The 72089-nt window shown below is 37.1% G+C and overlaps 2 protein-coding genes across 2 annotated transcripts; both read left to right on the forward strand.

The window, feature by feature from the left end:
* The first annotated feature begins 33633 nt into the window (after window positions 1-33633).
* Window positions 33634-35166, forward strand: LOC124174052 (putative nuclease HARBI1). The gene is made up of 2 exons (XM_046553187.1): window positions 33634-34134; window positions 34251-35166. The coding sequence occupies exons 1-2, from the start codon at window positions 33688-33690 to the stop codon at window positions 35052-35054; spliced, it is 1251 nt and encodes a 416-aa protein (XP_046409143.1). The 5' UTR covers window positions 33634-33687; the 3' UTR covers window positions 35055-35166.
* A 14266-nt stretch (window positions 35167-49432) lies between these two features.
* Window positions 49433-57327, forward strand: LOC124174220. Its single transcript, XM_046553314.1, has 6 exons — window positions 49433-49447; window positions 52817-52993; window positions 54709-54842; window positions 56315-56418; window positions 56879-56992; window positions 57084-57327. The coding sequence occupies exons 1-6, from the start codon at window positions 49433-49435 to the stop codon at window positions 57215-57217; spliced, it is 678 nt and encodes a 225-aa protein (XP_046409270.1). The 3' UTR covers window positions 57218-57327.
* The last annotated feature ends 14762 nt before the right edge of the window (window positions 57328-72089 follow it).

Raw genomic sequence — 72089 nt, forward strand, 5'->3', positions numbered from 1 at the left:
GAAAATTCCATGATGTTTAAAATCAAGGGAGGAAATATGAAAATATAGAGCAACGTTGATCCTCATGCATTCGAGTGCCCTAGCCAAGAAGACAGCGTTTTCTTCTACTGTCGGCGTCAAAATGATGTGCCGCTGTACTTTGCAAATTTATATCCTGGCTTCACTACATGCTAAATAATGAACTATACGTCATTTTAAAGGAAATTTTATCCTAAATTCTGATTTATTTTATTACAAAAAAATTGAGAAATGTAGACACGGTCAGTGCAATAAATGACTCCGCGCACCGAAAAATTAGCCGTTTCGTCAACTTCATGAACTTTGCAACTCAACCTAAGGAAAACTACTACGTCTACAGCATTCATCTTCCACATTAATTTACACTCATCAGTGCGGATTAATAAAATGGCTTTTGGGTATTTTTAGAACTTATATTTTGCTATAAATTAATGAAAATATTTAAACATTATCTTGTCCCATAGTTTACCCCGAAAGATAAAGGAAGTTGTAGATGGAAAAAGAATGGAATCCAGAGGTGGCCACAAAAAAATGAATCGCAGCATTCTTTGATTTTATTCTGCGCCGTTGCTTGCTTTTCAAAAAAAAGTTGAGTCACAAGAGGAATGTTCCGCGGCCTTTGATTTGGAAATTATGGAGATAAGAATGGACATGAGTGGATCAGCAATTTCCATTTAGTTGGTTGTCAGGATAAACCAAGGATCCATTTAAAGGTTGTCAGGCCATCGTATAAAGATAGGACTGATGTGCACCACAGGGGAAATGGTGTGTTTGAGGGAAAGTCAAACCCGAAGTTGCCCAAAGAATGTGCAGTTCTATGTTGCTCTTTCCCCAGTTAAAATCAAATATAAATTGGATTGGGATGATATTTTCACCACGGGTTCCAGTGATAGTGAGAGTGCAGGTGATCACGGTCATCGTCGAAAGTCATCCCTCTAGGATTTCCGATACGGAATTTTTAAGTGACAACCGATCGCAATGACGATGAGCTCGCCTTTAGAGAAGGTTTCAGATATATCGTGAGAAAAGCTCCCAAAATGTATTAAAGACTCTGTTTGGAAAACATGCACATTTTAATGCTAATTTAGGAAGTATTTCATTTCAAAAGTAACTTATTAACACCTGAAGACGTTGTGTTTATTATATTGATCGAAGTGCGATTGACCGATTCTTTCTGCAGAATAGGAAGTGGCTTCGGGGTTTTTAGTCACAAGATGGTAGATTGTGTTGGAAGTTCGTCTATATTATCGCTACTAAATTGAAACATTAATAGTCTGGCTTCCTCAGAGCTTCCTGTCGCCCTCCAGGCAAGGTATTTTTAAGTTGAAAGTATCATCGACAGCTTCGAGGTGGAAATAAGTTCACCATAAGACTCTACCGGACTGCCAAAAGAATACACATTTCACATGAGTATACGCTTTCGCCAATATTATACGCAAGTCTCACTTTGTTATGAACTATAAAACATTACAGATGCACATCAGCTACCTTTCCATTTCTCGGCATCGACTTTCCGAGCCGACGAAGTCTACAGTTTCACTAAAATACCCTGTTATCATGATGGACTCAGTAACAGGAAGCTTGCTAGGATCAGCCTAAGAATAACTATATGCCTTCATCTTTACGCAATCTATCGCTTTCAATGGAGGAGAAATAGATCAAATAATAGCCCTGAAGTCACAATGAACAACTCCGATAAGTCTGCACTTCAATAAATGAATCATAACCACGCCGCACAGTGGTCCCAAATCGAAAAAAGCTGGCCAAAAGTCGTTTTTTCGAAAATTTTCAAGGAATTTTTGAACCTTATTTTCGGATTCTACAGGATATAATCTACAAAATACACTACTAAGTTAGTATTTTTGTTCATCAGAGCGGCTGCAGTGATCCGCCAAACATATAGCATTCACCGTAAAAATCACAGTTGCGTGAAATCGGTCGATTTTGAGGAAGTTCAGCGTCATGCAGGACAACCTTTACGCGATATATTTGGCCAAAAACATTTTTAACTACAAATATAAACATTATTACATAGTGGGACATAAATTTTATTCGGATTTTACTATGTTTACTATTTTATATATATTTTGTAACTTTTAGTGTTTTTTACCCGAATTTTCAAATAAAATGAAAAATATCGTTTAGAAAGGCACGTGAATGCACGGTGTATTTTGCACCAATACAAAGGGAAAAGTATATGCAACGCAGTAGTGAAGAAAATTTTTGCTACTAGTTGCTACTCCGACCTCAGCATTGATTTAACTATACTGATGCAATGCGCTGACGCGGGCGGCGGCCTGGCTGGCGCGTGGTAGGGCTCGAGGAAATCCAGTATTTATGGGTGTTATTCAACATTGTTGGATATTTTATTTCTACAAAAAATATTTACCCTATGAATAAACATCTCTTGTCATACGTAGAACGTTTTATCATTAATAGTTTCCATTTGACCTTACCTTTTATTTACGCGTGCCCATGCTCTCATAAAAATTGCTTAAGGACTCGAGCGGAAGGATATATTTATGGAACGAAAGTTCGCAGCTGTGCTTATAGTAATCCTCAAAAACATGAATGCATTCAAAACAAAAAAGAATCCCTCAAATGCTACTCCACCCTTTCCTTCCGTTAGACGGGTTAGTTTTCGCCCTCACGCGGCACATTGTCCCTCTGTCGCCTCCTTAGCGGCCTCCTCAACCACATGCAGGGCAAACGACGGCCGAAAAGGCCTAGGCTATTGATTGCGCCCATCGGGAAAACGACACCACCGCTCTCTGTACACTTGTTATGAATTGCACTTTGGCCACCGGGGATGAACGGAGTAAGCCTTTTCACCTTTCAAATGTGATATTTACTAGAAAATGGAGATAATAGCATCGCGAACCTCACACTGTGGAACCCCCAAATTACTTCTAGACATCGCTTGCCCGACATTTTCTCGCCAAAACTCAGTTTTACTCAGATTTTGCCAAACGAAAGACGTGAAAGTTAGTTTCCTCAAGCGTGAAGATCGAGTCTTGAAAAAGTCGAGTATCCTCGAACTTTTTAAAGAAGACTTGTGGGGTTAAAGAAGAGTGCCCATAGTGTTTTAGTTCGATAACTCTGAAAATTTTTACGCGTCTTGAGATGCATGAAAAATTTCTTGAAAGTGGAAAAGGGTCCGTATCGTTTAAAAACCAATACTTATTGGATTGCTGGAGCAACAAGATAGAGTTAGATGAGGACGTTAATTCAAAAGTTATCCTAAAAAAATTGCGGAGAAGTGTTTTTTCTCTCAAATTATCTTCGCCGGTGGAAGGAAAGAAAAAGAAATGACAGGTTTTTTAGAAGAAAGTTCGCTGACTGCCTAAATGAGAAGTTGAAATTTCCTCCGCCTTTATTTAAACAATTTGAGAAGTCCAGTGAAAGGTCCTAGAGATGGAAAACGGAGGATCTTAGAGCTAGCACATCGTCAGTAGAGCATCCATGAGTTATCGAAGCAAAGGTGATGAGTTCGTGGCGAAAATAATAAATGAGGTGACAACAACCACTCTCTCAAGAGCGTAGCGAGTGTTATCAAAATGGAGAGCCAAGGATGTGAGGCAAAGTAAAATCTCCCACGAAGAAGCCCTTTCCATGATCGTTTCTGGTAATTTCACGAAACATCAGTACTTGCTCCTCCGACGGACATCTAAAGAAGCTGCCCTTCCTATTGTCCACTTGTCCGAGGAGGCAATGGAGGCGAGGAATAAGGACATAAGAAGATTCAGGGAGCACCATGCAAGGAAATTTTCCTGGATAGCAACGAATGAAGACCTGTTTAAAAGATTACTCCTAACTTCAGATGCAATGATATCAAGTATTTCTAAGGCTCAAAGAAGGAAATTACTTCAATTACCAGTCGAGGTAAAGAGTTTATTAATCCTGGAAGAATTGAGTGGATGACGACTGTGATGAGGATTTGTCGGATAGTGATCATGAATGTATTTAAATTTTTTTCGTAACAATGACTGAGAAAGATAAGGAGAAATGTTAACTTATTTTTTTTATAATTAAAAAAGCCCAAATCAATGGAAAATCTCATTTAATTTTTCGTACCAAATCATGTGCTCGTTAAATTGATACCTCACTTCGTAAAGAGCTTATTGCAAGCGTATCAATAAATTTGGCGTTTAACTTGAGTTATAGGAGTTATGAAATATTTTTTATAACATTTTAATGATTGTAATAATGCCTCCGTTGAAACTTGTGAAATACGGAACCCCGTTTAAAATTGCTTCCAAATCCATTGGCACGTTACAAGGAACTATAAAATTGTCTACTTAATTAGAATTAGATATTATAATTTTTAAACAACTAATGCAGTACAATAATACTAATAATATACTTATAATATAAATTTCCAATTAATATTAACTTATTTTTCGTATCAAATACGATCAAACAAATGAGAAAGTAGAAAATGTTCTTTCTTGGTTCATTCAAAATAAGTTGTTCAAAATTTGTCCAAAAATAAACAATGCAGTCATTTTATATGCATTTATGTATATGTTTTAAATAACTAATTCAGTTTTATGATATGTATAATTTTAATTTACTATCACCAGTATAATCTCAAATTCCAATGTTAAAAAAATTAATTGTTTAAACAAAATGTGAAATAGCAATAAAATTGTTGCAAATACATAAAAAATAGTTATAAATTCAGAATAAGCGGGTCAAAAACAATAAGAATAGACCTTTAGGTCAAATATATACATAATAACAACGGCGTAATTAATTTTGGCCAGCTTTTTTCGATTTGGGACCACTGTGCGCCGTCGCATGTATTCAAGTATGCAACCTATACTATGGCCGTGCCGCCGTGCCTCGTACTGAACTATGACGTCACTTTTCTACCAGCCAATCATCGGGCGTTTTCGCTTCTCACTTGCATTTGAAAATTCTCGTGAACTTTGATGCATTAAATATCGCAAACCACGTCATAAAATAATAAAAAAACTTTCACCGAGGTATGCAAACATATATTTTTATATAATTTTGGGGCTATTGATTATATCTGAAATATATGCAAGTTCCCTATTCTGCAACACCTGCATTTATTTTATGATAAATTCCTTTTCATGAATAAATTTGGCATTTGAATAGTTAGTTTATGCTTTAATATGGATCAATTTCTACTCTGTATTTAAATGATTGCTAAGATGGTATCATTGCTATAACATCAAGAGTATTGATAACATGCTAATTATTTTTTTGGAATACTTCTAATGGGCTTATTAAAGTAACTAGCCCATATAATCGTTGAATAGTAACACATATTTACCTTACGGATCATTCAAACATTGAATGACCCTATACCACACAAGAATACATGTAACAAGAAAAATAAAATAGACATTTGAAATTTTTTTTGAAATAATATACATAGCGATATTGTACAACACTGGAAACATTAGAGATGGCATAAATGTAAGATGTCAAAAGAAAGTGTTAGGAATCATCTCCTTAAATTACTAGGCAATTAGCTGGATAATTGAAGTATAGTGAATTAGCTGAAAATCCATTCCGTGCCAAAGCCTGTAACCCACTTATGATACTGGCATCTGATGCCATATCTTGCACGAGGAGGATTGCACTCTCTGCAAGAAAAAATTACAAAATATAATGACACAGCTCACAGTAATTAGTAATTGAGATCACATCACGGTGAATGCGAAGCAGAGTAACAAACCAAATAAAAAAAAAACCTTTATACCTCAAATACGTCCCAAAATTCAAACTTAAACGCACATATTTCAAAATTTTCTTCAACCCTTCGCTGCATTTTGTATCATATATGATACACTACACTAACTGCCGGTTATTTCTGAAGGTCACAATTCTTCCTGTCTAATGCATATTGTTTCATTTATCACACTCCCGGTCTTTATACTATGTGGTTCTCTAAGCAGTCGGTAAGTCCCATAGGTGATCAGCATCAAATTCTATAGAAAGACCCCTATGAAAAAATTGTATAAAACCTGTATAAAATTGTATAAAATTTTTGTATACATTCTGTATAGAATTATATACAAGTTGTATACAGTCTCTATACAGATTGTATAAAATCTCTATACAGATTTTATACAGTCTGTATACGTTATATACAAAAATGAGTGTATATAATTTGTATAAAAATATACATTTTTATACAAATTATATACACTCATTTTTGCATGTATATATACATATATACATTTTTATACAAATTATATACAGGCTGTATAAGAATTGTATATGGGCTGTATACAATTGTATACGGGCTGAATAAGAATTGCATACGGATTGTATGAAAGAAGACCTACCCTATGAAAAAATTGTATAAAACCTGTATAAAATTGTATAAAATTTTTGTATACATTCTGTATAGAATGTTATACAAGTTGTATACAGTCTCAATACAGATTATATAAAATCTCTATACAGATGTTATACAGTCTGTATACAAGTTATATACAAAAATGAGTGTACATATACAATTTGTATAAAAATATGCATTTTTACACAAATTACATACACGCTGTATTAGAATTGTACATGGGCTGTATAAGAATTAAACATGGGCAGCATAAGAATTGTACATGGGCTGTATACGGGCTGAATAAGAATTGTATACAAACTGTATGAAAGAAGACCTAGGAATACCTCATCCAAAATAGGTGGAGTAATACTACCCATTTTCTTCCTCATTTCATCTCAGGTCATAAAGAAACACTCATAAAAATTATTCCAACAGACCATTTCCCTTACCACACTTCCTCTAGGAACCCACATGCATACAAAGGCATAAATAAAAATGGAGTGAATGCTATCCAAAATATAACATTATAATCCTTTAAACATTGTTAAACTGAAAACTAACCGACCATTCAATACCAGATTTTTAAATGATAAATAGGGGATTCTCAAGTTAAACAGTGGAAATTAAGAATAGCATGTAATTAATTCAAAGTAAAACATCACTTACTCATAAAAAAATAAACGTCTACAAGGTACTTCCCACACAGCACACGGGCACCTTTAAGACACGTTTAGGTTAGGACTGAATTTCGTTCGATACTAGTATCTAAATAATAGGTCCAGACAAGAATTTAAATAAATTAGGCTTCAATTCCAAACACAATATTTATTGGGCTTCTTTGGTGAAATAATACAACACAAGAAACTACATAAGTATTATGTACTTAATTTTCTTCTCCCCCTGCAACCGTGTTGTTGCTGTCACTTGGCGTGCCTTAGTGAGTTTCTAATAGCCACCTCCACATCTTTTTCAGGGACTGACATGCTCTCCTGCACTGCTACTGTAGTAATGAAGTATATAAAAATTTCACTGTAGCAAGAAATTGTCTCTTGTAGGTAACAAGCAGATTACATAAGACAGGAAACTACAGTCTTATTAGTCTCGTGTTTAACATTCTTAAGGTTTCAAAATTAGGAAACCTGTCCATTTTAGGCCGTAAACATTTTAGAAACTTTTCTTTGGATTTTTCTTCTTCTTAAAAAAGAAAAGATTTTAAGTGAAAATATTAATACATTATATATTTATAAATGAAAGTTATAAAATATACTAGTAATACATATATTATAATTAAGAACATTTTTCATAGAGCAATTGTTGCACGACAGATCCGAACGACAGAATACAACGAACACAACTAAAATGCAAGAATTTCCAAATGAATTGCTGCTACAATATTTTAAAACACCACTTTGTCCTGTACATCAACATCATGAAGCCACTTTTAACTAGAAATTACGTCCAAAGAATTTCAGGGAGAAAGGGTACATACCTTAATGTTTTCCGTAGGGGTGAAATTGTCTCTTCTTATCGCCAAAATACACTTCTTCTTCAATCCATGAAGATCTATAGGAAAGGTAAAAACTTGAACTTTGGGTCTAGTCCTGGGGTTTCCTTCGCATACCGGCACCACACACGAGAAAGGCATATTTAACAAAAATGCCTCACAAACAAGTTTCTGAAGCCCACCGAATGAAATTAAAGAATAACGGAAACTTCACTATTCACAAAAACTCTAATTTTCACCAACTTAACCACAAAAATCTAAGGAGTATGGTGAAACAACGTAAACCACGTTATCTCCAACGGCGATCCTTCCGCGGGCTTTCTTTCTCGGTGGCTATGGCCCCATCCGCAAAAGAAAATAGTCCCACACCGGATATGAATGTTTTTATCCAGAGTATCCAGAAACGAAATGACTACTGAGTCATATATTAAATCACGAGTTTTTAGGAAATTTGGGCGTATGTGATACAATTTTATCGCTGCATATGAATTTGTCAGTGTACTGTTTAAAACCTTCGTACCGCTTCATACAAACGGGACACGGGGACACTATGGAGTTATGGACGCCCGCTGGTGACATTGAATCTTCCAAGTGGCATTGAATGACTAGCGTTGATGGATCTCCAAGACTCTTGTTTAAAACGCGATTCATGATCTTTAGAAGCAATTGAACTCTTGAATGTGGAACATTATTTTTGTCCCCTACTAAGTTCATTTTTGGACTTAAATTTTTGACGCCTCGGTTGAAAATTTTCCAAGTGGCATTGAATGACTAGCGTTGATGGATCTCCGAGAATCTTGTTTAAAACGCGATTCATGATCTTTAGAAGCAATTGAACTCTCGAATGTGGAACATTATTTTTGTCCCCTACTAAGTTCATTTTTGGACTTAAATTTTTGACGCCTCGGTTGAAAATTTTCCAAGTGGCATTGAATGGCTAACATTGATGCATCTCCAAGACTCTTGTTTAAAACGCGATTCATGATCTTTAGAAGCAATTGAACTCTCGAAGGTGGAACATTATTTTGGTCCCCTACTAAGTTGATTTTTGGACTTCAGTTTTTGAGGCCTACTTTGAATTGCTGTTATACAAATTGTATACATTGTGTACAAATTGTATACATTGTATACAAATTGTATACATTGTAAACAAATTGTATATGCTGTATACAGCATGTGAATTAATACAGTTTATACAATTTGTGTACAGTTTGTATACAATGGATACAAATTGTATACAACCTGTATAAACTGTATAGAAATTTTATACGGTTTTATACAATTTTTTCATAGGGGGAAGTGAACTCTCTGCTCGAGAAATGAGTAAGAGGATTTACCTTAGTGATATCTTTGTATGTTATTAGTAAAGGCAGGGGCACCAATGAAATTTTTTCAATGAGTTTGTGAAATATGTGGTGTATTTGTAATTTGACAGTATTTTGTATATTGAGTGATGCAACATCCCCTGATAGGAGTGATGGGGAAGCGTATGTGTGGCTACATGGGCCAGATGTATGATTTCGTGTGTTGTATAATAAATATAGCTAAATCCCGAGACATCTGCATGTTTATTGAAACGTACTTACCCCGGGTGAAAACAACAAAATGAAAACCCTTTGAGGAAAATTTTAAAATCTGTGATACATATCCATTTAATATAAAATTTGCGTATAACTGTAATGTATAATTGTATGAAACATATTTAAATGTTTTATTAGAAATGAAAAAAATGCAGAAAAAGTTATTAAAGTGTAGTAATCGAAGCTTTTTCTGGATATAATATATGAAGAATTTTTTTTGGCATGTATTTAGAAATTCATGCAGTTATGTGTTAGTATTTCCTCCAGAGAACTAGAATATTAATTTTTTCTACCATTACCATTGATTTAAAACCAGCTATATAGCTTCATTTACTTCTCCAACGTGCATTTAGCCCTTTTAAAATGAATTTCTCCTCGCTATTTCCTCGAAGACTTGCTGATGCTGATCTATGATGGCAATGGTGTGTTTAAATGAGACCCTTGATACACACTGAACCACACGTTTTGCTCTATTTGCAGCTTTTTGAGATCCCACGCCTAAATCTTTGTGTCACTCCCAAACATCCAACAAATTTAAGGCAGAGACTAGTCAGAGAGAGATCTTGGTGTCATGCACATTCTTGGATACGAAAACCTGAAGCAAAAAAATACGTAGCCGACTGCATGAAGAAGCACTAGGTGAGCCATATCAACAATAAGTGAAGCTCAAACCATTGTATTCATTCATGAATTTGTTTCTGTTGCACCACATTTGGCCCTATCATCAAGCAAAATTTGTTCGCCGAAGAAAAAAGTTATTTCTACAAAAAAAAATAAATTTTTAGTGTGTTGTACATCACAGAGCCAAAAAAAAACATAATGCTGATAGGTCCTGTTGAAGGTCATCAGAAAATTTTTTCGCCAATCAAAGGTATGTTACTCTACTTCAACATCACCAACGTTACCCAACACTCCAGCAATTCACTTACCAAGTCTTCCAATTCCCAGGTCTGAACAGGCATACAAGGCCAAAACCAAAGGGGGATTGGCATCGGCAAAAATTATGTAGTAATTCAAAGATTTGGTGGTAGCTGTAAAATGAGCGAAAAATTAATTAGTCTTTTTCAAGAAATATATCAGAAAAAAATCGAGTCACTAATTAAATTACTGCATCATTATTAGGAACAAATATGCATTTTTTAAGCACTGCAATGATTCAATTTCATATTTTTCAGGCCAATTGTATCAAATTAATTTTTTAAAAATAATTAAACAAAACACTAGCATTAATTAAAACCAAAATCAATTTTTCCAAGCAAAACATTAATTAATATGCAAAAGTGATAGAGGATGATGAAAAAAAAAAAAAAAAACTGGTACATATTAAGTATAATTACTATTATTAAGTATAATTACTATTAAGATATGAAGTACTTACTCCCATCAGTTAACGTAAATGTCAAGAAAGTTGTGGCAGCAGTACTTGGCGTGGTTGATCCACCCACTTCAATAGTTCCAGCAACTCTTAGGGTAGCACCAGTTCTGAAAAATACATTGCATTATTACCTGAGGGTTAACTTTCCGCATCACAAATTCAAAATAAAGTTTAAAAAATAACTATAGAACTACTACTAACATAAAGGTTATAGCAAACTGCCAAACATATATACACCACCATATAAAAATTTACGAATTACATTATAAATGATAAAAAAATCACAATGTATTCTCGATTAATTAATTATTAAAATATATAGAAAATAATTAATTAATCAAGATTATAATGCAATACACTATTTATTCATAATTTTCATGGAACTGAGGATAATGTACTCTTTTTACTTATGGAGATTAAGGCAGTATTCACGTTGAAAACTCTTTGAAAGATAATTGTTAGATGAGCATAATTAACATGCATGCAAATCTATTTCTTTTCATACACATTACTTAACTATCTTAAAAATATCTAGTAACCAATCAATAATTAAATACTAAACACATTTTGAGATAAAAGGCAACATTTACATATGAAATAGTAGGAGAAAGTCTAAATATAAATGCAAGCAAAAGTTATGCAAGTAAGGAAAAATGCCATTTCTCTCCCTGACATTGTGCCAAAAAGGTCTTAGACATCTTAAATGAATAAAATTGTCTAAGCCATCTCTTTCTTGGCCAGCTTGACTTAAAATTAGGGCCTTTTAGACGAATATATAAAGCATAATTGCTGGAAGATTGAACGCTGAAATGGCAAACTGCATGATGTAAGGCATTTGCTTGAAATTAGTATATGTCATGAATTTGAGTTTTGACCAGACGAACTCAATTCCCGGGTTATTTTTCTCATATCATTGAATGCAATGCTAATTTTGCAGGATTCGATTGCCGGTAAAGGTTGGCGACATATTGTTTTACAACAATGAGCTATTTTCTGTAATGAAATCCGAAGACTGACTATCTGTTGCTGTTGGATATGGTATGTATTCAAATTAGGATGCTTGGAAAATACCAGGGATTTGACCAAAATTAACTTTAGTCATTAGGCATTGGTCTTGTGCAACCAGGCCCATATTTTTGCAGTGAGAACTTACATTTTCTTTCGGCCTCCAACACTCACAGCATACCTCGAATTGGAAGTAATTTGGGTGATAGTGTACGTCGAACACCTCCAGGTGTGCTGCTGTGGAGCCTTGCTGCGTGCATATTCCTTCCACACACCTGCTAACTGCAGGAAGAATATATAAAGTTGTTAAGGATGAAATAAAAATGTAAAAAATCCGAGGTTCTAAAAAAATCATAATCTTGTCATAACTAGCCGTATTGAGAAAAAAGGCAAAGATTGATTGATGGGCGATATTCATAGATTAAAATTTTTTTTTACTTTGTTTTTCCACAAATACTTTATTAAGACGCGACCATGGTTTCGATGCACTGCGTCATCATCTGGCGATGAGTAAAATGAAGATTCTCCTTATATATAAACCAGGGTAGTGGGGGGAGGGGGTATCAAGAGGTAGGGGGAGGTTGGGAGGGAGGCGGGTTAGGTTTACCTAGGTTTAGGTTTACCTAACCCGCCTCCCTCCCAACCTCCCCCTACCTCTTGATTACCTCTTATTAGAAGTCGGAGTCCGCCGCCATCAGGAAACTCCAAAAAAACCCTAACATAGTGATTACCTCGGCCGACAAAGGTTCCACGGTCGTTGTACTTGACACCAGCGACTACATATCAGTGTGCAACAGACTATTAGGAGACCCTTCCTCCTACTCCCCTCTCTCATCAGATCCTACCTCTGATTTTCACACAGAATTGAATGCCCTACTAAAAACAAAAGCTCCCTCCGAGGGCCTAAGCCAGTCAGACATTTCCCTTCTCTTACCAGCTCACCCCACTTCGCCATCTTTCTACATCCTTCCAAAAATTCATAAAGCTAATAACCCAGGCCGCCCCATAGTTTCCTCTCGAAACTCTCCTACGGCATCTCGGCCTTCGTTGATTTCTATCTCCAACCCTTTGTTCAGTCCCTTCCATCATACATCAAAGATTCTCATGACTTCCTTTCTAAACTCAATTCCATTTCCCTCCCCCCCAATCAGCCCATTATCATGGCCACTATTGATGTAACCTCACTTTACACTTCAATCCCTCATTCTGAGGGACTCGCTGCTCTCCACCACTATCTTTCATTACAACCCACTCCTCAAAACCCTAGCACTGACTTTCTTCTTGATCTTTCCCATTTCATTCTCACCCACAATGCCTTCTCTTTTAACAATAACTACTATCTGCAAATATCCGGCTGCGCCATGGGAAGTAGGTTTAGCCCTTCTTATGCAAATATTTTCCTTGGCCTGTTTGAAGAAAATTTCCTCACCAATTACCCTCTAAAACCTCTTCTTTGGCTCAGATACATTGATGACATTTTCATTCTCTGGCCTCATGACATCGACTCTCTCAATACCTTTGTTTCTTCACTTAACGCTTCTGCCTCAGTCTCTTTCACCTCTTCCATCTCCAAAACCAATATCAACTTCTTAGATGTGGACATACACCTTTTAGATAATAACAAATTCAAAACATCGGTTCACATCAAAGCTACTAACAAACAACAATACCTTCACTACAGCAGTTGCCATCCACCACACACCAAACGTTCCATCCCTTATTACCTCTCTGCCCGGGGACACAGAATCTGTAATAACCCCGAAGACCTTCAAAAATTCCTCTCCAAACTCCACACCTCTCTTCTTCACCGCGGCTACCCCGAAAAACTCTTGATGAACAAAATAAGAAAAAAACCGGCTATTCACAATAAACCCCTCGGAGACAAACATTGCTCTCCTTCTCTGCTCACAACCTACTTTCCTGGTGCTCATTTGCTACAAAACATATTGAAGGACTTGTACCCCATCCTTTCCAAACACAAGTCCACCTCTCAGATTTTCACTTCCACTCCTCGGATAACATTTAAGAGACCACCGAATTTAAACACCATATTTAAAACCACCCGCCCTCTCCAAAAGTCGCAGTCAGACACTATCTCCACACCCTCACCTTGCAATCGTCCCAGGTGTAAAACCTGCAAGATATTCTCTCCACCCCCTGCCTCTTTTCTCCCCAAGCTTAAATGCCTACCGGTTTTCCCCTCCACTACTTGTACTTCCACCAACATCATTTACCTTCTTCATTGTAATTTCTGCCCTGCTTTCTATATTGGCCAATGCACTACCCCTCTCAATCTCAGAATTAACAATCATCGCGCCTCCTGTTGTTCATCGTCCCCCCACTCCTCTCTACCAGTTCCTACACATTGTCTTTCACATGATTCCATTTTCAATCAATGCTACAAAGTATCCATTATTGCCTCCCTCCCTCCCACCGACTCCGCCCTCAACCTCCACACCCTCGAATTGGCTTGCATTTGGCACTTTCAAGCCAATAGCTTTCCGGGTCTGAACGTCGCATCCTAACTTCTATTCCTAACTCCCCTTCCCATACACCTCTCCCCTTACCCCTCTTTTCCCTTTTCCAACCCTCTCCTTTCCTCACCATTCATACTTCAGCTGAGGAAGAAGCCTGAAGTGCTTCGATAGCTTCGAGTTTATTTATTCAATGTGAGTGTTTCTTTTGTGTGTCTCTGTGTTTATCGATATCGACTTGAACTATTTATACTACGTGCCACGTGAATTTCATATTTTCCAAGTAGGCTAAGGGGGGTTGTAACACGTTAAACCAACCCCGGGTGGCTACGACTCTGACCCACCCTCATGATGACCGATGAGTCGGCCGTAGAAATGTTGGTTACATGTTAAAAATTAAACCCATAGATGATCTAAGAGGACTTTAATGACATATTAATGCTTAGAAATAACTTTTATGGCGCTTACGCTATTCACAGGGAAAAGTGGAGCAGCGACAGATCGCAGAGTAGTCGGGCATCTTCCCAGGTTAAATTTCTGCCCTGAAGTCGCTATGACCATGGCAGTGAGGAAAATAGCAATGATGCCACATCTTCTGATATTCATGGTGAAAGTTCTCTCGATTATATCTTCTAGCTTATTTTTCCTCTTCTGGAAAATTTTTCTGCAATAAAAGAATTTGAATGTTAGACTATTTGGTCGGGTGAAATTCAGAGAAATTCAACATATTTTTCAGCGGTGCTTATGTGTGAAAAAGGATATGTCCTTCTTTATCTTGGGCTTATAAAACTGACTTTTAAGTGTAGTTTCGACAGCATTAATCACTTTTAATTACTCACTGAATTTTGTAACAATAAGAACTTTAGTTCCGTAATTTTGGCCAACACATAGGTGTGCAACCCTGCATCATCTTGTTGGAGGTGGAATTTTTTCAAATGAAGATGTATTTCTTGATTTCTACCAACAACCGGTCCAATAACAATGCATAATTCTTTTATGATATCGCTTTTCTCTTTTATAAACGATCAATGCATGTTATCCAGCATCCACTCCAAAGTCTTGTTGCCACCCGCCACCTCACCGGCCCATTTCAACATTTTTGTCTGCTTTTTAACCTGTTAACCTTCCATTGTTTCGGCTGTTTATTCTCCCTTGAATGTGTAGTTATGAATCCAAATTTCATAAAAAAATTGTGTTTTGATGAGGAAAATCCTCAGGATTGCGGCGGAAAACGGCAAAACAGCCTCGGAGTTGACCACACGATTCTGCTTGTTCTCCACGGGGAGCAAACGCGGCAGCTATATTGCCGAGATATTTTTCACACCCAATTTTTCGTGAAAACATGAAGCGATTCGTCATTGTGATATGCCTGTGGCCTCAACTATTGCGTGCACTTTAATTTTTGTATAAATTAGAACCGTATCGTGGATTTTGTCAATCATTTCTGGGGTATACACTTCCGAAAGAGGTCCGGAACCAAGTTCATTGTTTTGGATGTACGGCCCCCTGTTAATTCACTTACACATTTTTATACAGTTGAAAACACAAGAGCAGATACGTTATGAACTTCATACAGTTCAGATTTTATTTCTTTCGTCGTTAACCCTTTTAAAAACAAGTATTTGATCTCTCTCTGTGGTGAGATGGTGGAGGTGGAATTTTTTCAAATGAAGATGTATTTCTTGATTTCTACCAACAACCGGTCCAATAACAATGCATAATTCTTTTATGACATCGCTTTTCTCTTTTATAAACGATCAATGCATGTTATCCAGAGTGGTGAGAATTAATTTTTGCCATTAAGTGTTCATTCTCTCGGAAATTCTAAGGACTCACTGAACAACCCTTGTATATAAAAGAGAATCTATTAGTACGTAGGTGAATCTTTGATAAACTCAGTTTTATCCATTTTTATGAACAAGTGAAAGTTGTTCTCTACAATTGGCAGCAACAATGAAACTATGGCATGAATAGAGCTGAAACTCTAATAGCTGACTACTCAAGAGTGCTGATTACTGGGAAAAATTAATTTTTGCCATTAAGTGTTCATTCTCTCGGAAATTCTAAGGACTCACTGAACAACCCTTGTATATAAAAGAGAATCTATTAGTACGTAGGTGAATCTCACACTCTCAAACCCCCGAGTGCTACTTTCGGTTGTGTCCGTCGCATCCTTAGCGTCGTTTCCTTGTTACCACGTTCATTATTAGTAATTATTTTTTGATGCGTAGTTTTCCGCGGCGTTGTGTAGATGATGTCTCCATGTTTCTGGGATTCACCACGTGGATTTTTCTTTATGACGACAGTTTCTCCGGTATTTCAACTGGCGCGGCGTCTTCAGGTCGGCCTGAAGACGCCGCGCCGGTTGGAATACCGGAGAAACTGTCGTCATAAAGAAAAATCCACGCGGTGAAGCCCAGAAACATGGGGACATAATTATTTGTTATTTGTTACGTCACCTTATACAACTTCTGCGATTGGACACCCTGCCTGGTAAGCTAACGTCTTGACACACTACAAGAGAAAACATAACTCGTAGGATTCTACACTTAACGACTAATACGATCGCTGCAAACCCTTTTGCTGGGGAACGCGTTCAAACGACGTTTTTTCTCTGCGCACTTCCGGAACCACATAATGATCAACGTTATGGAGCGAGGTAGAGCTGATCCCGTGCGCGGTACACGGGAATCGTGCATAAATGTTGCCTTATAAAGTAAATGCCTATCTTGTATTTTTAACCATCTTATTTTTTCAAAATATAGTGTCACATGTCCATAATATTTGATGTCAAAAATGTACCTTACACAGGTATTCTGAATCCTCTTCAGTTTCAGATTTAGTTCATTTGTAAGGTCAGAATATACCACACAGCAATAATCTATATGAGGGAAAAGGAGAGTGTCAACTAATTTTTGGCGATGAGGGACCGGGATAAGGTGTCTAAATTGTTTTAACTGATATAGCCTTAAAGACCCTATGCGAAATGGATTTATGCGTTCATTCCATGATAATGTTTTATTTAGTGTACCTCTTAAGTTAGTTACACTCTCAGAAAAATGAATTTGGACACCTTTTGCAATTATCTTTGGCAGGGCATCAAGTATAATTCTATTATAGTGATAATTAACATAAATATTACTACCAATGATGATACTTTTGGTCTGACTGGGATTTTGTTGCAGGCAGTTTTATATTTCGAATATCATCATTCTCCTTATTAAAGGCTTCAGTCACATCAGAAGGGTAACGGTCAATGTATATCTGAAGATCATCGGCGTACATATGGTATTTGTATCTTAAGATGTCTTTAGAAAGATCAATGATATAAACAGAAAACAAAAGGGGTCCAAGGATTGACCCCTATGGCACTCCTTTGTTTACAGGACAATAGTTTGATAGCTCGCCTTTCCAGCCTCCTACGGCTTGCTTCGTGTTAGAGAGGTATGACTTGAAATACAGCATGGCTGAATTTGGAAGTCCAACATCATTCAAACGATTTTTTAGAATTTTTTGATTCACCAAATCGAAAGCTTTAGTAAAGTTTAATAGAACCAGCAAGGTTATCTTTTTTGCTCAATCGAGAGTCTAATATCGCCTGTAACTTTTAACACTTTGCGTACCGGGGTATTTAAATTCCTTTTAACCCTCTGTTCCGGCGGTTTTTTAAACATCACTCACTGAGCAAACTATCCATCCGAAAAAATGCCATCAGTTATTTAAATATTAAAATTTTTTCATGCAATTTTGAATGTAATACTCACAAATAATTTCAGAGTCCCTTTCTGGTCTGATACTCCATGAAACATTTTTCCTTGTGGAGTGGAACGCCGCAAGTTGAGCACACATACCTTGTTTCTTTTCTAATTTTTCTCGTAGCGCACACTTTGCATTTTCTAGTGTGATATTTTTTCGTCCCCTTTCTCACAATAGGAACGAGATGGTGTTTGCTAACATCTCTCGATAAGTGCTGTGGGTGACCACTTGAAGGGGCCCACCCTATTGGCTTATCATCGCAGTCAACGTCCGAGGATGATTCGCTCGACTCCTGCCTACTTGCGGCCCACTCTTTGGCGGCCTGGAGCAAAAAGCCTTTGAATCGAATGCCATTATTTTTGTTTAGAGTTTAAGAAACTCTGAAAGCATTAAAAACAGCGCAATATATTAGCCAAAGCACGACTTTCTTCGACCATTTCATTGTTTTTCTCATGATGGAGTAATAGAAGTACATATCCACCCTGTCAACACCTTTCATGCACTCATTGTATTTTAGAATACAAGTGGGTTTTTTGATTGCCTGTCCTTTAACCCAATCTTTTACCTTTGAGTTACCCATGCTGGCGTTATGAACTATGCTAATCATTCTTACTTCCCTCTTGTCTTTTCAAACCACTAGTAACACCTCACCTTTACGAGAGAATGTGCTCTATCACTTTTTCAAAGTTTTTGCCTTTCTCTTCAACGTGGGAGGGAGTCCCCGATTTGGTCTTATGGTTCCACACACTCTTCCTTTGTTATTTTAGAGCAGTTCTGCAATTTTCACACTATTATAATAGTTGTCTTGATAGACATGACGCCAAAGATTGAGATGTGGCTTAAAAAGAGACAAGATGGTTTTTTCTAATTTTTTCCCCTCGGCTGAATAAATTTCTAAACTACTAATGTAGCCAGAATCACTTTTGCAAACCATTCGAACTAGTAACCTATATTTTGCAATTTTTGCTGGATTATCGGTCTTGATTTTCAATCTTCCTTTCCATGGAATCATGGCTTCATCAAGTGACAATTCCTGCATTGGTTCATACACATTTTGAAAATTTTCAACTAAGTATTCCACGGTGGGTATTATTTTATATAGTCTATCCGAAGTATCTAAGAATGCTTCGTTATCACTAAAATGCCATGCTTTCCATATCTGCTCAAATCTGTTTCGCGTCAGTAGCTCTCTAAATATTTTTGTTTCGATGAAAGGATCTGTACTCCAATACTTCTTCAGTGTATCTTTCCTCACTTGACCCATCAGAGTCAAAATAGAAAAGATTTTTTTTTTCATTTCAGCCATGGTTATGTTTGACCACTTCCCTGTTTTTGGCGATTCTTTGTATTTATGCTTATTTTGAGAGTTATATAAATTGGATTGATGGCACATCATTTAAAAAAAATCATTACCAAGAAATAGTGAGACTACGTCAAGGATATTAGTGGAATTTTCTGGTAATTGCATCACTCCAGGTTGGCCCAGAAATTGCTCTAAATGTCTCTCAAAATCTATTTTTTCCCATGAAGTATAACTTCCTGCCAAAGTATTGTCTTCATTTTCACTCGCATCGGAGTCACTTTCACTGATAACTAAAAGGAATAGGTTTTCTAGTTTTCATATTCAACACAACATCAGAATCGCTTTCACTTTCGTCGCTATCTTCGTCATACCCTAATGGTACATCTGAAAAATCATCAGCTCACAAGTCTAACAAAATGTCTTCTTCATCCAAAGTGTTGTCCTTCCGACGTGATGCCATAATATGGAATATTCTTATGAGTGGTTTTAAGAGCACAAATGCGAGCAAACCTTCAAGCGAGAAAAACTTGAAATGCACTATTCACTGGGACTCGGGGAAACACCAACTGCTCTAGACACATTGGGAGAGGAAACTAACCCAGAGGCAAGAAACAAGTAAGAGAGCATCATCTTCCTCCATGGCATGGACGAAAAGAAGTGGGGGCCTCATTGTGAGTCCCCCAGTTCCTTTTGTCGAGAATGTTTATGTTTACGGAGCAGAGCAGTCCACTTGCTGAGAGTACATCTCGAAGAAGCAGCTATGCAGATAAGGGTCAAACTCGCTAGAAAAAACAAGGCCATGTGGATAAACTCTTTGGCAATAATGAGCCAAGTGTGTGGGGTAACTCAAGGAAAAAGATAAATAAGATGCCAACGCTGGTAAGAAGAGGAACGCCGATTCTGGGTGGAGGTGTTGAGAATGGAAATATGTGTCCATTCGGGCGTAATGCCTTTTGGTTTAAACATGGTTAAAAAGCTAATGTTTAGAATAAAACATTACCCAATCAAACGTTATGATGCATCAATTCATTATGAATAACGAACAACAACTGAAAACGTACTAACGAATACGTATTGTACGCTTTAAAATTGTTTTGGTTGACGCGCCTAAATGACGAGAATCCTCGTCATCCGTCCGCAACGTTCGGGAAAAAAATGACAAGAATTCTCACCATCCGTACGCAACGTGAATGGCAGACTGACTACTAAGTCCTTTGTGAGTAGTATGTCCTTTTCTGAATCCTGACTGATACTGATCTAAGAGGCCGATTCTAGTGAGGTGTTCCAAGGTATCATCACGTACAAATCGCTCAAGTGGTTTGGCAGTGTACTTAGAAGCGCGATTGGTCGAAAATATGACATTACTTTCGGTTGAGAAATTTTAGGAATCGGCTGAATTTGTGCAGACTTCCAGAGTCGGGAAAGTCGAGTAATTTAACTAGCAGTTGAATATATTAAGTACCTATCACGGGCATAGCGACAGGTATTAGAACTTTTGAATTTAATTATTGATCCCTTCAAAACCATTTGCATAAGTTTTAATAATTTTTAAATTCCGAAGTAACACTACCGGCGTATAATGTGGTAGGAACAGTCTATTAAATCCATTTCCTGATGTCTATTCTAGTTTATCATGCAAAATTGCCACCGTATGAATCCTTGTGTTTACAAAATGCTAGTCTTCGTCGATAGGTGTACTTAGTAAAAACGCATTGAGCTCATCAAGATTGAAATTTAAATCGCAATAGTTTTTCCGACTTTTCCTTTACTTAGCCACGTTCATTTTTGCCAGGTTGACTGAACATCCCATTTATCCTGAAAAAAATTGTGATAATATTTTTTTTGCTCTCCGGAGCGTCTGTTTCACACGATTTCTGAGCAATTTGTATTGTTAGTGAAGAACGGAGGACGAGTTCTTTGGAAATGTCTTTTTATGCGATCCCTTTGCGTCATCATAAATCTTATATTTTCAGTTATCCAGGGGGCGGGGGATCGTCTATAATTCCGTATTGGGACGTGAACATCAAGTATCTTTGTCACATTTTCGTTGAAAACCTCAACCAGTGGCGGTTTGCCCATAAGGACTCTCGGACGCCGCCCCTCCCAAATATTTGAAAAAAGTAAAAAAAATAAATATCCATTAATTTATAATTATACATCTGATTAATCAAAGCGTTTTTTCAGTCCCATACATCGAAAGTGTTGGAAAAACACGAAAAGAAATAGCGCGAGAAGTTCGTATTTGTAGCCGTGGGGCGCTGGCCAGAACGTCCCAATCCATCCCCATGCATTTATATGGAGAGTGGTAGTGGTGGGGGACGCTGGTGCTATGACGCGTCTAACGTTGTGTCTTATGGAAGTCTTGGGACGTCGTCCGAAAATGCGCAGAGCGACGAGTGAGTTGACATCGCTGCGCAGGCCGGCGGGCGTATAATCTGGCGTCTACTTGGTGCTGCCACAGAAGAGGGACCTACGGAATCAGAATGGTCACTGTACTGGGTGTAGTTATACGATTTTAATTTTTAATTACTGGTAGGTATTGCTACAGTAAATAAATCATCCCATTATGCCTGCGTTTTTTGGTGTTTGAATTCCGGAACACATAAAATCCAACCAGTTAAAGGCTGTATTGACGAAGGAAAACTATTCTCGAGTATTTGGCACAGTTCTGTTATGATTACCTAAGAATTTCAAGAACCTTGGGGAAACTAATATTATAATGTTTAGGCCTGAACAATGTATTCATATCTTCCCGATGATTAGAAATGCGGTACCTATTTTTCAGATAAATTTATCAAAATACCTGCAGTATTAGGAAAAATCAGTTAACATTCCCCACTGATTTATAATTTAAGAAATAGTTGCGTGCGTGATAGGGTGAAGGATTAAGTATGATTTAAATCGTTAAGCGTGACTTTAAATAGAGTCATTCAATTAATGTCATGAAGTTCCGCGTACAATGCACCTTTTGTGTGTAGGTTCATCATTTTTCTAGCCGTCCTTGTTGTATTAGTTCATGTTCACCTAATTCCTCAGCGGCAGAGCGGTAGCTGTCTGACGGAAAATACCCGCTTGGGTCTGATTTAAGTGGCCTCGAAGAGTTCATATCAGTGCGGAAATCCTTACAGCTCCCTTCTGTGGCTCAGTCGAGTCGTCATCTTTTACGATCTAGAATTTATTTTCTATTATATCATGGCAATGATTTCGAAGACACGGTTATTCCAAATGCGACCCGTTGGCGTCTCGTGTGTTTACCACATATGAATCTTAGACTCAAGGAGATGGTCCGTGACGTCCTTTGTTTGCTTGAATGGCTTTGCTGACCTTAAATTCGTCCCTCAGCTGAATCAGCATTAGTGGACCACGACTTCTATCTCCCTTGAGTCGTCCTTATAGTAACGGCAAGACTCTCGGAAAGAACGGAGTGAAATGAGTTCAGACATCATTTTCGAGGAGTTAATTGTGCGTAATTGCCGATTAAGAAGTTTCTTAGTGCTGTGTGTACATTCAAGAAGACAATTTCGAATTAATCAACAGTGCTCGTTTTTTTTAAGGGAAATATAGGGAAAAATTATCCCAATTCTGTGTCCAGGCACCTTGTTCTTTTTGGTCGTATTTTTCGTCGTCCTATTTTGTGTCGTCCCTTGTTTATTTATAGACTAGTGCCCTTGCCATGTGTTCAATCAGAAATAAATTGTTGTCCAGCGCTGATTTCAACGAACGTGTAATTGATCACCTTGCTGGACAAAATGAAAAAGGATGGACTTTTGCAATATAACTAAAGGCCTGTGAGTATTTCATATTTTGTTAAAAATGTGTGAGAAATGTTTAATTGTTGATTTTAAATCATACTGTATTCAAGAAGCAACGCGAACACCGCCATCAAAGTTTACATCTGCAATAGCAAAGCGCGCGCATTCTAGTAGTGTTTGTTGCCGAGTGGAAGTCAGTGACACTCTCCTCCCTCCTCAGGTGTTAAAAGTGTCATTGCTACCTAAATCATTGCAAATGTTGTATAGATTTGACAAATAACGCATTATGATTGCAAAACGAACAACAGAAGTGTATTTCGGGCATATCCGCATGAAGAATGTAGACGCTAAAACCTAAAGTTACGTATTTTCGTTTACATTTGCAAAATATCGCAGCAAATATATTTTTATTCTTCAATATCATTGATCAGTATAATCGAGAGTCCGGACTAAGCCGATCCGTATGACCGAGAGTCTACTGCATTTAGTATTTATCAAGCTTTATTAGGAAAACTAGGTATTTTTGTAGAAAAAAAACGGAACGTATGGCATCACAGAATTTAATTCCTAGATTGCCGTAAAAACTTAATAAAATACACGAAATATTAAAAAATTATGACCCCCCGGTGGAGTGCGCCCCCCCTAGCATTTGACTCACGAGCCGCCACTGACCTCAACTTTGTAATGAACACAATGAGAGTGAAAAAGGTCAGTCCAATTCATCATTACGAAATCTTCTTGGAGCTTACTCTGATCAATATGACAGATATCACGTGAATTCAACTCTATTGGCATGTAAAGATTCAACTAAAATTGATACTTTATGAATATCAAATCGTGTTCTGAAAGAAATGATACAGGATGATGGCCATATTTTACAACTTTATCAATATCATCCAAAATAAACAGATTGATAAAAGTACTGCTGTTTTCTAAATTATGTGTAGGTTTATATTGTACCAGCGAAAGGCTACAAGAAATTTTTTTTATCATTATCATCAAAAAATTATATTCATGTAAGCACTATCGTATGATTTTTTTAGCATATCACAGTGGAAGTCACCATACACAATATAACATTTGTGTATATAGGCAAAAAGGTCAGCAAAGAGGTTTCGAACCCCTCACTCAGGTAACCAGATTTCGGTGGGCTATAAACCACCCCAAGTAGCACTTTTCCATACTCGCTCACTAGTTCAGCAAATATGTATTCAGGTTTGAACGGAACACTTTCGGGGGCACTTAATATTCGATACGGGAGGGAGTTCAGGACATACACACATACACCACCACCCACTCTTCCAACAAGGTCATTGCGAATCAATGCATACCTATCCAACTCAACTGCAATTGAAGGTATTTTAGTATTATTTATTTAGTATGTCTCCGAGACGGCAATTAAGTGATATTGCTTGCTTGAGAAATGCTCTCTAAATTCATGAATATGACAGAACAGTGACTGAGCATTCACGTGGCACACCTTCAACAATTCACTTTGGTCACCGCTCATTTTGAGAATATCGCGAGATCCTCAAGGCAAGTAATTGTTAGGCGTTCCTCCCCCTCGCTTTTGCGACATATATTCTGCCATTTCTTATCCATAGGAATTTAAATTTGCCTGCTCTCTTTAACTCCCTTACTTGTGCGTATAGTCTTCTATAGAATGGGGTGAGAGACTTATTAACATAAATGGGGTGACTATGTTCGCTAGATAACTCCAGATCCCTTGTTTCAAAGTTCCGCTTTACTCTTCTGCCGTGCACCAGCTCTTCTGCAACACATTGTGTAACAAAGCGTAAGTAAAGTACGGAGTCGATATTCGACATAGGCATTTGGTGGAGGCCACCGACCGCCGAAGTCCTGTGGGACATTAGGGAAGACTAGTGAAGGAAGGTTGGAGATAAACTCAACGCCCGCTTTCGTCTGCTTTTTAAAAAAGGCGCCGAGGAGATCATGGCTTAAAGTCTCATCCGACAGATAGAGAGCTGAACTTAAAAAGGTATTAACTGCAATCCCAAATGCGATCAGAGTCTTGCACACAACTTAGGCATCAACTTTCTTTTGCAGCAATTTTTGGCGCTATTATAATAGTGTCAAAGTTATCCTCTGGCTGATGCATTTCCAAGAGTTTGCTCTTCCATTATTTGGACCCTATATCCACACATGGAGAATTTCTGGGAAATTTAGTATTCAAAGTGCAGATTTCATGTTCAGAGCGACAAAAACCTTTATTTTTAAATTTCAAATGCGGAAAATTTATTTTTATGCCATGATGAGTAGATAATGATCTTCTGAAGATGTAGAAACAGATATTCTTTCACATACTTCCTATCTAATAATAATCTATTGAGATCTAATTGAACAAAAACATTTTAAACGAGAGTATTCGACTTCTCAGATGATTTATGTTTATCGGATAAAATGATGCCGTAAGAGTGAAAATCATCATGCTCATCTCAAATTCCCAATGAAATTGGCGGTGCACATCAGTAAATCCTTTTTTAGTGTGGAAAACTGTTTGTTGTCTTGTTTGATCACGGTTTTTAACCATTATTTCGACGAGAGTAATCGGTAAAGGAAGACAGGTCGTGTAGGCAAAATTATGATAAGCAATTCAACCGAAAATGCCATATTTACACTCAAATCTCTTACTATAATTTCGATCCCATGTTTATACAACACTCATTGTATACTGATATTCAGACACAGTAGAAGTAATTTCATATTCAACTTTGTCATTAAATAATTAACATGAAAAATAGCCAGAACAAACATTAGAATTCATGGCTAGAGTGCTTGGTAATTGCGGAGAGTAGTAATTTAAGAGAACACATAAAAGACCACTTACCGTTTCTAAGGGTGCTTTTCTCACTGACGTGTTCCTTTCAGAGGGATGGTTTACTAAGGAGACTAAAAGTGCAGAGAAGAATTCCCCTTATATACAGAGCTCTCCGTGTCCTCCCATACCATTAACTTCCTCCCCCCGTCAACGTCGCTCTCCTTCCAACATCATGCAGCTCGTTGCCCTTAGGTGAGGAACTTTTTTGCTTGGAATAAAAACGGGGGGAGGTATTACATTTTGCCCATCTCAAATGGCCAACTCTGGATACGAGTACCTGCACCAAGGGTTAATAAAATCTCTGCCCCTTAAACAAAGGATAAATTTGGTAAAGAATTTTGATATACCAAACAGAGAACAGAATCAGTTGATACGAGATACTCGTACATTCTTGGAATATTTTTGGATGTATAAATTACCTTATTTGATAGAAATTTGTTGGGTTCGATTGCTAAAAAATGTATACCCACTAAATATTCCACAAAATGTAAACTAATCGCTGTCATAAAATTTTATTCATAATTAGCGAGTAATGTTTAATGATTAACTATTTATTACGTTACATGGATGTAAACCTTAGATTTTATCCTTTAAATGTGAAATTCTTAGCAAAATATAATTGACTATACGAGAATCATTGCCAGGAAGTGGATTCTTTTCTGCACATTTATTTCTGTACATTTTTATATTCACACATTTGAATAGAGAATCCTGAAAAAACGCCATTTTAGACTTCATCATGACTCGGTAACTTAATTGCGGTCACATTACATAATGGAATTATTTCTGCCATTTTTCAATCCTTACAAATCTATAAGCAAGAGAATTTTCCAAAGCAAATGCATTCTCTTTCTTTCGTTCATATTTCTTCTTTAGAGTGAAACAATAATCACCTCTTAATTTTCTTCCCAATAAATAATTGATTTTAGATGAAGATTCGTGAAATTCTTTTCCGATATCCTTAAGATACGATTCTCGGAACATCTGAGCTTCGTGGTCAATTGCAAGTGTCGCCTTAGGAAGGAACCGATGCCTTTACCTTCAAAGGTTTCGATCAGACGACAGTGGTCTTGGAATGAACGACGAATTATACCCTCATACAATAAAAAAAACTCAAGTTCAATCAGATTCACGTTGCTGAGAAAATGAAAAAAATAAGATAATGGCCGCGAGCTGTGGCGTAGCAAGGGTTTTGAAGGGAGGTGCGGGGGTTTACTGGAAGTTTAGGGGCCATTCCGGGGCGTTTAGCATCCCAAGGCAAAGAGGGTCCTGGGGACCTCCCCAGAAAATTTTGGGATTTCTGATGTTGAAAACGTGATTTTAAGACTCAAAACAGTATTTTTTTTACAAATATTCATGAAAATAAAGTTTATAAAAGGAGGACACTCCCTCCATCACCCCATGACCACGCTGCTGGCCGCAAGTTAATTTTGGTGCAACAAGAGGAGCTTGAGAATCTCCGACCTTGAGTGAGAGGAATGGGGGAAAAATTGTGGCTGTCTTATTTGGTAAAGGCCTCCCCACCTCAGCCGGGAAGTTCTCCCCGGCCCCGACCAATTGGCGGAGAGACGGTTAATACACTCCAGGTAGTAAGTCAATCATTGGACTCATACGGGTTGCTCTGAAAATAGTTTCTTTGAGCGAATGTACTGGATCTTAAAATGATCCTTAGAAAGAAAAGTGTAGTAACAGGAATGCTAGTATGCAGTAATTCTTGGAAAGCGAGAACTATTTGTAGTGCGGAGGCGATAAAACGTTCATTAATTGTATAAATAGCATATTTAATTTTTCAGAGGTAAGTGATTAAAGTGAAAACTGCTGGTATGAGGATAAAACTCGGCACATGCAATGTGTCAAATATTTACTTTTTTTTAGAGGTAAGTGATTACAGTGAAAACTGCAGGTAAGAGCAGGTAAGAAATACGCCACATACAATGCGTCGTATTAAATTATTTCATTGATAAAATATTGGTCACATTGCAGAAAATAGATATGAGAATGGTGCGTTAAAATTGGAGCCAAGAAATGATTGATAAAAATTGGTTTAAAGGAAATGAATGATGGAAGCGTGTTGAAAGAAGAAAAATGTGATTTCAACGCCCGCAGATCACATTTTCGCTTTCTCACGATGACCCTACCTTGAGTATGTTACCCGGGGAATGGTTCTTAGCACATAAGCTATCCAACGCACACTTGATCATATTTTAAATGGATGCATACTAAATTATGGACCCATAATAGCAATTTTCTTCCGATGGCGGTGGGAGTACATTTTGGAGTACAGAGTCTTTACGTAATTATAACCTATGTTTAGGTAATTAAAAAGAATAAAACATAAAAATAACAACAGAAAAATATAAAATGAAAATATAACCTACTTTGAATTTTTAATAGTTGTAGGATTACGCGAAAAAGTACTAAGCAATATAAAAAAATTCTATAGTTAGACGTTTGCGTCTATATTAATTTGTAGTAAGTGATTCGTGCTGCACAAATAACACTGTTTTATTGGCATACCTAATTCAAATTCTATTTTCCAAGCTCTATCAGGACTCTCCCATGTTACATCAGAAATCAGTAGCTTGAGTCCTTGGTTAAAAATTAACTCCCATAGGTAGAGATAAATAAATGGGGTTTTATTAACGTTGCGTGGAAAGTTAATAAATAGTTTTTCTTCCCAATTCATACGCTCCGATTAACGATTAACCCTTTAATCCTCCTGAAAACATGGGAGTGCTTGAATGTGGAGCAAGTGGTGTGAGGAGGAGCTGGAGTCAATGGGGTCAATTCCACATGCTGAAAAAAAATCAGATTTTCCCACTAGCAGAGTTGAAAGCATGTGGAGTATGTTTGAGTATGGGCCGATATTTTAACAATATTTTCTTCTTTGGGGATAAGGGAATTCTTGTACCTATCCGCTCGTTAAAACATCTATCCCCATCCATTGTCTGTCGGGCCTGGAAATATAATGGCTACCCATTACGTGATACGTGAAAATCGCACTTTCATTTTACTTTTATATTTTATCACACTTTCAATAACAGTTTATCGCATTTTGTAGCGTTAATTTATTATTTTCATAATGAGGTAGATGACGATAAATGTAGTGAAACACACTCATATGACAAAATACACAGTATTTTAAATAACTATGTTGTAGAACAATAATAAATTAAGGAATAAGACATATAGTAAAAAATTAAATATGAGACTAGAAGCCAGAATATCACTTATACTAGTTGAACATCAACTTGGAACAAGTTTCAACACTTTCTTCTTTCAGCCGGTTGCGTCTGTCAGTCACAACTAAATTGTAGTGGCTGAAAAAAACCTCTCGGTATCCACGCTGCACACTGGTGCCCAGATTGTGTGGAGTGCAGCATTTCCAAAATCAGGTTTTTCCTGGCTGATGGCAAGAAATATTTGATTAACATCGCATCGCAACTACCAGGATACATAAACTACTCTCAACCTTTCTAATAGCAGCCGATGAAAATATATATAGCCAGCTATGTAGCAGTCAGGCCCAACGTCTCGGAAGGCTGGTAGCTTTGCTTTTAAGCTAAGGCGTCTTGTTCATCTACCTGAAATATAAGTGCACTCAATTCAGGAGTGTATGTTGCATAACTTAATAAATTTTAAGTATTTCTATCTACGATAAAGGCCTACCTGCAACTTTTGGCCAGCAATATCAGGGTTGAAAAGTGCACCAGCAGCCGAGTACAAGTGACCCCATGTGCAGAGCTAACTTGGCTGATGCTTTTTGGCAAGCTGAAGTCAAACTTGCTATAACTGCAGCCCTTTTTTTGGCACTGGTTTAATTGGCCAAAAATTGTTTGGTCTGCACCGGAAACGCCCCATTTGCAAATATTTGTAGTGATTAATGGAAACTTTGAAATTCGTCCCACATGAAATGGGCGTATGGATATGTGGACCCTTCCAGTGTGTTAAGTCCATTAAAGTTTGGCAGATTTCACCTAAAAAAGTAGCTTGCGTTCTTAATAACAACCCAAGAGTGGGTTCTGAAAACATATCGCAAACAGCATTGGCACTAGCATTTCTCTCATTGCACTGGGAAAGGAACTGTACCAGCGGCTCCAGATATTTTTCCAAATACTTTACACTCTTGAACCATGAGTTCCATCGAGTGATTACTGGGTTTGGGAACAAAGCAGCTGGTAATGATGGGAATTTTTCCTTCACGAAGGTGATGTGGGCATTTTTTATTTGCCGCCCATGAAGGAACACAACCTTCAGTTTTGTAACCAGAAGATTTAACTCTGGTAGTTCCTTCATGAACACATCGCCAAGCAAATTATTTTATGTGCCCAGCATTTGAAGTGTGTGATGTGGTCTCCAATCAGCACTTGCAATGCATTGAAACATTTGCCCACATACCTCGCTGAATCTGATACGAGGCCGTCAATATTCTTATACTTAATGTCATACTTTTGAATACTATCTGTTTCTGCCTGGCTATATGTGCTTCCATTAGCTCTTTCCAAAAACGAACACGAAGCCAAGACTACATTCTGTTTGTCTGTAGCATTTGCCGTCTTGAATAATACTGCATACACGCATCGGCCTCTGCTATCTGAAGTTTCATCGCATACTAGTGTTATTTTTTTTGTCGTAAAAGTCTTTTTTAATTTTTTCTCTCTCAAATATCATAAAATTCCAGTCATCGCATCCATGTCGCATTTATTCGCGCACATCGCATCTATATCGCATTTGCGATTTTCACGCATATCTAATAATGGGATGTAAAAAAATATTATCCTTGTCGCTCTAAAACAAGGGTCTTCAACCCAAGGCCCCCGAGTGGCAAGCGGCCCGGCGGCTAATTTCTTACTTTCCCCAGAGGCTAAAGAAAATATTGTATCGCGCCACACAATATGAAATATGCGAGGGTTGCCCAGGAAGTAATGCACCACAATTTTTTTTCTCGGCTGATAACAATGGTGTGAATTCGAAACATTACGTATGCATTATCTAAAGTTTCATGAATGCATATGAAAAATTTCTGGCTCTTCCGACAGATAGCGTAGCTGCAGGACCGTTTCAAAATGGCGTCTGTAAGTGAGGTATGTAACAAGCAGCGGACCGTCATTAAATTGCTCACTGTAGTGAAAGAAGCTAAGGGAAATATTCACAAACTTTTGTGCAAAGACTATGGAGCATCTGCTGTCAACTGGAATACAGTTAGTTACTGGGCTCAGAGGAAAAATACATCAAAAGACGGTTTAGCAGTTCTCCAAGATTTGCAGCGGTCAAGGAGACTATCCACGGCTGTCGCACCTGACATGTTGCAGCGAGCTGATGATGCCATTTGCGAATAAAGACGCATTACAACTTGGCAGTTGGCGCTAAATCTCTTAATCAGCAGATGAAATTGATGCTTCCAGCGACCTCGGCGCCATACAAGCCCAGGAGATGTTTTCATTCAACACGATAATGGTTGGCCCCACACACATTTGAGGATTGCTGAAAACCAGGCAAATGAGGATTGGACAGAGTTACCTATCCACTTAACTGTCCTGACCTTGTTCCTTAAGACTTCCACTTGTTTGGCCCATTAAAGAATACCATTCCTGGAAGACATTTTGAGGAGGACGAGGAGGTGATTCACTCAGTGAAAAAATGTCTTTGTGGGCAGAACAAGGATTGGTACCAATAGGGGATAACGCCCTCGCTTCACGCTGGCTTATGGCCATAGAAATCAACGGAGATCACGAGGAAAAGTAGGGTGTGTAGCTGAAACATCATTCTTTCAGGTGTGTAATTCTCAATATGTGCTATAAATAAATACTGAAGAAAAAAATGGTGCATTACTTCCTGGGCAACCCTCGTATACCGCCACACTCGTCAAAAATAAACCATGTCTAAAATCGCATTGATTGATCGAAATTTTAACCAATGAAGATTATTGCACGTTGAAATTATCTGTTCTTTTTATTTTATTGATAAGGTGGTAAAGTGACGTGGAGAACTGTGGCCCTCTGGACGATTTGAAATCGATTATTTGCCCTAGCTTTAAAAAAGGTTGAAGGCCCCTGTTCTAAAAGATATCCATTCTCAATAACGTAGTTTCCTTCATCGAAGAAAACGAAATGCATTGATTTCTATTCGTTACCCACCATTAGGGTTTTCATAATATACAAATTATTTGGTATTAAAAATCCCAGTTTACACGATTGGCAATGGTCAATTTTAACCTCATTTGAAAAAGGCTAGATTGGTGCCCATGCGATTCCACTCCACGTGACGTCACAGGGACCTAGTTTCTACACGAGAGGATAGGAGTTTTACATCGTCTGAGATTACCAATGCATGCATGAGTCACAGAGCTCAGGGAAACATCTCTTAATAATAGCTTATTAAAATTGTCTAAGGTCGGAAAGGTTCCTTCGTTTGATAAGGTAGTAATAATCCACATTTGAAGCCAAGCGCCACCTGCTAGCAGGGTACTCTGCTGCCTCCTAGCATCCTGCGTCGTAGTAGTGCTCAAGCATCGCCTCAGGGTCACCTCACAGGGCGGCAGCGGGAGCCAGAAATACGTCAAACGGACTTTTACCATCATTCCAACTTAGCCGTCGCGTTTTCGCGCGCTTGAATATTTTCACTTTTCGTTTAATCTCGAAAAATAGATATCGTCATTCAAAAATCTAAGAGCGTGAAATGCGTACTCCAGGAGTAATAATCTTTCGATTTAGGCAATAAATAAATAATAGGAAACCACCCTATTGCTGAAGCAGTCTTAGCCTAGCTCGTAGCCTGCAGGTCTCCAGCGGCTTCCTACATAATTCGTTTATCTTTTATGCAGCCCTTTCTGTACACCCAAAGCTGTCTTTGACGAAATGCGCTGCTTTCTTTTGTATTTTATCAAGGCCACGAATTAAGTATTACTGCACTGGATCCCATATGCTCGCCGTACATTCAAGTTGTGGGCGGACAAGTGTGGAATAGCACCTCTTTTTCAGCGTTTTATTGTACTCGCTTTCTTGTTTTCCCTTCCGGGCAAAATCGTGCAACTCAAATCTCGACCACTTCCTGATCAGCTAGAGCGGTGATATTATCAGGTTAGCTCAGAACTGGATGACAATACAATGTTATTACATTTTTACCACGATTGGTAGAACACCTCGAGCAATATTCAGAGGTAAAAATTAAATATGGAGTTTTTAAATTGGCTACTTAAATCCAGTGGAGGCACTGCAATCACAATAGGCGCATTAAAGCATCTGTTTGTAAAGCGTAAAGTACCTGTACATTTTTTGTAGTTTATCTTCAACAGAAGCCTGCAATTCGCCATTTTTTTAATGACTTGTTCTGAAAATTGTTCATTGCTACGGGGAGTTTTCGAATTCGCACATAACTTCTGCCGTCTATATGTTACAATCAACAATTGAATAAAACAAACGTTTGCTACAAAACCATTTCAAATCTAAAGCCTCTTTCACACTATTCGAGATGTCATGAACAAGGAACGTTGAACAAGTCGTCTTGAACGCTAAATGAATATTCAAGACCATTCGAGACGGTCTTTCAAGAGTGATTGTTCAACACATATTGAATCGAGTTGAACGTTCTTTCAGACTGTTCCAGAAAGCTTGAATTGACTTGAATACCGATAGTCAACATGATCGACAAAGGAAAAACGTATAGCGTTCTATTCTCTGATAAAGCGCGTAGAAACCCGTACGTTTTGATATCATCATTTGATACATCATTACAATTATTAAATCTGGTTTTGCGTCCGACGATGGATAATGACAACGCAAATATAGCAAGAGTGGCATTTTGCGTAGGAGTAGTGGCAGCAGTACTGCAAGGTCGGAGGAGAAATCGTCGAAGGCTTTGGTCAAGAGAATGGCTAAGCCGGAGGTATGCCGCTGGTAGCATGAGCTTGCTGTACCGGGAATTGGAAACGGAGGATCCGGAATCTTTCACCAACTTCCTCCGGATGGATAACAACAATTTTAGAGAGTTACTGGAGTTGGTGTCGCCTCTCATATCTAAAAGAGACACAATTTTACGGGAATGTATCTCGGCAAAACATAGGTTGGCGGTGACTCTGAGATTTTTAGCCACTGGGGAGTCTTACAAAAGTCTACAGTACTCCACGAGGATTGCTCACAATACTATTTCTCTCTTTGTACCTCAAGTATGCAGAGCTATTTATGAAGTTCTGAAAGAGAATTTCTTGAAGGTAAGTTGTTTGAAACGAGCTAATTAGATAAAATTTGTACAATATACTCCATTTAATATGAACATAAGTATAGCATTCCTCGATTTGAATTTTTAATGTATTATCTTTCATTTCAGATGCCGAGAAGTGTTGATGAATGGGAGGAAATAGCTAGGGAATTTCAGGAAAAATGGAATTTTCCCAATTGCATTGGTGCTCTTGATGGGAAGCATATACATTTTAGATCCTCAAGAGCAGACGGGTCTTTCTATTTCAATTATAAAGGCTCACACAGTATTGTGCTGTTAGCATTAGTAGATGCCAGATATAAATGTTTATACATCGATGTCGGGGTGAATGGTAGAGTGAGTGATGGCGGTGTTTTTCGTGAGAGCACCCTTGCTGAGGCATTGCGCCAAAATTCTTTGCATATACCCCCGAACATAGCTTTGCCTGGCCGTGTACTCGGTGTCCCTCATGTGATTGTGGCAGATGATGCTTTTCCTCTACAATATAACATAATGAAACCATATCCAGATAGGGGACTGAGTTTGCAGAAGAGAAATTTTAATTATCGCCTTAGCCGGGCAAGGCGGACATCAGAGAATGCTTTCGGTATTTTAGCGAACCGCTTCAGAATACTATTAAACTGTATCAATCTCTCTGTTGAAAAAGTGGAAATTGTGACACTAGCCTGTATAGTACTACACAACTTTTTGAGATCAAAGAAGGACGCTAATTACTTGCCTCAAGGTCTGGTAGATAGAGTGATGAGTGATGGAAGGGTAATTCCTGGAGTGTGGAGGGAGGGCCCAATACTTGACGGTCAATTGGTAAGACAGGGTGGAAATAGGCACAATAACGATGCGAGAGCTATTAGGGATGAAATTTGCGAATATTTTGTGACTGATGGAATACTACCATTGGGAAATGGCATGTAGGTTGTGGTAGTGCTAATGAATTCCTCTATTTCATTCCCCCTTTTGTTATTGGTGATTTTTGTGGTAGTAAAGATTGTAATATTTCTGCAGTTCTATGAAAAATTATTCCACTTTTCATTTGTGTTATTGGATTTATTGATGACTCACAACCTTCTTGCGCTATAAAGCTTTTTATATTTGAACCAAATCAAGACTTTTTTTGTGTGATAGTGGCCTACTATGCCATAATGAACCAATATTAAAAAATCTATGATGATGGTTTATCTACCTATGGTTAATAAATAGGAAATTGCTAGAATGAATCGTGTTAAGAAGGAGAGCACTCATTTGCGTCCTTGCATTGCATGGAAATAGAAGGACTATTGGCTAAAATGCTATAAGTTAAGATTCAGAAACCATAGTTTATTCCAGAACTTCTTCAAATTAAGATAGTTTGCAACCTTGTCAGAAATTGAATAATAATAATAATAATAATTGAACAACTAATATAGCTTACGTACTACCTGATGTTATACGATTATTTGGTATGATAGTAGAAACAAATTCTTAAATCATGCAATATACTCAAGATTTTTTAACTAATGGCCATTGAGGGTTGAAGAAATGACCAAACAACAGTGATTCCACCAAGCAAATTATATAATTAACAATTATTTTACAATCAAATTCAATGTAACAAAATGTAAATTAAAATTATAAAATAAAAAACACACAAAAATAGTTAACTTTCATTCTCATCATCTTTGGCTTTCATTACTATATCAAAAATTTTCTGCATTGCAGCTTTCTGTTTTTTTTTTCGTCACTAATATCGGCAATTTCTTGCCCTACAAACAGGCCGAAATTTTCAAATTTTGTGTTTTTCCGCAGTGCCCCTTGCTCAAGGGCTGACGAAGCCTTTGAGAGGAAGGTAGTTATGTCTGCTTCCCCAGTCCTTCTCCTCTTGGGGGTCGGTACTCCTCTTGATGACCCGCTTCTTGAGGAGATGTTGCAGTGGTCAGCGCTGGCAGAGGTGGACTCTTCACTGAGTAAGGGGACTGGGATGGTACCAATTTCATGCTGCTCTTCTGCCGTGGCATCTGATAACTCTCCTGATTGTATTTCAATGGGCGTTTCCTACAGACAAAAAAATTAATGTAATGTTCAGAAGTGCAAAGAAGTCCCTTCGTGAATTCAAGTGTAGCTAAAACATAAATATCGCAGAAGTAACTGCGTTGAAGTGGGCACTCAACGTAAGATCACAAATTTCCGTAAACAGTAAACCAAAATAGATGATCAACAATGGCAAATAACGGAGTCAATGGACGATCTCAAACAATAGACTCGTTCCAAACATGCCCCTTGAATTTGACTTTTCATGTTATTACTTCATGCCAGAAGCAAACAATGCACATTCCAGCAAAACAAATTATACGCAATAAAGACGAATTTATTTGCAAGTGTCATCGGCATACCTTGTTAAGCTCCACGGGTTCCAAGTTTGATACGCTCTTCCTGGGTGCCGTATGCCTTTCAAGGAAACTTAAATTGTTGTAGCACCACAATTTTGGCCTTACAACCTCTTCCACTCCTGCTCCACTCTTCTTCGACCTGATTAATTTGTTTTTTCAGCCATGTATTGTGTGCGGAGGCCATTTATCTTCGTTTTCACGTCCTCCGATGTGGTACCAGGTCGAAACTGTTGGGAGTATCGAGTACACATATATTTTAAAAGACCATATCGGCGGTAACCACAAAATAATTCTTTGTAGGATTCATTGAAACCTCGTATTACAAAAAACTCAATATAAAGGCCACTAGGGGACCACCACTTATCTAAATAAAAACATATCCAACACCATTTGAACGAAACAAGCCCTAGCTCCAGAAATGTATATTTGTGAATGAAATTATAATTTTAAGGAAATAAACGTACAAAATATTATCACAATTATCGAAGCATTCCGATATCACATATAATATATACGTAATATATATTTATATAAATATTGCATTAGTTAATATCTTCACGAGGTAGGTATAGGTCAAGGTTAACCAAAACAATTATAATTATAATTTTACTTACAGGCAATAAATTAGTGGCTATGTCTTGCAGCGCCGAACTTCTCTTCTGCTTCAAGTGGTAATCTGGGGAGCTTACTTCGTACAAACTCCTTTTTTCCTCGTAAAAACTAATGAGGGCTTCCACAGCGTTCCTCTCTCAAACGGCCATGATGTCAATAGTTATCTCCAAGGTCGCGTTGGCAAGGCTCGGAAAGTTATGTATCGTTCACTGATTGGGCGAAACGCTTCAATACCATTCGAGATTCAATAGAAATTAGAACCGTTCAAGACAAGACGAATTTGATGGAAACGAAGTGATTCAAGAGCATTCAAGACCAAATGTCCGCAGTCATGACGATTGACATGACGTCATATAGATTCGATAAAGATTGTTTAACGAGTCTCGAACGTAATTTGACGAGAATTTGACAGTGTGAAACCCCCTTAAGGAAGAAGTTAACAAATAGAATTTAGGAGTGAAAAGATTTTAAAGAAAAGAGGAAGTGAGGAACTGCACAATAATTCACTGAGTTGAGATATCAATTTCAAGACTTCAGACAAGGTAGGTTGAAAGTTTAATTAGAATCCATTCCGAAACTCTTGGCTAATGATGAAACTGTTGTATTCGTTCTTGAGATCTCTTGTCGATTTAAAATATTGGGAATTAAATGAGTCCAGAAATAAATAAATAAAACAGTTGAAGTGCAATAAGTACAGTGAAGTGAAAGAAAGTAAAGAGAGAGTGAGAAAGAGTATAATAACACAGTGTGTTAAGAAATCAATTTCAGGACATTAGGACAAGGCAGGTTGGCAAGATGAACAGTTTAATTAGAAAATTTTATCAGATTAGCGCTTTCAGACTAATGTAATTTCATTAATTTTAGCATAACAAACGCAGTGGAAGATGATTTTTTTTACGGAATATCCATTACGAAACTCTTGATAGCAGATGAAACTGTTGCATTACCCTCTTTATTTCTCTTGTAGATTTAAATCAATAGAAAAATTATAAAATATGCCTCTAATTTTTTAGACCTAGTTTAATGCCGAAAATATTTACTTACATACTTAATCTGTTGAATTCCAGGAAGCCATCTTGCTGAAGATTTCCGTTTGTTGCCCTGGCCTTCTGGGGGCGATAGAATATAACTTGTCCGAGGAATTGACGTCATATCCCCCACCTCCAACCCATCTAGCCCCCTCCACTCACTCCAGATTCCAACTTCCCGTGTATCATCCATCCGGAAATTAAAGGAATCACCGTTTCCTGGGGCGGTCACACCCTCTTTTCATTTTAATGTTTTTATATTCTTGTTATTTAAGCTCCAAAACGAAGATACAAGTCAGATACTACATCTTTACCCATGCAGCAATCAATATCCCATCAATATCCAGGAAACATTGCCGGCGTTAACATATGACATCCATGCAATATCTACGTTAATCCAACTAACGCTGTAGGGAAAAAATATCCAAAGGATCTCACAAACAACGTTGCAGCGATAACCAAGAGAGGACATGGAGATCCCCAGTACAAAATCTCTTAGATATCTCCACAACATCTAATAAGCAGATAATGGGTGAATTATTATGATTTTTGGTAATCCCCAGACAAACAAAAAATTGCTCTCTTCAAATCTATGCCGAAAATATGCATCCTATGGATACTGTTTGAAATAAAAGCTGTGTAATATCACGGATAATACAGCTTGCATATATATCCAAAGTTATTTTTACTTCTCATCGTGGATGTTACAAATAAGATAATTTATGACTGGGTAAAGAACGCTGACAGTAGCAGAGCAGTCGTCCATGGGAAGTATAGAAAATTTATATGATGATTAAACGAGTGAACTGTACAATGAGGTAGTACGGAGAGAAGTGAGAGGAAAAAATAAGTCGTAGAATCAGTCGTACAATTGCAATTTTGAGATTAAGTGACTTATCGGTGTCATCGGCCTTATTATCAGGGATGATGGTAAATGAAAGAATTAGCTTTGTGAGGTACAATGAATACAATCAAAAAACGTGACATTGGTTTTGTGACATGCTTACATCTTGAGGTGTCAAGGTCAACCATGTTACGATACCTTGGTTGTATTTTTAATACTATTAAGAGAACCTTACAAAATATACTCTTTTATTTTCCATAACTGAAAGGTTTCACAAAGTTAAGCCTGAAATCATCAGGGAAGGTGGTCTAAAGAAGATATTTGCTGAATGAGTATTGGACTTGAAGATCATGAAAAGATTCCTTAATTATGTTACACTGAACACATTTTTGAGGGAGTAATAGATTGCACACTCCTAGATATGAAATTGTCATCTGATGAGATGGCTGAGTGGGAGGATTTTTCAAACAAGTCTTAGGAATGCTGACAAGTGGCGATGGCTATGAAAGTTTCCAACACATATTTCATTCACTTACTTCTTCAGTGTACATCTCAGTCTAATAGGTGAAGATCAATCTGCAAACATCTAGGTTTAGGCAAATGGCGTATGAACATTACGGACTCCGGTTAATAGACGAGTTTATTTGCTTGTGATACCTCCCAACTTCTAGTATTCTTAAATGAGCGATTTCTAAGAGTTTTGACCATTCATTTAATGCAAAAATGGATCTTCAAAGTGCACATTTCTAAAATAAACCAGCAAATATCCACATTTTTGTCCTTTGAATACCAAAATGTTCCGGAGGCAGTGACCTGATGAAAAAAACCCTCACTGACGGGCGATTTTTGCTGCGTCATTCCTCTCATCAGACGAAAGGTTTAATACGAGATGCCCTTTAGCACTAATAAAGGTAGCTTAAGACCAAACGAGAGTTTTTTTCTGCCACGTGAGCGATAATGTTACGGTAAAATAAAGCATATATTGCTGGTCAATAAATTTCTATTTTCTGTTTCCTTGTAACATCAATTTTCTATTCTTACCTTTTATCAATTATTTATGCAATGACATAGGATAAATGGAATATCCCCTTTGTCATTGCAGATATTAGAACAAGAACTACATCCTGGTTTGGGTCTAAGGTCATTTCCTTCGTAGTAGAGTGCATTGCTAACCGGACCAATAGTTGGTGATAATTTTACATGATGAATGCTCTTCAATTCTTTGAAAAGGGGCATTTAAATATCACGCAAATTCCATCAAGAAAAAAATAACGAGGCGTGAGCAAGGCTAGTTTGCGTCACTAATTTTTCTCCTTCTGACAAGGTGCTGATTGATACCACAAAGTTAACTCTCATTTTAACGCATAATTAATGAAGTTTTATGCTAATATCTCTACTGGAAGTACGAAATGAATTTGACGCTGAATATTCATGCATTTCGTAGGAATGTTAATGAAAAAGTACTAAAAGTTGCAAAGTTGTCTTAATTCTGTGAATTGTGTTATAAACAAAACATCCGCAAAATGTCAAAATATTTTTCTCAACAATTATGCGCCTGTTGTTAGACATTCGGCAAGAATCGCTTGGTCGGTGAGGATGTATTTAGCCAAAGACCTAGAATATACCAACTGAAGCATTAGCCCATAAAAGGGAAAGGGTGATAGATAACGTGCTGGCCGTAAGATGGGTGGTGTAAAATTGGAGTATTGTCACAGGACTCCTGTTTCTTGTTATCCGATCTCTATACAAAGCGAGCAAAGCGAGTATGGCGATACAAGGTTTTAAAAGTTTTTTTTTTTTGCCAATTATCCCGTGGTTCGGGTTAGCTACACCACCCTCCCTAATTAGTACTGTAAGTCCTATTGTACTCCATTAAAGGACTATTTTTTTAAGGAATAACACATCCATCGCCATCCATGAGTTTACTTTTTTTTCTTCCGTTAGGAGTTACTCTTTGAGATGTATGTGGTCATCTAAGATATTTTTTGTAATATTTTAGCCATGCTGAGTAAAACCTAAATATATAGTGCACTATAAATTGCCTTTACCATACTTTCGTCATTAAAATATTTATATCTGGATAAAAAAAACGTGTGCATGAAATTGAGACTTCATTACCTTGAGAGAATTGCCTATAAATATTTCTTTTGTAATAGCGATTTGTGTGCAGTACTTTTTGATCTCGAGTCGTGTGTCGAGTCGAGATGAAAACTACTCGCGAGTATCGAGTCGACTTGAGTTGAGTATGGCAAATCCTAAACTAGGCAATACAGCCACGAATGTTCCAACTTATTCTCATTTTTCCAATCTCTCTTTTGAGGTTTACATTCTGAACGCTTAACTTTATCAAAAAATTGTGTCAAAATTAGGAGATGAATGAAAATTAATGCGTCTGACGACCCCCCCTGATGTCTCTTCGCCGCTGGCCGCGGGTGGAATTTCGGCGCAGCAAGAGGAGCTTGAGAATCTCCGATCTAGAGTTAGTGGAATGGGGAGAAAATTGTGGCCGGCAAGACTATGACGTCAATTCCACGGGCACGTGTTTTCATTCGTAAAGATACCCCTTCCCATTCGGGAAGTTCTCCCCGACCCCGACCAACGGACGGAGAGACTTTTATTCCTCTCCAGGAAGCAAGATCATTCATTGGAGTCCAACGGGTTGGTCTGAAAGTAGTTTCTTTGCGTGAACGCACTGGCTCTTAAATATAATCCTTCGAAAGAAAAGCATAATAACCGGAATGCTAGCATAAAGTATTTCTGGGAAACCGAGAATTGTCTGTAATAATTATTTTTAAATAAAAAGGAATTAGTTTTCAGCGAAGGAAAAAAATCACGGAAAATAATTTATCGAGGAGCTTGGTTTTATTTTTCAGTCAAAGGTTTTTAGACCTAGTTTAATGCCGAAAATATTTACTTACATACTTAATCTGTTACATTAAAGGAAGCCATCTGTCTCAAGATTTCCGTCTGTTGCTCTGAAATTCTGGGGCGCAAGAATACCACTTGCCCGAGGAATTAAAGTCATATCCCCCACCTCCAACCCTTCTGGCCCTCTTTACTCACTCCAGGTCCCTGACAGTAGCAGAGCAGTCGTCCTTAGGAAGTGTTGAAAATTCATATGATGATTAAACAAGTGAACTGAACAATGAGGTAGTACGAAGAGAATTGAGATGAAAAAAAGAAGTCACGCAATCAGTCGTACAATAGGGTAGTTTCCTTGATCAAAGAAAACGAAATGCATTGATTGCTACTCGTTACCTACCATTAGTGTATTCATAATATACAAATTATTTGGTTTTATAAATCCCAGTTTAGACGACTGGCAATGGTCAATTTTAACCTCATTTGATAAAGGCCAGATTGGCGCCCATGCGATTCCACTCCACGTGACGTCACAAGGACCTAGTTTCTACACGAGAGGATAAGAGTTTTACACCGTCTGAGATTACCAATGCATGCATGAGTCACAGAGCTCAGGGGAACATCTCTTAATAATAACTTATTAAAATTGTCAAAGGTCGGAAGTTCCTTCGTTTGATAAGGTAGTAATAATCCACAGTTAAGCCAAGCGCTACCCGCCAGCAGGGTACTCTGCTACCTGCTAGCAGCCTGCGTCGTATCAGCACTCAAGCCTTGCCTCAAGGTCACCTCACAGGGCGTCAGCGGTAACCAGAAATACGTCAAACGGACTTTTACCATCATTCCTGCTTAGCCGTCGCGTTTCCGCGCACTTAAAAATTTTCACTTTTCGTTTAATCTCGAAAAATAGATATCGTCATTCGAAAATCTAAGAGCGTGAAATGCGTACTCCAGGAGTATTAACCTTTCAATTTAGGTAATAAATAAATAATAGGAAACCATCCTATTGCAATTTTGAGATCAATATGGTGTCACATCAGTGTCATCGGCCCTGTTACCAGGGATAATGGCTAAATAAAATGCCCTGAATACATTTAAAAAAACGCGACCATGGTTTTGTAAAATGTTAACATCTTCAGGTGTCAAGGTCAACCATTTTACGATACCTTGGTCGTGTTTAAAAAAATATTAAGTAAACCTTACAAAGTTTATTAATTTATTTTCCATACTTTTACGCACTATTATAACTATATTACTATATAACTACGCTTTTCTCTCGAAGGATTATTTTCAAGAGCCAGTGCGTTCGCGCAAAGAAACTATACTTTCAGACGCATACCAACCCGTTGGACTCCAATGATTGATCATGCTTCCTGGAGAGGATTAAAAGTCTCTCCATCCGTTGGTCGGGGTCGGGGGGAATTTCGCGGCTGGGAAGGGGTGTCTCTACCAAAGAAAGGTATTGACGTCATAGTCTTGCCAGCTACAATTTTCTCCCCATTCCACTCACTCTAGGTCGGAGATTCTCAAGCTCTCCTTGCTGCGCCAAAACTCACTCGCGGCCAGAGGCGTAGCCACGGGGTGGGCGTGTCCGGGTTACAACTCCTACCATCCAATTTATATACTTTAATTTCATGAATATTTGTACAAAAATTACTGGTTTGAGTCCTAAAAATCACGTTTTCAGGATCGAAAATCCCAAGAAATCCTGGGGAACACCCCCGGACCCAGGTGTAATTTCCACACACCCCGTAGTGGCCCAGAAATCTCCGGTAACCCCCCCCCCCATATCAAAATCCTGGCTACGCCACTTAATAGTCCTCTATTACAATTAAATTGCTTGATAATAACACACATCCATCCCCTGGAATGTGGTAAATTCACTCAATCGGGGTTACGGTTAAGGTTACTTATTGGCGTGTCAGATCTCATTAGCGCCGGAAGCAGGCGTCCAATGATACGATGACCGTCATTTAAATACTTGTTTAAATAATTTTATTTACAATCACATAAAATTATCAAAACTATTGCTATCTGACAACTTAAATGACATAATTCTAACTTTTGAGTTCATCATTACAAAGTGGGGATGTGCGAGTACTCGAAAATTCGAGTAATCACGTATCCCTTTAGAACTATAATTACATGATGACTCAGCTCGACATTTGTAACACTACTCAAAGCTCTCGAGTCGAATAAACACTTTCCCGGCGAACAACATGTAAAAACTCTTCTCGGGATACCGCGCAGGTAAGGTTATAAAAGAGCGCCGTCGTTTCGGGTACCGACTCGCTACCCGAATGGGTAGCGAGTCGAATTTTTGAGTAATCGAACATCCCTACTTTGTAATGATGAACTTATGAGTGCGAAATATGTCATTTAAATTCTCAGATAGCAATAATTACGGTAATTTGATATAAATGCAAGCTACGTAATTTTTAAATAAGTTTTTAAAGACTGCCAACGTATCATCTGATACCTACCTCCGGCGCTAATAACATCTGACACGCGATGATTCTTTCTTTGGCCAAAATTCCTATAAAATATTTTAAAGTTTGTAGATCCCACTGCTATTGACTTTACGTTCGATTTAAATTGATCTCATTATCATGCCGGTGTATACGTGAAAGTGTTAACACAGAGGGTAATTCAAGCATAGCTCCACCCCATTGTAATAAAAAAAAATTGTCAGCAAAGGGTATAAGTTTTCTGTGAAACTCAACAATGACCTGAGTCGAGCCAGTAACCCATCGAGATGGTTGGTGCCATTGCACTAAGATAGTTTCCAGAATGTTAGTGCTAATCAACCGCCTACAATCATAGCCCATATTATTTTAAGCTTTCGGAGTATACTTAAAACAGAGATGATCCAGCTGATCGGAAGGGGAAATGGAACGCACCTTCCCTTCTCTCCTACCTCCCCGCTCTCCTGGAATTTTTCTCATCTATTGGTGTGTTCTGCATGGCCGTTTATCCAATTAAACTGCCCAATTTTAACCCGAAAAAACCGGTTCCCTCCCATCACCTATTATATGCAATAATACTAGATCATAAATTACAGCCTACCAAATTGCCTCACGAGGATATTAGGGAAGAGTTCATTCACATTCAGTGATTCCATTAGAATTTTGGTTCGGTTTGAAAGTGAAGATAGAGTTCACCCTAGACTAATCTACTGGCGTGAGAGAATAACGAGTTCCGGCTACTTGGTGAAGGTTCATTTCCCAAGGACAGGGGTTTTCAAACTATGGCACGCGGGCCACATCCGGCCCGAAACATTATTTCATCTGGCTCGCCAAACAAATCCCTTTTTATTTATTTACAATACTTAGAATCGGCTCATCTAACCTTGAACCTGATTTTTATGAAATTTTGAATTAGAAACGACAATATCATTCGTCAAACTAATTTTTTGCATAAAATTTAAGGTAGGATTCTATTTAGTTTACCAAGATTTTTCAGAAAAGATATTTTTTTAATTTTTTCATGTTGATAGTCTCATTAAAGGGGAAATTTAATTACCGGAAATGATTTGGTTTTCTTACTCCTTTGGCCGGAATAAAAGCGGAATATATATAATGTGGATCTTGCATTGAAAAGTTTGGAGACCCCTGCCAAAGACTAATAAATACATGTGAGAGATTTACACGTTCCGGTTACTAGGTGAAAATGCATTTCCTTAGGACGAGCCGCAATTCAAGACTTCTTCAAACTAAGAATAAGATTATCTGAAGGTGTCCAAAGCAGAGATGGGTCGATAATGACCGAAATGCCTTAATAAATATTCCGGTGAAAATTAACATGTTCAAAAAAGAACAGTTCTATTAAACTCCTTGTCCCCTAATTTTAAAAGTTAGGTTTCTCCATTAAAAATAATATTTGTTGCACAAACTTGGTCTTCGGATTGAAGCCGCGTTTTTGTTGTCAATGTAAACAGACGTGGCTGATATTTCAAAGGCGAAGCAGCAATCCATCTTCATATACATATAAAAAATAGTCACCTCTACGGTGTTTGGGATGATCAATCACCAGCATGCAGCATACTAGAGGATTTTCTCGTGCACACCGCACTGACACAAAAATGTTACGTATACTAAAAACTCATACATTTATGCAAAGGCAAAACTTTCCAGCTACTCATGAAGGCAATCTGCTTACAAAGCTAGAACACACAAAAATGATCTTAAAAACAATATGAAATTTCATAAACAAGCGTTAAGGAATACATAAGTGATTAGGCTAAACTTCTCTTATTTTATTCATACGATCTGAAGTACCGTAGTATGTGGGCGTTCGTAAGGTTTGGCTAACTTCGTCGGAAAATGCACTGCTCTTGAGTTAACCTATTAGGGTTCAGTATATTTTTCAGTCTACGGTATGACAGAGATTCCCATCCGAGTTTTTCTTTTGGGGATCAGTTGCACTAACAATACTATCTGTTCCACAATCTCTCTCTCATATTTTATTAATACTATCTGATGTAGGTACCGTAGTATGTTGGCGTTCGTAAGATTAAATATTTTCGGTACAACAAACTATCATCTGGGAAAAATTTAGTTTACAAGGAGCGGAGGTTTTGTTTCTGTGTGATCCAAAGTCAGAGTTAACGTATATAGGGACTATATGTGGCAATCATTAAGGTCAATGTCGATGGATATAAAGGAATAAGTTTTCCTCCTGTGTTTGATCATAAATGGTTAATAACCTGCCCCAAGGTCATTACGCGTGAGTTAGGTCATTACTTTCAATAAAATAACGTGCTGGTTGCGTAACGTTATAATTATTATACTCTGCCTTGTTCCTTTACAACTTTCCCCACCATTTCCTTCGTCTAAACCGGTTTCATCCGATTTTTAACTGGATAGTCCCTGTTTTATTTTCTCGCTGCGTTCCTGGGAAGGTAGAATGGTCATCGATGAGTATGATGTGTATATTATAGAAAAATGATGAAACAGTTCTGCAAAAGTGTAGTTCCCTTCGGCAAAAATCAACATTACCCGTATTATTGGTATTATGGGTTGTGTCATGTGGAGAAGATGCTCGGGACGAGTGTACCTGAGCTATTGCATTTCGTGATGACACTTCTAAAAGGGAATTAAACTTTGGTGGATGGTGAGATGGAATGTACCTGCGCTATTGTATTGCTTGATGACTCACTTCTAAGCAGCTCCAAGTTCACATATCCTGGAAAAAACCGCCACCGCCAAACTGTCACATTCGCCCTTTTGCGCTTTCATCCCATACATCTATCGATATATATGCTCTTCTTTCGGGTAATAAACTGAAGGGCACCCCGTAGAATCGTTCCCTCTTACAAAAGACGGTTTATTTATTGTCTATAAGTAACCCGACCTGTGTTGTAATTTTTTAATTTGTGAAAAAATCATTATGTGGTTTCTTGGAAAACTTGATAATTGATTAAAAAAAACTTGAATTGACCAGTCGAAAACGAAAATGTATTAATTATTTTTATTTATATGGAGTTCTATATAGGTAGGTTATTAAGTGAAAACGTACAGTTCATATTTTATTATGAAATTTTTGCAGAAATAATAGATCTTCGGGAGACCAAATTAAATGATCGCGGCGGTATGACCTGTGTTTCATTTCCCAAAAAAGAAAATCGGTAGATCATTTTTATCCATAGCTATCGAAACAAGTATTTATATATAATGTTAAAAAATATTCTCGAAATTTTTCAGAAAATTACATAATGGTAATGGCCTAATCAAATGAGGATTTTATGCTGGCAATTGTATATATCTGAATATGAAATTATTATTTCGCAGAGAACGTGATCAATGTACTTGAGCATCATTCAATGCAAGAAAATTCTACGGATAAATCATATAAATTTCTTCTAAATTAATTTTATTACCATTGTGACTGTTGTTTTTTTTATGTTTGAAAAACTCGTCGTCGGAAGAGAACTGCTGGAGGATGGGTAATTTATCAGCCGAATGATCAACTACTGGAATTTTCGGCTAAAGGCAATCGGACGAGAAGTTGCTCCGTTGCGTCACGTGAAGAGGAGATTGAGTGGGGTGGGGGATATGAGGGTATGAGGAGATAGAAAGGTCTATATATAGGGGGACACTATTCTCAACTCTCAGTTTTCCGAGTTAACCTTCTAGGTTAGAGGTACAGTTAAGTGTGCACCAAGGGCTCCCTCAAACCGTAAGTAGCGTTCTTTAACTGGTAATTCTCGGATTTACTGTGTCTAACCTTTCCACTGTGGAAGATAAGAGATTTAAATTTTTAAAGTCCAATTGTGATTAATAATAGGCACGAGGCGGGTATCGTTCCATAATCACATCTCCAGGCGAAAATGAAAACCCTTAATAATTCATCGATACACAACCCGGTGATTTCGCTTTTTTTTGCTGTGGAAAATAAGAGATGCACACTTTTCAAGTCCAATTGCAATACGCAATGGGCATGGCCCGGGTTTTTTTGACATCGCTAAATGTTATAATAAATCTTCAGGTAGTCTTTTACTTATTTTATAAAATATTGTTTACCCGAAGGTATTTGACATGTACCTCAAAATTAGGCTGGTAGGTAATTTCTCTATTATTTAATATCACCTTCTTCAAAAGGGCCAAAGGCAAACCGAATCAAATGTTCCCTACATAGGTATATGTATGTGGTGGTTTAGCATTCACCTGATCTGCTTGCATCAACTTCATTCCATTACTTTTGAGAGAACGCCACTTTTTTCTCTCCTCCTATACAATGCCACTTTTTTCTTTCATGCATCCCTTACCTACAATGATAACTGCTTGTAAAGAGTTCTTTAAATCTCTCTCCAAATTGTCTTTCAATCACTCAGTTGCTAAACCCGAAGGTAATATGGTGCGATTGATGGTGGAAGTGATGGCAGATTAAGCCGATGGCGTGTGAATTACACATATTTAGGGTTGAAAGGGATTTCTTTAGAGTGCCTATTACTTCGAGCATTTAAATTAAGGGTACTGCAAGGAGGAGACCCAATTATAACAATAGAAGTCTATTTTTATGTTACAATTTCGGTCGCATTTTCAATTGTATTCCAAAATGTCTACGGCGCGGTGACGGGTGCAATGCGTTTCACTTTGTTCCAATATTTTCCAGTACAATGTTTTTATTTACGAGAAATATCATTGAAAAGTTATGAATTTGATAGAACACATTACCGCATTCATAAATTTTGGTTAAAAACAGGACTAATTTCACCTTATTTCCCCGTGAAACTAGTATCACTTTTTCCGTCAACGACACGAGTGGCGAATCGTGTAATTCTATTTAATGCGAGGTGGTTGACAACACAAGTAGAGGCCGACTTGAGGGCCCTCTTTTGTAATATTCATGATTTCTGTTTAGGGGGTCGGTACCCTGAGGTTTAACCCGGAGTCAGAATGGACTTGCCGCATGGCCTGCGCCTTAGCGCTCAACCCACTCGGCCAACACGAATGTCTTCAAGGACCAATTTTTTTTGGTGGTATTATCTCGCGACAGGCAAGGGTGGAACGGAGGAGGTTATCGACCTCTGCAGAAGCCAGGCATTAAAATCTCCCGCATTTTGCACGCCGCACTTTCGTGGTGATGGAATTGGGGAAGGTATGAGGTAATGCCTGAATCACACGATCATTTTCTTGTCATTTTCGTGTGATCACTCCAGCGATCACTTTTCCGGTCCCGAAAAGCGATCGCTCGAGTGATCATTAAGAGGGATGTTTGATTCATGCTTAAACGGTCAGGGCGTGATTGCACGATAATTCTTTAAAGGCTCCTCCAACACAACTTCGGAAGTTTCAGTAAAACCTGAATCACACGTTCGTTTTTTCCAGCCTTTTCGTGTGACAGCTCCAGCGATTGCTCCAATGATGGCGGAAAAATGACTGTGTCAAAGGATCATTGTCCACGATTGCTCGTGGAAATCCCATCCCTTTTTCAATTGATCGGCACGTACCTCGTTCCGTCCCTAAAGTCATCCCTTGCACCGTCCTTCAGCCAATCGGACATGCGGACCCTAACACCGATTTTAACGCCAAACTTTGCTTTTAGTTGAATGACAGTTTAAAAAAGAGAAAATGACGAAAATAGCGATGGAAAAAAGCGATGGTGTGAATGACCGTGTGGTTCTGAGAGTGAAGGGTCGAGCCATCGCTTTTTGGTCCCTGAAAACCTATCGCTTGAGCTATCATTTTTTTTAAATCTCATTTTATTCCAATATATTTCTTTCAATATATTTTTTCTCAATTTCAATCATCATTTTATCTTAATTACCTTAATGAGTAGTTAACATTTTTTGGCCTTTGCCTGAATGCGGTAATTTAATTTTTAAGTGAGCCTAACAATTTTATGGACCGTATGGTGTGCATAAGGGATCCTTACTGTATTCTACATGCTGATGATTGATCGCCCCCTGCCATATACCCTTGAGTTGGCTCGTAGAGTATTATGTAGATGTAAATTATTCTGAAAATAGAGAGTCAAATCCTGAAAATAGTTGGTAATGCTTTGCACAGATATTATCTTTAGATATCCTCATCGGCATTTTGTCCTTCGGTTTTTAGCATTCATTTCTATCAATTCATCTCTTTATTGTTCTTTTCACATAGTTATTCTAGAAATGGCAGAGTCATTTCTCTTAAGATCTTATTGTAGTCATAATCATTCTAATATTATTTTAGCATTTATTCATTTACTTTTTCAGCAAAATTACATGTATTTTATAATTTTCTTTATTAGCTGACGAAGCATTCAAAGCGATAAAAAAAACTTTGATCCCACAAAAAGTATGCTCCGAGGAAATTGTTGCCTGAGCCCTAATTACGCCAAATCTGATATCTCCCAATGGTTACGTTGAGTTTTCATATTTGATTTTCCCTTTTAATTTATATTTTGGCTTAATTCTGGGAATCATCGATATTTTACGCCAAATTTTATGTTCCATTAAATGGATCTTCTTTATCAATAAGAGGTATAAATTGTTTATCTGAGCTTAAAATATCAGTATAATTATGGCTTCCAACATAAATTGACGAAAGCTAAAAAACTCAATGGACAAACTATTAAATTGTCCTAAATTACTGTACCTATAAAATGATGTTGATAAGCTATAAAAGGAAACAAAAAATATAAAAACAGGTAACATGATGATTAACCGCTAAACCTCAGCAGGACGGGAAGGTACTATTTATTTTTTTCACTTACAATCTCTATTACTTTGGAAATAGTTAATTTTATTGGTTACATTGTATAGATACGGTAATTTTATTTTCTTTTTTTTATTCGTAATAGATTATGGCTCATGGCACTTATCATATTACTTACTACATTAATAAGTTTTGACTTAGTGTAATGAATCAAGAGAAAAATTCTATGAACCTACAAAAAGAAACATTACAATATCCTGTTGGAAACTAATTAAAAAAAAATATTTTTTGTCCAAGTGTTGCCTCGTCCTTGAGGCAATTGTACCAAACGCGAGACCGATGCTTGACTGACGCTCAATTTATCGTGAAAATTGCCCGCAGAGAGCAGCATTAAAATGTCATGACTTGTGTCACTACAATTATAATTCGGCCGGAAAATTGTACTGCGTAAACCTGCCCCAGTGCCCGATGCATAAAAGTGCCCCAATCTACCCTATACATTAATCTTTATTCACTTAAGTATAGTACCTTCTGATGTACAGCAGTTTTTGTTCTGTTATCAGGCGGAATTACAAAAACATCGAATGGTTTACCAACGGTTGAAAACGCAACGTATGCGTGATAATGAGAAAAACATAGCGTTTTTAGATTCAGAGCTCAAACACTCACCTTTTGATTTGATAATCGTCATCGCGAATTGAACACCACATAAAAAAAGTTTCCTTTTCCCTCAAAGGGAACTCCGTTGAGATCGTGGGAACACTCGGAATATGGACTTCGTCATCATTGAATTTTATATTTCAGTATAGTCTCGTGAATCAATTTGGTTATCAGATTATTTAATCACCAAATGCTTTGTTAGTGTAGGTTTCGCAGCGTCGTGAACGCCGCACCTGACTTCAGGGGTAAATTTTGCCGTTGTAAGCCCCGGTCAACTTAGGACCTTAAGAATTCAGATGGCTAATTGGTGACTTCGTCTTTGTTTGTTACCCATTAAATAGATTTAAATTAATGCAGAGTACAAACTATTTATTGCTGATTTACCAAGTCTCAGTAATCCACATCTTCTTTCGTATCCACTGAAATTGCTCGCTCAAACAAAATTTTTATTTTTTTTGTTATCAATCACGTTCGTGAACACTTCGTTGATAAGCTTGTATTTTGATGATACGAAACTGCAAAACGCCTGAGGAAATGAAATCAATAAGCTGATTTCGTCGACAGGTACTCGGATATTACTTTTTACGTACCTACCTTGGAATCCGGATGCATTGAGGAAGAATAGAACGAACTTTTGACATACCTCTTGGTCCCTTACTTCCATTTTTAATGGTTTTGAAGCATGAAAATTCACGCAACTAACGCTTTGACCTACAAAAATATAAAAAAAAAAATTCGTTGACCAATTTTATTTAATCCAACTGAATTTCAGTTTTGTAAGAGTGCATAATCTAGGCCACATGTTGATCATCAAGTTTTGGTACTTTATATTCAGGTTCAAGCAAATATTTGAGCAACTTACCGAAAGAATTAATTCACTCACTGTCATATAATAAGAATATATTATGAATTCTTTCCCGAGAGGTCACCTTTTAATTTAACAATGACTTTGAACTTTTTGTAAATAATCTCAGACGCTAATTTTGGCCAATTTTATCCAGGAATTCAAGAAATATCGGGTCTTCTGTAACTAGCGATTCATTGAACAGAAATTCATTATTTTGATTTATTATGAGATTTGGATTTTTATTTTGATTTATAATCCACTCGTATTGTTTTTGTGCTTCGAGTCAAAAGTTTGTCATAGCATACTTTATTTTTTATACAGCAATATCACAATCCAGAAGATATCCGGAAGCAAAATATGGATTTAAGAAGATATGGAATTGCTACTTTTCTACTCCTCTTCATGGCATATACTTGTTCTGGACAGAAATACAGCTTTGGAAGTTGTCCAACGACTCTACGATCTGTTATCACACCAGCAGCTCTTTTGCTGACTAATGTAAGTAGAAGACGCAATTTCTTCACGGTTCTCATCAAATATTGACTGACTACCAGTGTGTCTTCTTGCTTGAAGAAGGGAAGGATATATTTTTTCCATAAAGGAAAAAATATATTTTTTTGCCACATGTTTTTAATAATTGTTTTATTCAATATAGAGTGTAGTAATGCAGATGCTGTGTCTGAAAGGCTGATATTCCTGAAAAGGTCAATTAGTTAATCTAGGGTGAAATATATTAGACTTGATGACGATCATCAATTTTTAATGCAACTTTTACTATTTGTATCATTATAAATTTCATATTTTGACCTGACAAATTTTTTGAATGTGTAATTCATCCGGAAGCAAAATATGGATTTAAGAAGATATGGAATTACTACATTTCTTCTCTTCTTAATAGCATATACTTGTTCTGGATAGAAATCCTGTTGAACTGGGAGTATTGCAAGTGCGATTTTAGCCTATGTTCATTTGCTATTATTAATACGACTTATTCATTTGATTTTCACCATAAGGAAATAACAATATGTAAAGGTACTGCTTTTTTGAATTATCTACTAATACCTAGTAATAGAAATAATCAAATACTTGCGTATTAGAGCGCATGAGACACTGAAAGTCAGTTGAGTATGAGTTCACATAATACGAAAGAAATAATTTATGTTACGGTAAAGAATCTGTTTTAAGGAATTTATAATTTAGGAACGTGAATGACCCTCTCCAATGTAGTCAAGAGCAAACACCTCCGAGTGTTTAATGTTTGGCCTTAGCTTTCAAGCTGTAGTGCTGAGCGCATAGTAGGGTGGTTTCCTATTATTTCTTTATTACCTAAATTTAAAGATTATTACTCCTGGTGTACGTATTTCACGCTTTAAGATTTTTAAATGTCGATCTCTATTTTTCGCGATTAAATGAAAAGTAAAATTTTCAAGCGCGCGAAATCGCGACGGCTAAATATGAATGCTGGGTAAATCCCGTGTGACGTCGTTCTCGTTCCCGCTGCCGCAAGTGAGGTGACCTTGGGGCCAGGCTTTGAGCGCTGGTACGAAGCATGATGCCAGCAGGTAGCAGAGTAAAATGCTAGCTTGTAGCACTTGGCTTAAATAAGTATTATCAATACTTTATCAAGCGAAGGAAACTTCCCGACCTTAGGTAGTTTTTTAAGATGATCGTTAAGGCATGTTTCCCTGAGCTCTGTGCCTCATGCATGCATTGGTAATCTCAGACGATGTAAAACTCCCATCTCCTCGTATAGAATCTAGGTCCCTGTTACGTCACGTAGAGTGGCAGCGCATGAGCGCCAATCTGGCCTCTTTCAAATGAGATTAAAATTGATCATTAACATTCGTCTAAACTGGGATTTCTAAAACCAAATAATTTATATAATATGATTGCACTAATGGTGGGTAACGAATCGCAATCAATAACTTTCTTTTTCTATGATGCAGGAAGCTACCCTATTTGGACTTTTTGTCTTATCAAATGCTCAGCATTCCATTCCAACTTCTCCGGTAAAGTGTAGCAGTACACAAAAATGTATCCGAATACGAATCCCTGGCATGTCGAATGATTTTTTTCTCTGTGGGTTTTTCAAATACTTCCATATAACTAATTTAAAAAAGTTTTTTTGCCTAGGCAAGCCTGAGATTCTAATATGACTTATGATTTCATTTTCAAGATTTAGCTGAGAGACTTATCTTACTTTATTACTACAGATACAGGGGGTTTGGAAAGAGTATGCACGAAGCAAGGGAACCCAGCAGCACTCCTGGAGGTGTGCGACATACACCATCACCCAAATTACAGCCAATATACAGTATTCCTTGAGTATTGGAGGCCGTAAGAAAGTGTAAGTACGCAATAAAACAGTGACCCTTATTTTTCATGCCCACAGGGCATGTCCTTATCGTATCACCACCAGGAATCCTATGCAATAAAGGCAACTTTCGGATATTTCGAAGTTTGTCCTCGGAAAGTCGTAAAAATATCTCATTGGGCAATCCACTAAGGTCTATCCTCGCCTGAGGGCGAGTTTACGTGAGGTAACACAAAGTAAAGCCTGAAGTTATTAGTTATAAGGTAAGGAAGGTCTAGGAATGTGATTTTCGTTTTTTTGAATCGGAAACATGGCACCTGGAAGGTTCGGAATATTTTAGGCGCGAGGATGGCGCTGTAGAAACTGGTAAGAAGGGTCAAACAATTTGCAATACTGAAGCTAAAGAGGTAATTTAACTTTTTCCAAACAGTCTGTACTAACAAGTATAAAAAATGGACGATTCTCTGCGGAATTAGGGTTAAATAAAGTTACCCTGCGACAAAGTAAGTAAAAGTAGTCAACGTAGATTTAGTCATAGAGTCAACATTGCGGGAAATTTAGCATAGTGGATAGCATTAAACCGCGTCGAAAATGGAATCGGGGGGGTAAACGGAAAGTTCCATTCTGAAATTTGGGATATGGGGAGACGTAGTTACTGTGTAAGGCCTCTGATCTTGTTCAAATTTTTGTAGGTTCTTGGAAATGGATACTCATGAGGAATACCTTTCGTTCCAGCCGCCAACGCTTAATAGTTTGCGACGTATTAGCGATGGAAAGTTGCAGGAATAAGCCCACATTCATGCAACCCACGAAACGACAATACACCGTCCGTGCTCATCGTCTTAATAAAGGTGTATATGGGTTTATTGTCGCGCTGCGGGTAGCATAGATTTAAGCATTTTCCTCTTATATAGTCTTAAGCTTTCTTGGCACTTCCGTCGCTAACATTTCGAAAACTATTGAGCTTTGGTGTCTGAAACAAAAAGGAACTTTTTTTGTCAATATATTCCCTACTACATAAAATCCCAGTCAGGAGTTCTCCGCAATTGAAATTCTGTGGAAAGAGTTGTCAATTCTATAGAACGTAAAGTAAAACAACTTTCCACTATCAAATATCCTGTAAAGTATCGTAATATCACTGCGATATTTCCTAATGTGCGTTGTATAAGTTTTATTGTGTTGTCGTAATTTTCTTGCAAATCGATTTAGGTAAGTGGGTCTTCCTACATCTCAATATGATAGTGTTTGTATTAAAGAATAGATTAGGTCTTCTGGCTATATGATACTAGATTGAGCATTTGTATGAGTAAGCAATAGATCCAAAATTATTAAATTATTTGAATCATTGAAACTGTAAAATCAGTTTCGATTTAAACTGACTTTCGCCTCTAGGCTAGAATTTTAATTTAAACCTGAATTATATTTGCATGTTAACGTAGTCATAATGTATGTAAATTTCCAAAAATACTTTAGAAAAAACCTAATGATACGAATTACCTTTGCAGAACTAATTCTGCATTGAGGGTAGCTGGGACCATTGACATTGGTGGGTCAACTGGAGGGACAGCCACTGCAGCGACTTTCCTTACGTTTAATCTCAACGATAACGGTAAGTATTTAATGATACATGCATTAATTTAAAAAGTCCTGGTTACATTTTCAATACGCATTTAATATGAGAATCAAGAAGTAACCTTGTGACAAAAATGGCACCGCAGAGAGGAGGATTGGAATTTCAATTCGCAAAAATCCTAATTTAATTTTTGAATTGAGGTTTTGATAATGCTCTATTAAGACTGTATCTTAAGTAATAAAATTATGGAATCAGTTTCATAGGAAAAGATTTATTATTTTTATATTCTTTTCAAAGATATATGTATTTTATTATGAATTAGCTTTCTTTGGACATATTCGTGACATATTTATTTAAACTCGTTTACATTCCGTTTGAAGTTGGATAATTTGAACTTAAGTTAAAAAATAGAAAATCATTCCAGTTGATATGTCCATTTTACTGCACGTATGATGATTTCTTGAAAAATATTAATCAGACCTTCTTTTTTTAACAGCCCTTCTTACAAATAAGATAAGGGCATTCAATTACTATATTATTGGATTAGACGCCGCTGACCCCACGGTATTGGCATTGTATGCCTGCCAAAATGTTGGATTAGGAAAACTAGGTAAGTTTTAATTTCTGACTAAACATTTCAACCATTCATTTGTTAAATTATCAGTAAATAATATCACAAATTACCATTTTTTTCCTTCTAGAAAGCGCAATTCTTCTGGTAATGAGTGGTGCTACGGACGCTAATATTGTAGCTGGGTTACAGGCACTGGCGCAAAATGGATTTCCATCAAATTCATTATATTTCCAATACCAAGCCGATTGCTTAGTCATATGATTCGAGTATTCAACATGTTTGTCTTCATAAAAATATTTAATTATACAAGAATATGTACCTTAGTTTTAAAACATAACTATGTATTTGCCGCGAATAGCAATTGAATAAATAAACAATTTATAACTTTTAAATGAGTAACTTTAATTCAGATCCAAAAGTACCCTTGTTTTCGTTGTAATTCCTTTAGTTTCATTCCCATACGGATTGTATTTGTGAACACGAAGAAAATATTCAGGCAAGGACCCTAACTCTGAATACTTTCGCAGTCACAACATATAAGCTTTTAATCAATCACATAATATTTGACTTAACTCCGCTTTTTTAAAAAGCAATGATGAATGACAAGAGAAGCTAATGCCTTCAATATTACTGACTCCATATTTTTCAATTAACTTGAGTGATTGTCAATGTGATTAATACACATATATTTTCCAGCCATTGCGTCGTTTGACCAAGTCATTGTTATTTTAAATGCAGGTTTGGGACCCATTTAGCCAAAAATTATCCATAGATGTTTTTAAAAATTTCATAGAAAGAGCAAAATTTTTTTTTCAACGGATCAGTGATCGATTTTTTCCAGTTACTTAATAAATATTCCAGGGCAGGAAAATGAAGATATTTTTGTAAATGCTGCCCAAATACGCCAGGAAGTTACCAACACGCATTGGAAAATGGGTTATACCACCTCAATTTGGCAAAAGAATGACGAATTAGAGTCTCAAATTTTGGTGATTATTATGTCTTGTAGGATGTGATATCAATGCTTATGGTAATGTTTGGTTATAATGTTTTATCTATGAGTCTATCACTTTTTAATCTTCTGAAACATTTACAAAAAATAGGCGACGAATAAATAAGTACTATGTAGCAATATGTGAATTTCCAGAAAAAGATATAAATTCAAAAAGAAAACGGTGGAAAACGATTTAAATCTGGGTCTAAATCATTAGCTACTCGTGAAATTTCACTTAGTTGGCTACTTTAATTTCGTCATCACAAAATAACGACATATTACGACTTTCAAACAAAATTATCTTTGAATGTCAGCAAATAAATTCTATACTGGCGCTTGTATAGTTATGATTGAAAGGGGAATCATATCTTGGAAATGGGTTAAAAAGATAGACCTTCCGTAAAAGTGTTATTTGTATTCTTTCTACGTAATATTAATTTGATACTTAATATATGAATATTCACTTACGTCATTTATAAGTAACTATCTAAGACATGAATTATATTTCCCTAAAAAATGCCGAAGCCAAATTTTTAAATTTGTTTTAATGCAATTGTTAAAAATGGTAGGTATATACTTGCCTAAAAATTACCAAATATTAACATTTGGTTTGTGAAATATATCTTGGTACTGGGGTTAAAAAGACTCGACCCTCCGTAAAAAAGTTATTTTTATTCTTGCTACGTATTATTAATTTGATACTTAATACATGAATATTCACTTAAGTCATTCATAGGTAACAACTATCTTAGACATGAATTATATTTCCACAAAAATTCCGAAGCAAAATTTTTTAAATTTGTATCAATGCAATTGTTAAAAATGGTAGGTATATACTTGCCTAAAAATTTCCAAATGTTAACATTTGGTTTGTGACTTTCTGTAGTCAATATTGAGGAATCATGAAAATCTATTTGAAATTTCCATCACTGTCAACAAAATAAGTGAAAATTGATTCATGTGATAAGCATTCCATCAACACTGGTAAATTGTGACATCTATCTTCATTATTACAGTGGAAATGTAATAATTTGGCAAATTATAAACATAAATTGATTTAATATTTTAACTTGTACCGGTAATGTTTGATGATTATTTATATTGCACAAACAAAATAAATAATATTTGATCTTAGTAAATCTTCATAAATAAATAAATAAACAGTTTTAAGTATTGATAAATCATCTAAATATGTAAATAAAATTTTAACCAATTGATCGCCAGAAGCCTAACTACGCTATCGTTAGATAGGACATGAGGCAATCTTCCCAGGCACGGAATGATCCGGCGGCGGGCGAAGTCAAGTTAACTGTTTTTTTCAATTCCTCTGAAGTTGGAATGAGGTTAAAATCGCTCTGATTAACCGTTTATAGTCCAATGTTCCCATTTGGGTACAGAGTTATAAAAACTACATTTCGTATCTGTGATTACTTTCATGTCTTTTTTATGTAAGTAAGGTGTGGTAGTATTTTTTAAAGTGAACTGCATGGCTTGTGTTTATACTCGTCGTTTATTATACTTTTCCAAAATTGGTTATTTTAATCACCTCTGTAGAGAGTATGCGGTTTATTCGATTTTTTCCCTACACTCTCACTCCAGTAACAAATGCTCATTTATTCAATAGAGCAATATGTATTTCATTGTTAAACTTAGTTTTTTGTCAAAAGTATATTTATTTCTCAAGCGATGGAAAAAATTTGAGGCGTGTTCCCATTTGTAAACTTGCTTAAAAACACATTTAAAATTTTTTACTCCGGTTCTCTTTCGAATGATCTCTTAATTACTTGTAAAACAAATGGGGTATGCAAAAAAAAAATAAAAATCAGTTGTAAAGTCAGTATGGTCATTAAAGGGTTAGTTTATTACTCAAAAGGAAAGGCGAGGATAAAGTTCCCATGCCTTCATTGAGTAGCCGAATAGCTAGAAGCTTTCCTTTAGACATTGTAGATAGAGGAGAAAAGGAAGGGAGGTCCCTATTTTCGTCTCTATATCTTGCTGGAAAAGAAACTTCAACCACACCTAGGGTACTTTGTTCCGACGCTGAAGCAATCCTTCTTGAAACCAATGGAGTGACACCAAAGATGGTAAAAAAGAAAGACTGCAAATTTCACCTGGCAAGAAAATTTCTGGCCTCCCGGGTATCAACATGGTATGCAATAATCAGGCCTTTACTTAGCGGTGACAAAGAGAAACTATTGTAATTATATCCTGACAAAAAACAATACAAAAAGAGTGATCATCTTAAGATACGTAAAGAGAAGCACCAATGGAAACACAGCAACCGGGAAATAAACGGTAAAAAAATATTAAAAACCACTTTGGCTTACTTTAACACTAGAACCAAAATATTTCTAACCTACACAGTTGGAATATTACTAAAATAATATATTTGTAGAAATCTTTTTATATGATCCTTGTATTTTTTAAATATTTACCTCTTTCGATTCCCAATCTCTTGCCGGCCGATCCTTCTCAGATATTCCTCTTAAACTTTACCACTCGCGTCTTTCTGTACCAATCCATTCAACTCTTACCTTGTCCCTCGATACAAACTTTAAATTTAAGGTACAAAAAAATATTGCCTTCTTGTTCTTAGAGATTTGTTCTACACGCTAAAATTAAGCAGCTATTAAGTCCGAAAAATGACACTATTATGTCTCATACAAAGTTATTCATAGCAGTGCTGACAACTCTTTTGTCATCATTTTCATTGTTGTGGATTAAATTTAGGTACACGCACATTCTCATAGGGAGTCTTTGAGCGTTATTTTTTTATTTATTCCATTTAAAAGAAAATGCCGTCATCTATACCAGCGCTTAAAGTGGTTATTCAATGATAGAAATGCGGCATCGACTGGCTACAAACGTGCAGATCATGAGCTTCATTCCCAACCTCGGTAGTCCTTTTTCCAGGAAATTTTATGAATAGCAGCCAGAGCTATTGTTAACTACTAAAATATTGAATTGAATTGCAACCCCTCAAGAACCGTAATTCGTCGAGCGTTAACGCCCGTAAAAAATATACAGATGCTGACGGATTTGCCGGGGAACGCATATAAAGAGGATACAGCGGACGCGCCGAAGCGTTGACTGTGGCTTCTTGCGGTCATGAACCCATGAATGCTCATCAAAACACCGTCTCCTCATCCTTTCCACTGACTGCAGGTACAGTGTGGGTCAGGTTTATGCCACAGAGAGATGTTTTCATATTCGGCAATAAATTGATAGGGAAGGTTGGGCGATCAGAGTTAACTGTTCAAGTTCTTTTAACCCATAATGGAGGCAGAAATTGGCTGGAAATTTTACTGAATGCATTTAAAATGTCATCTCCTTATGGCCTTCGATTTATCTTTAAGGAATTCCACGGCAGTGCTTGGAAAATACTTACCGATGAAGGAATATTAAAGCACAGTCAGAAACGCACAGTTGCTGAAAGGATAACTGGAAAATGATGATTGTGGTCTAACCTTTCTCCTTTACGTCAGAGGTTCTCTCCGAGCCAGAGCCGTAGAGTTTGACGAACACTGGTATGCTAAATACGGATCACCGATATTTGGTGATACTAAGGGCAGAAACTGATACCGAAGAATTGTGAGATTTATGAGGCTCCTCTTGAAATTTGCGAGAGCTCGCCTTTTGAAATCTGAGAGGTTTGCTTTGGGATCAGAGATATGGAATAGTTGCATTGGTAATGGTATTTTTTTTTACATATTTTGGACACATCTTACTGTTGATGGACAGTTTTTTCCTTCGAAAGCTGCAATAGGTTCACTACCTGGCTAGGATACGTATCGATAAATATAAGCTGGAAAAATATGGGTAAATATTTTCGCTTCTCGAAAATTTTGAGTACCAATATGTTTGCAATATTTTTCCATACCTCGGTAAATATGATACACGTGTATTTCTATGTCAGAGCATGTGTAATTAAGCTGGCTCAACTGTTTCAGAAAATTAAACTGAACTTTACCACTTATATTTATTGCACTTTCACCAAACTAGCCAAAAGATTGAAGGAGGCAGGCACAAGTCTCTTTGGGAAAATGTATACGATAAAAGATATCCGAAATCGCAAAAAAATCACAGGTTTATTTGTATGACACCAAACTTCTTAAGTAGAAGGATATGACTTTAACAACATATCTTGGAAAAGTAAAAAAAATGTATTGGTCCTGAGAACTCTACACCCTCGAATGATACTTTACCAAGAGATCGTAAACTCCTCAAGTCAGTGAAGTTTAACGAGAGTACATAAAGTGTCGTTGATGAGTGTACTCTACAGCACAAAATTACTCAAATGATCTGCCAGAAGACGAAGGCCATTGTATGTTATTAAAATATTCTAGATCCATGCGGGATAAATGCCTCGATTCTCTGGAAATAAGAAAATAATAAGTTACAAAAGAGAGAATTTCAAGAAGACACTTCCTCCTAAAGCTTGCAGATGAGCTCACATCTGATTGCACAACATTTCGTATAAGAAACCAGGGCCCGCCCCCCCCCCCTCATCCTCCTCGACGGCCGACACCATGAGGCATCCAGGGGTAGCTGACCGGACCGAGCGACTGGAGCGTTGGAACCCAGCGGAGAGGGTACCAGGGGCCTTCCCACCTTCCCCTTGGAGGAAGACATTAAGGACAATTAGTGTATTTGTCATACTCCTCTCTAACCCCATCCTCAGTTTTCCCAAGCCCCGTGACTGTACACCCTCCCTCCATCCCCTTCCCCCGCCTCACCACCCACCACCCCCTCCTACCTTCCTATTTAAGCATAGCGCACTTGATATTTTTGTACCTGATGATGCTGAAAAGCGAAACCGGTCGTATCAATAAATGAAAAAATTGTGGAAATTGCTCCTGCTTTTTCATTTTCCTCAATTGTGATTCCAAAGACAATTTAGAGGTAAAGGAATTACAGTAACACCGACAGTGTCATCAAAAAAATTGGTAGCAATAAAACAACACAGCACGGTAAACGGTGAGAGAAGACCATATGCGGCAAACGCAGAAAAAATATTAATCCTAAATTTGTAAGAAGCTCTCCAAGATAATTAATAAATTTGTGTACTTTATAATATAATTTAACAAGGTCACTTTTCATTTTCCTCATTTGTATCTAACTTGTAAACCACTAAAAGCACCAAATATGTTATTTCTTAGACTTTTGGCTATTATTTCCAAGTGTATCTTAAATGTTACTATGGGTTAATCAAAGACATAATCTTTTAAATTAGTGAATTCAATGCTACATAAATCCTTAATAAGGACGATAACAACGCTACTACAACCAATGGTCAATAATACCCACATGTACTCTAATTTTTCAATAAAAAATGTCGCTTCAGCTGAAACTTTGCAGCAGTCAAAATGACAGCGGTGGCGGTTGAAGGTAGCGGTATTGGTCCAGCGGCTCTAGTGGCTAAGCACGCAATGCTAATAAAAATATCAAAACACCCCGCCCTGCAGAACTATATTTTGTGATAATATCATATGGAGTGAGGAGAGTAAATGAAGTCAGAAAGCTGAGTCGGATGAGAAAGTAGAAGAAGGGTTATATTTTGCACTTGTTCGACGACACCTTGAATATGCAGCGAGCATATGAGATTTGGTAAAGAAATTCTTAATCCGTGAAATAAATAAAATTCACAGGAAAGCTGCAAGGTTCGTCAAAAACTACTATGGGTGAATAGACAACTTTACTCAGATGCAAAGGATATTTGGCTGACATCCGCTAGATAGTCGGAGGCAGCGCGCTAGGCTTATTTTGCTTGAACATTGATAATATGTATCTTTAAGAGCGACACGAAGGCCATCATCCAAGATCCCCACTACATTTCCAAGTCCGACAGAAGCGATAAATTAAGGTATGTGTTTACGGAACGGATGTATATGCGAATTCGTTTTTCATCGAACCATAAAAGACTTTAATGAATGCTTGGCGTTATTTTGCTTGAGCAGTTCCTTTTCTTGTGTTTCGTTTTGACATGTGGCGTCCTAACTCTCCCTGCCACACGTTTTTTCGGTATCTTACGGGGAAGTATGTAGATGTAGATAAAAGATTGATGTGGCTGCACAGTATACAAAAACTGAGGACTAATTTAGCAAGTAAAAAGTCGGTGAAGCCAGGGCACAATTACAGGGTCCACCAGAACACGAGGAGACTGATGGTGGTCTAAGAAAAATAGTAGGACCGATGCTTTGAATTCAAGGCACCCTCGTTGAGTGTGTTAACATTTTAATGCCAGATGCCAGAGAGCTTGCCAGGCGCCTCAACTGCCGATCTGGAGGACCTAGGCTAATTTTGTGTATATCCTCCTTATGCAATAGCTGCATTCTCTACGACTATGGAACCCAGTCTGCCTATCGGTTTGGTCCGCGGGTGTTTTTCTCCCAGTTACCCTCCAGTGACTTCCAATGACCAGGGAAGGCATTCCCCTAATTTTAAGTAAAAGTAATTCCCCTAAAATTAATATAGTATTTATAAAAGGTGCATCATGATTAGCGACAATATTAGGCAGAGAAAGAGTTACCCGCACATGTTTATACCATAGGCATTTTCTTAATGTGTTTTATAGTGCATATAATTTTTATTTAATTTACAAAAAATACCTGTGAATACATCATGAGAAAAATTAAAAATGGTCAATTGAATTTATGACGGAATCACTTTTAGACTAAACTATGCAATAAGATGTTTTGATAAAATTGTAAAATACAAAAAAATGCAGAACTTCGTGCTCTGCATAATCAAAAAACAACTGAAGCAACAACAACATAAATGCAGTTTGTATGATTTAGATTTATATAAAGGATTAATCCCATAGTTTAAAATGAAGCCAAGTGATTATCAAATTTTCCATGCAAATCTGTTTATAAATTTTACATAAATTTTCATACTAACTTGTGTTTCATTTACTGAAAAAATGACACAATGAACGGGGAAAACTCTCTGTGAGTAGTGGTTGCCTTCGTAAAGTACCTCATTATTCATCGAATTCATAAACGTTATGGATATTGTTTTTAACAACCAAATGAAAAACATTATACTACATACTTTCCAAGAAAAGTTTACACGTAGAAAAATGATCGTGAACTCCGGTGAAGTCGGTTGTCGAGAAAATGATGTCATTAATACGAAATTACGAATATGATTTGAATGATAAGTTATCACAGAATGATGTCAGGCGGCGATATTTGGTATGAACTGCATGATGTGACGCTCATCGGCCAAGCCAATACTTTGGGGTTCCTTTTAAAGGTTTTGGTGGCATGAGCTTCACCTACGTAATAACTTTGTTTGAAAACCGTGCAGCTGAATGGAAATGCATATCAGACAAACAATTAACAGACATCCTCTTTTATATGCATACAGATGGTTATATGAAAGGGATAGAGACATTCTATTTTGTCATAGGTTTTGGGTGCCGCTAATTCACGTGAAGTGAAAATGTATATCACTTTAGATGTTGGAATTCGTCGTAATTCATTTAATTTTCATGACTGGTATGATTGATACTTCGATTCTTTATATTTCTAAAATTTTCCGCAGGTAAGCTAAAACATAATCATTTTTCTTTTATATTAAATCGCCCCACCTAACTCTACCCGTGGATTGCGTTGTCTTCATTAGTTAAACAAGCAATAAATATACTGTTTTCGGTCCGGCGGAGGACGGAAGTGCTGAAGACGGAAAAATAGACTTATGGGTGAAAGAAAAGAGAGATTTGAATATTTACTATCATATGCCGATGGTGAGTCTAGCGACAGCAGAAGTCCGATATATGAACCCTAAATTACAAAATTCTGATTATTAAAAATTTTCAAATTGTTTTTTTTAACTGGAATAAGACTATACTAAATCAAGGGGAGCGAGAAATGAATAGCTTGCACCTCTGTGGAAGAAATAGCGTTAAAAAGAGATTTAGACTTCAAGTACTGCACGTCATTATGTATTAGATTATGCATACAGTTGTCATTCATTGAATGTGTATTCAAATGAAATCTTTTATTAATAAATTACTAGCTGACCCGGCGAACTTCGTACCACCTAACAATAAATGAACTTACAGTTTAGTTACACCATTTATAAATCAAGAGCGGCTGTATCGTTTTTGATCATGTTTAATTTATCATAATAAAATAAGGATACAAAATCAATAAAACTACGTAAATTAGTATCAAAATTGCATGCCAGAAAGACATTTTCTTTATTGGTTCAACATGGGGTGGATCAGAGCACGTTTACGTGGATTTTTTTCGATGAATTTTCTTACGTTTTAGCTTAAGAAATTTTGGGCATTGTGGTTTTATAAAGCAGTTAATGCAGTAAAAATTATATGGATTCAGTTGTTGGCTATTTGTGTTATTAACCGTAAAAAAATGTTTTTAGGTCCAAGTCTGTTGCGTAAACTTGGCCCGTTCACGGGGCAGGTTAATAAAAGGCCAGGCAGACGCTTGACTGATGCTCAAAATCGTGTAAGAAAAGCCCTTATTAAGCAGCATTGGTATCAAATGACTTTAGGCGCGCCAGTTATTGTATCTGTATATAGTATGGAAAAATTGCACTGCGTAAACGTGCTGCATGCGCAAACGCAAAACTGTGTGCCCTACACATTCGGGTTTAAAGTCTTGCGTCAAGCACCTTCTGATAAATAACATTTTTTTTGTTATCAGGCGCAAGACAAAGCTGATGAAGCTAAATAAATATAGCGAAGTGAAGCAGTGACGTAACGAGGGGGGTTTTTGGGGGATAAAACCCCCCCAAGAGCTCAGAGAACTTTTTTATAAAACCTTCTGTAACCAATATTAGGGGGACGGGTGAGTAACAAACAAAACATATTTAACTATTCACACATCCGCAAAACCCACAATTTTGAACCATTTATCTTAATAAATATCTGGGGGAGGGCCCCACACCTCTCGCTTACCGTAGCGAGTTTTCTATACCCTACAGACCCGTAGTATTAGCTGCGCCTAAAACCCCCCTATACTTTATTCCTAGCTGCGCTCTTGAAGCGAAGGAAGAAATAGAGCGTATGGTTTACCGACTCGTTAACATACCACGTTTAATTGACCATGAGAAAATCATGAGTTTTCATTAGCACATGAGCACAAACATCAAAAAAACTGAAAGACTGGCCATGCGATTTGATTATCGTTATCACGAATTCAAAACTAACTGGAAATTGAATACGTTTAAGCTCAAAAGGGCATATACGTTGGAATAATGGAATCTTCGGAATGAGAACCTTCCTCATCTTTGAGTTTTTCTTTGAGTAAAGTCGCGTGAATCACATTTATTATCAATTTTTTTAAATCATTAAACGTGTTCCGTTGGATAGTTATGGTTGGTTTAGGTTTCGAAAGATCATGAACGCAGAGCCTACATTTAGCTATAAATCGTGCCTTAGTAAGCCAGGTACGTCCAAGGACTTAAAATATTCAGATAGATAGTTGGTGATTTCGTCTTCGTTTGTTTCACAGTTAAAAGATTAGAATACGTGCAGAGTACCAACTATCTCATCCTGATTTACTTAGTTTGAGTAATCCATATCTTCGTCTAGGCCGTCAAAATTGTTCGCTCAATCAACCATTTTTGATTTTTGTGGTGATCAATCATACACTTTGTAATTTTCTGGAACACTTTGTGGATGAGCTCACCTTCCGATTAAATTAATTTGCAAAGTTCCTCGACAGGAACACGGACATTACCGTTAGTCAACAATTGCTTGGAGATTTGTTTACAAACACGGAAGTGAAGAGTCAACTCGAGCTGGGCTTATAATTAGCTCAAATTAAATTTTTTAAATGCAATATAAATATTTTGAATTTATTTAGTAATTAAAATGTTATATTTCTTCGGAGTTCAGTTATTAAATTGGTAAAAACAAAAAAAAAATTCATTTCTAATTTTGGCCAACTTATCAATTGTTGTTGCGTTACTAACTACTAACAACATATCACTAAGATATAGATGAATTTATTTTGTGAAATTATCCTTTTTTAATGTCCTATAAGTTATCCGGGGCTAAGACGAATCCAAAGAGCCTAATGTCACTAAAATCGGTGCGGCCGTTCTCGAGTTATAAGTGTGCTAACTAACACGATTTTCGACTTTCTTTTATATATATAGAAGATTAATAGTAATATAGGAACCTGTTCAATGCACATGTGTGCAAATGGAAAGCATTTTATCTGGTACACAACTTGAATTCCATAAATAGTATTTACCCAGGTCCCATTACCCATACCGAGTATGAAATGAGTATCAAAACCACGGAAAATGTGAAACAGGGACGAAGAGTCCTTTTCCTTATTTGGCCACAACGCTTGTGATATGATCCCAAGGTGCCAGCGATAAAATTACCTCTCCCGTAATACACTAAGTTGGTATTTAAAATTTTGTTCCCACATAACATGTTATTTTTGGTCTTAACTGCTGGTCATAAGGGACCACTGCTTCACCAACTTGGCCACTGGGTGCACAATATTTGCACCGAGCTCACACAGATCATCCACGGTTTAGAGATCCTTCGTAATTATTTTCTCCCGGCTGACGACATGTCAGCAGTTACCAGGGAGGTGATGCTCTTCTGACCAATTAACATAGGTCTTAAGGCTACGTAAATCTCGAGGAGAAGCTAACATTTCGGTTTTCCCTCGTATGATCAGAAATTCAGTGACGCATTTCACCAACAAGTCTCATTTTTCTTGATTGTATGGTTCCTTATGCAGCCATTTCAGAATATTCTAGCGATGCAAAAGGTGTTGTCTTGTTAAAATTTGCGTCGAGCTCAAATTTTATAATTTTTTTAAAATGCGCATTACTTTCATGTATTTGCATTAATTTATAAAAATGTAGTTTCATTAGCCTAAGCCATTAAAATATAATGTATGTAATAAGTATTATATGCATAATAAAGTTTTATAAAAATAGGTATATGTTATTAAATTTTAATAAAAGTTTAAAAAAATAGGCATAGCATATAAGTGCCAATTGCTATTGTTATAAAAATACGCATAAGAAATTACTTTCCACGTTTTGTTAAACAATTTTATTTCCAATGTACCTATAAATGCATGCTTTGCGAGTAATGCAGATAAATACATATTTTCCGCAGTCACAACAGGATTTTCAACGAGCCACTTTCCTATCTCCTTTATTTGTCGCTGATTATTCAGGGCCACATGTTACGCGTGCGTAAAACCCCAAGCATCCGTCAAATGCGTTCTTCATCATTTACCTTGTCGCGCCAGAGTAGTGGGAGTAATATTCTGCGTTCCATCCCTCCCGCGTCTTGAATTGCGGTGAATTGTTCGACTGTGATGGTGCCATTGAAAACCGCCTAGCGGAAGGTAACTAGTCTCAGAGAGAAAACCTCAAATTCCAACATATTCTCGGTCAATATTGTGTCGATATTACATTAAAGACGAAGTTCTACATCTTCCATGTCACTTAGGAAGTACTTCGAGGTTGTGTCATTGTAATTTGATGGAATATACTTCTTCCAGATAAGCCGTTATAAATGTCACAGCATCGTCAAACGTTTTCCCAATAACCTGCAGAACAATAGCATTCTTCGTAATATTAGACACGGTGAACGACTGATCTACATATTAACGAGAGCTCACCTACATAAGGGAACTGAACGTAGCAACTACTCAAGGAAACGGATTAAAATAAATTTATTCCAAGACAATACAACAGCTCAAAGCCTCATCATGACGATTTCTCCAGTTCAATGTACATCCTATGCTACATCAATGATGCAAGTCTTATTACTAAGATCCCTACCTTAACTGTTATTTCAGTCTGATCTCTCACTGTTAATCGGGCAAAAAATCGGGATTTTAGTGACATCGAAATGCAGCACTTAAAAAATACTTCTATTTATCCTCAAACAGGTGGGATTTTAGGGTCAAATGTTGACATCGGGTTTTTGGTTACTCGGCCGCCGCCTTACTTGCTCTCTTCCTCTGATGGTATAGCAGCCATCCTGTGGGATGCAACGTTAAATGAGAGCTTGCTAGTTTTAAATTTTCCTGGATATACACAATTACTTATACCACTTATGTTTGTATCAGAGCACGACCCGGGTTTCAATAAACTATCATCATCTTCAGGCGCAAATTATGATTTGTTTTCCTTATTATTGTTACCTAGTTACTTGATGAATTTGAAAAAGCGGACGCTAGAATAGGGGAAAAGGATGGGTAGAGATATTCATTTATAAGAGTACTGTCCTGACTTTCAATATTTTTAAAATTTCTAACTGCTCCCTAGAGTCCAGTTCACGGCGGTCTTTGCAAAATTTTAATGTATTAATTTTAAAGTCGCTCCTACGGCAGTTGCATATTAAGTGTTTAGCAAAATTACTCTTTTCGTCCTTCTTATATTTGTATACACTTAAATGTTCTTTCCTCCTGATTTCAAAACTTCTTCCTGTCTGCCCCACGTATACACCATTTAAATCGCTGCGTTTCAATGAATATACTCCATATAAATCCAATTGGTCTATCTGATCCTTACATTTAACGATCGGTCAGTCTCCTTACAGTGGTGTAAGGTTTATAAGCCATGCAGAATTTGTCTTTGGTAAATGATGGGCCATTTTCAGAGAAAGTGCATCGAGGTATGTAACTGTGCAACACTGCTTCTTTTTATCCTCCACCGCTGAAAAAAATTTGATCGATAGTCATTCTTCTCTGTTTTTAAAAATCAGTTTGTCTATTAAATTTTGAGAATAACCGTTGAGTGAAGCAATTTGTTTAATGGTGATTGTTTCTTTCTTAAAGTCTTCATTTGATAGTGGAATGCTTAACAGGCGATGAATCATGGAATGAAAAGCCATACGTTTGTGTGAGTAATGGTGTCTTGAACTTGCTGGGATGACATGATTGGAAAACTTAAAAAAATATATATAAACGAATACCACACAGTAAAGCAAGAGTTAGTGAATTTTCTTGATTGTTTTGTTGTTCACTTCGACATAGTTGCCAACTATGACTACAAATCTAGTCTAGTTATGAAAAGTTAGAGCTGTGAGCGATTTAAAACTAGCATGAATAAATTATTTACAGCGACATACAACCATAAAGGAAGCAGAAAAATACTTACTTCAGCTAGATTTATTGAAACACAGGCATTATTGAAAGTAATATTATAATTCTGTAAATATTTACCTTTGCAAGTAAAACATGTAAATAGGATCCACTTGGGGTGAATATTTTCATCATAATATGAAATGAGTTTGGAAAATAAAATAAAGTGAAGCCGGAGGAAATCCACATATCCGATTATATCCGCACATATCTATGTGATAAACAGTTTCATCAGCATTAAAGTAATATCATCAAATATTTTAAGTATGGCGAAATAGAACATGCTTGCAAATTTTAACCTTCCATAAAAAATATATTTTTATACAAAATATAATAGGTCATATTGGAGAAACATAAATGTTTATAATTATTTCATTCCTGGCTTCGTTAAGTTCGGTAGCTTTATCCAATGAAGAAGATTATTTGACCGATTAAAAAAAAATCATTCACAAAATAACTTATATGTTACGATAGGGTATTTTCCTTTATCAAAGAAAACGAAAGGCATTGATTGCGATTCGTTACCTACCATTAGTGTATTCATAACATACAAATTATTTGGTTTCAGGAATACCAGTTCAGACGAATGGCAATGGTCAATTTTAGCCGCATTTGAAAAAGGCCAGATTGGCACCCATGCGATGCCACTCCACGTGACGTCACAGGGACCTTGTTTATATAGGAGTTTTGCATCGTCTGAGATTACCATTGCATGCATGAGGCACAGAGCTCAGGGAAAGATTCCTTAACAATCACCTATTAAAACTGCCTAAGGTCGGAAAGTTTCCTGCGCTTGATAAAATATTAATAATCCTTATTTAAGCCAAGCGCTACCTGCTATCAGTGTACTATGCTACCTGCTAGCAGCCTGCGTCGTATCAGCGCTCAAGCCTCGTCTCAAGTCACCTCACAGGGCGGCAGCGGGAACCAGAAATACGTCACGATGAAATTTCCCATAATTCCTATTTAGCCGTCGCGTTTTCGCGCGCTTGGTAATTTTCACTTTTCATTTAATCGCGAAAAATAGATAACGTCGTTA

This window comes from Ischnura elegans, chromosome 2 (genome assembly GCF_921293095.1).
Source record: "Ischnura elegans chromosome 2, ioIscEleg1.1, whole genome shotgun sequence".
NCBI lineage: Eukaryota > Metazoa > Arthropoda > Insecta > Odonata > Coenagrionidae > Ischnura > Ischnura elegans.

Coding starts and splice junctions, on each gene's coding strand:
- LOC124174052 (XM_046553187.1), top strand. CDS start 33,688: ATGGATAATGACAACGCAAATATAGCAAGAGTGGCATTTTGCGTAGGA. Junction 34,135..34,250: donor TGAAAGAGAATTTCTTGAAG/GTAAGTTGTTTG, acceptor CTTTCATTTCAG/ATGCCGAGAAGTGTTGATGA.
- LOC124174220 (XM_046553314.1), top strand. Junction 54,843..56,314: donor ATTGGAGGCCGTAAGAAAGT/GTAAGTACGCAA, acceptor TTACCTTTGCAG/AACTAATTCTGCATTGAGGG. Junction 56,419..56,878: donor GTTTAATCTCAACGATAACG/GTAAGTATTTAA, acceptor TTTTTTTAACAG/CCCTTCTTACAAATAAGATA.